Source organism: Osmia lignaria, chromosome 3 (genome assembly GCF_051020975.1).
Source record: "Osmia lignaria lignaria isolate PbOS001 chromosome 3, iyOsmLign1, whole genome shotgun sequence".
Lineage (NCBI taxonomy): Eukaryota > Metazoa > Arthropoda > Insecta > Hymenoptera > Megachilidae > Osmia > Osmia lignaria.
In genome coordinates this window covers 2,546,835-2,618,923 of record NC_135034.1, presented here as the reverse complement: position 1 = coordinate 2,618,923, position 72,089 = coordinate 2,546,835, and positions in this window count along the sequence as shown.

Genomic DNA, 72,089 nt, shown 5'->3' with positions numbered 1-72,089 from the left:
ATAGTACAAATGATATTGTTATTATATGTTCATTGATCTGTGGGAATGAATCAGTATATTACATTATATCTAATGTAGATGTGGTAATAATAATATTGTTATTAAATGTACATTCATCTGTGGGTAGAAATCAGTATATTACATTATATCTTATGTAGGTATCGTAATAATGACATGGGTATTAAATGTAGGTACATTGGTCTGTTGGAATGTATCTGTATATAACATTATACCAAATGTAGATATAGTAATAATGATATTGTTATTAAATGTACATTGATCTGTGGGAAGGAATCAGTATATTACATTATCTCAAATGTTGATATAGTACAAATGATATTGTTATTATATGTACATTGATCTGTGGGATCGAATCAGTATATTACATTATATCTCGTGCAGATATGGTAATAATGACACTGGTACTGAATGTAGGTACATTGATCTGTTGGAATGTATCACTATATGACATTATATCGAGTGTAGATATAGTACCAATGATATTGTTATTAAATGTACATTGATCTGTGGGAAGGAATCAGTATATTACATTATATCTAATGTAGATATGGTAATAATGATATTGTTTTTAGATGTACATTACATATCTAATGTAGGTATAGTATTAATGATATTGTTATTAAATGTACATTGATCTGTGGGAATGAATCTGCATATGACATTATACGTACTGTAGATATAGTAATAATGATATTGTTATTAAATCTGCATTGATCTGTGGGAAGGAATCAGTATATTACATTATATCTAATGTAGATATGGTAATAATGATTTTGTTGTTAAATGTACATTACATATCTAATGCAGACATAGTACTAATATTATTGGTATTAAATGTACATTGATCTGTGGGAATGAATCAGCATATCACATTATATCGAATGTAGATATAGTAATAATGATATTGTTATTATATGTACATTGATCTGTGGGAATGAATCAGTATATTACATTATATCTCATGTAGGTATCCTAATAATGACATTGGTATTAAATGTAGGTACATTGATCTGTGGGAATGAATCAGTATATTACAGTATATCTAATGTAGATATGGTAATAATGATATTGTTATCAAATCTACATTACATATCTAATGTAGGTATAGTACTAATGATATTGTTACTAAATGTACAGTGATCTGTGGGAAGGAATCAGTATACTACATTATATCTAATGTAGATATGGTAATAATGATATTGTTTTTAGATGTACATTACATATCTAATGTAGGTATGGTATTAATGATATTGTTATTAAATGTACATTGATCTGTGGGAATGAATCTGTATATGACATTATATCTACTGTAGATATCGTAATAATGATATTGTTATTAAATGTACATTGATCTGTGGGAAGGAATCAGTATATTACTTTGTATCTAATGTAGATATGGTAATAATGATTTTGTTGTTAAATGTACATTACATATCTAATGTAGATATAGTACTAATGATATTGGTATTAGATGTACATTGATCTGTGTGTAGTAACCAGTAGATTACCTTATATCTAATGTAGGTATGGTAATAATAATATTGTTATTAAATGTACATTCATCTGTTATTAGCATACAGTATATTACATTATATCTCATGTAAGTGTCGTAATAATGACGTGGGTATTAAATGTAGGTACATTGATCTGTTGGAATGTATCTGTATATAACATTACATCTAATGTTGATATAGTACCAATGATATTGTTATTAAATGTACATTGATCTGTGGGAAGGAATCAGTATATTACATTATATCTAATGTAGATATGGTAATAATGATATTGTTTTTAGATGTACATTACATATCTAATGTAGGTATAGTATTAATGATATTGTTATTAAATGTACATTGATCTGTGGGAATGAATCTGCATATGACATTATATGTACTGTAGATATAGTAATAATGATATTGTTATTAAATCTGCATTGATCTGTGGGAAGGAATCAGTATATTACATTATATCTAATGTAGATATGGTAGTAATGATTTTGTTATTAAATGTACATTACATATCTAATGTAGATATAGTACCAAAGATATTGTTATTAAATATACATTGATCTGTGGGAAGGAATCAGTATATTACATTATATCTTATGTAGATATGGTAATAATGATATTGTTATTAAATCTACATTACATATCTAATGTAGGTATAGTACTGATGATATTGTGATTATATGTACATTGATCTGTGGGAATGAATCAGTATATTACATTATATCTAATGTAGATGTGGTAATAATAATATTGTTATTAAATGTACATTCATCTGTGGGTAGGAATCAGTATACTACATTATATCTAATGTAGATATGGTAATAATGATATTGTTTTTAGATGTACATTACATATCTAATGTAGGTATCGTATTAATGATATTGTTATTAAATGTACATTGATCTGTGGGAATGAATCTGTATATGACATTATATCTACTGTAGATATCGTAATAATGATATTGTTATTAAATGTACATTGATCTGTGGGAAGGAATCAGTATATTACTTTGTATCTAATGTAGATATGGTAATAATGATTTTGTTGTTAAATGTACATTACATATCTAATGTAGATATAGTACTAATGATATTGGTATTAGATGTACATTGATCTGTGTGTAGTAACCAGTAGATTACCTTATATCTAATGTAGGTATGGTAATAATAATATTGTTATTAAATGTACATTCATCTGTTATTAGCATACAGTATATTACATTATATCTCATGTAAGTGTCGTAACAATGACGTGGGTATTAAATGTAGGTACATTGATCTGTTGGAATGTATCCGTATATAACATTATATCTAATGTAGATATAGTACTAACGATATTGTTATTATATGTACATTGATCTGTGGGAAGGAATCAGTATATTACATTATATCTAATGTAGATATGGTAATAATAATATTGTTATTAATTGTACATTACATATCTAATGTAGTCATAGCACTAATGATATTGGTATTAAATGTACACTGATCTGTGGGTAGTAAGCAGTATATTATGTTATATCAAATGATGATATGGCAATAATAATATTGTTATTAGTTGTACATTACATATCTAATGTAGAAATAGTACTAATGATATTGGTATTATATGTACTTTGATCTGTGGTAATGAATCAGTATATTACATTATATCTCATGTAGGTATCCTAATAATGACATTGGTATTAAATGTAGGTACATTGATCTGTGGGAATGAATCAGTATATTACATTATATCGAATGTAGATATGGTAATAATGATATTGTTTGTAAATGTACATTACATATCTAATGTGGGTATAGCACTAAGGATATTGTTATTAAATGTACATTGATCTGTGGGAATGAATCTGTATATGACATTATATCTACTGTAGATATAGTAATAATGATATTGTTATTAAGTGTACATTGATCTGTGGGAAGGAATCAGTATATTACATTATATCTTATGTAGATATGGTAATAATGATATTGTTATTAAATCTACATCACATATCTAATGTAGGTATAGTACTGATGAAATTGTGATTAAATGTACATTGATCTGTGGGAATGAATCGGTATATTACATTATATCGAATGTAGATGTAGTACTAATGATATTGTTATTAAATGTACATTGATCTGTGTGTAGTAACCAGTAGATTACCTTATATCTAATGTAGATATGGTAATAATAATATTGTTATTAAATGTACATTCAACTGTTATTAGCATACAGTATATTACATTATATCTGATGTAAGTATCGTAATAATGACGTGGGTATTAAATGTACGTACATTGATCTGTTGGAATGTATCTGTATATAACATTACATCTCATGTTGATATAGTACAAATGATATTGTTATTATATGTTCATTGATCTGTGGGAATGAATCAGTATATTACATTATATCTAATGTAGATGTGGTAATAATAATATTGTTATTAAATGTACATTCATCTGTGGGTAGAAATCAGTATATTACATTATATCTTATGTAGGTATCGTAATAATGACATGGGTATTAAATGTAGGTACATTGGTCTGTTGGAATGTATCTGTATATAACATTATACCAAATGTAGATATAGTAATAATGATATTGTTATTAAATGTACATTGATCTGTGGGAAGGAATCAGTATATTACATTATCTCAAATGTTGATATAGTACAAATGATATTGTTATTATATGTACATTGATCTGTGGGATCGAATCAGTATATTACATTATATCTCGTGCAGATATGGTAATAATGACACTGGTACTGAATGTAGGTACATTGATCTGTTGGAATGTATCACTATATGACATTATATCGAGTGTAGATATAGTACCAATGATATTGTTATTAAATGTACATTGATCTGTGGGAAGGAATCAGTATATTACATTATATCTAATGTAGATATGGTAATAATGATATTGTTTTTAGATGTACATTACATATCTAATGTAGGTATAGTATTAATGATATTGTTATTAAATGTACATTGATCTGTGGGAATGAATCTGCATATGACATTATACGTACTGTAGATATAGTAATAATGATATTGTTATTAAATCTGCATTGATCTGTGGGAAGGAATCAGTATATTACATTATATCTAATGTAGATATGGTAATAATGATTTTGTTGTTAAATGTACATTACATATCTAATGTAGACATAGTACTAATATTATTGGTATTAAATGTACATTGATCTGTGGGAATGAATCAGCATATCACATTATATCGAATGTAGATATAGTAATAATGATATTGTTATTATATGTACATTGATCTGTGGGAATGAATCAGTATATTACATTATATCTCATGTAGGTATCCTAATAATGACATTGGTATTAAATGTAGGTACATTGATCTGTGGGAATGAATCAGTATATTACAGTATATCTAATGTAGATATGGTAATAATGATATTGTTATCAAATCTACATTACATATCTAATGTAGGTATAGTACTAATGATATTGTTACTAAATGTACAGTGATCTGTGGGAAGGAATCAGTATACTACATTATATCTAATGTAGATATGGTAATAATGATATTGTTTTTAGATGTACATTACATATCTAATGTAGGTATGGTATTAATGATATTGTTATTAAATGTACATTGATCTGTGGGAATGAATCTGTATATGACATTATATCTACTGTAGATATCGTAATAATGATATTGTTATTAAATGTACATTGATCTGTGGGAAGGAATCAGTATATTACTTTGTATCTAATGTAGATATGGTAATAATGATTTTGTTGTTAAATGTACATTACATATCTAATGTAGATATAGTACTAATGATATTGGTATTAGATGTACATTGATCTGTGTGTAGTAACCAGTAGATTACCTTATATCTAATGTAGGTATGGTAATAATAATATTGTTATTAAATGTACATTCATCTGTTATTAGCATACAGTATATTACATTATATCTCATGTAAGTGTCGTAATAATGACGTGGGTATTAAATGTAGGTACATTGATCTGTTGGAATGTATCTGTATATAACATTACATCTAATGTTGATATAGTACCAATGATATTGTTATTAAATGTACATTGATCTGTGGGAAGGAATCAGTATATTACATTATATCTAATGTAGATATGGTAATAATGATATTGTTTTTAGATGTACATTACATATCTAATGTAGGTATAGTATTAATGATATTGTTATTAAATGTACATTGATCTGTGGGAATGAATCTGCATATGACATTATATGTACTGTAGATATAGTAATAATGATATTGTTATTAAATCTGCATTGATCTGTGGGAAGGAATCAGTATATTACATTATATCTAATGTAGATTGGGTAATAATGATTTTGTTGTTAAATGTACATTACATATCTAATGTAGACATAGTACTAATATTATTGGTATTAAATGTACATTGATCTGTGGGAATGAATCAGCATATTACATTATATCGAATGTAGATATAGTAATAATGATATTGTTATTATATGTACATTGATCTGTGGAAATGAATCAGTGTATTACATTATATCTAATGTAGATATGGTAATAATAATATTGTTATTAATTGTACATTACATATCTAATGTAGTCATAGCACTAATGATATTGGTATTAAATGTACACTGATCTGTGGGTAGTAAGCAGTATATTATGTTATATCAAATGATGATATGGCAATAATAATATTGTTATTAGTTGTACATTACATATCTAATGTAGAAATAGTACTAATGATATTGGTATTATATGTACTTTGATCTGTGGGAATGAATCAGTATATTACATTATATCTCATGTAGGTATCCTAATAATGACATTGGTATTAAATGTAGGTACATTGATCTGTGGGAATGAATCAGTATATTACAGTATATCTAATGTAGATATGGTAATAATGATATTGTTATCAAATCTACATTACATATCTAATGTAGGTATAGTACTAATGATATTGTTACTAAATGTACAGTGATCTGTGGGAAGGAATCAGTATACTACATTATATCTAATGTAGATATGGTAATAATGATATTGTTTTTAGATGTACATTACATATCTAATGTAGGTATCGTATTAATGATATTGTTATTAAATGTACATTGATCTGTGGGAATGGATCTGTATATGACATTATATCTACTGTAGATATCGTAATAATGATATTGTTATTAAATGTACATTGATCTGTGGGAAGGAATCAGTATATTACTTTGTATCTAATGTAGATATGGTAATAATGATTTTGTTGTTAAATGTACATTACATATCTAATGTAGATATAGTACTAATGATATTGGTATTAGATGTACAGTGATCTGTGTGTAGTAACCAGTAGATTACCTTATATCTAATGTAGGTATGGTAATAATAATATTGTTATTAAATGTACATTCATCTGTTATTAGCATACAGTATATTACATTATATCTCATGTAAGTGTCGTAATAATGACGTGGGTATTAAATGTAGGTACATTGATCTGTTGGAATGTATCTGTATATAACATTACATCTAATGTTGATATAGTACAAATGATATTGTTATTATATGTACATTGATCTGTGGGAATGAATCAGTATATTACATTATATCTAATGTAGATATGGTAATAATAATATTGTTATTAAATGTACATTCATCTGTGGGTAGAAATCAGTATATTACATTATATCTTATGTAGGTATCGTAATAATGACATGGGTATTAAATGTAGGTACATTGGTCTGTTGGAATGTATCTGTATATAACATTATACCAAATGTAGATATAGTAATAATGATATTGTTGTTAAATGTACATTGATCTGTGGGAATGAATCTGCATATGACATTATATCTTATGTAGATATGGTAATAATGATATTGTTATTAAATCTACATTACATATCTAATGTAGGTATAGTACTGATGAAATTGTGATTAAATGTACATTGATCTGTGGGAATGAATCGGTATATTACATTATATCGAATGTAGATTTAGTACTAATGATATTGTTATTAAATGTACATTGATCTGTGTGTAGTAACCAGTAGATTACCTTATATCTAATGTAGATATGGTAATAATAATATTGTTATTTTTTGTACATTGATCTGTGGGATCGAATCAGTATATTACATTATATCTCGTGCAGATATGGTAATAATGACACTGGTACTGAATGTAGGTACATTGATCTGTTGGAATGTATCACTATATGACATTATATCGAGTGTAGATATAGTACCAATGATATTGTTATTAAATGTACATTGATCTGTGGGAAGGAATCAGTATATTACATTATATCTAATGTAGATATGGTAATAATGATATTGTTTTTAGATGTACATTACATATCTAATGTAGGTATAGTATTAATGATATTGTTATTAAATGTACATTGATCTGTGGGAATGAATCTGCATATGACATTATATGTACTGTAGATATAGTAATAATGATATTGTTATTAAATCTGCATTGATCTGTGGGAAGGAATCAGTATATTACATTATATCTAATGTAGATATGGTAATAATGATTTTGTTGTTAAATGTACATTACATATCTAATGTAGACATAGTACTAATATTATTGGTATTAAATGTACATTGATCTGTGGGAATGAATCAGCATATTACATTATATCGAATGTAGATATAGTAATAATGATATTGTTATTATATGTACATTGATCTGTGGAAATGAATCAGTGTATTACATTATATCTAATGTAGATATGGTAATAATAATATTGTTATTAATTGTACATTACATATCTAATGTAGTCATAGCACTAATGATATTGGTATTAAATGTACACTGATCTGTGGGTAGTAAGCAGTATATTATGTTATATCAAATGATGATATGGCAATAATAATATTGTTATTAGTTGTACATTACATATCTAATGTAGAAATAGTACTAATGATATTGGTATTATATGTACTTTGATCTGTGGTAATGAATCAGTATATTACATTATATCTCATGTCGGTATCCTAATAATGACATTTGTATTAAATGTAGGTACATTGATCTGTGGGAATGAATCAGTATATTACAGTATATCTAATGTAGATATGGTAATAATGATATTGTTATCAAATCTACATTACATATCTAATGTAGGTATAGTACTAATGATATTGTTACTAAATGTACAGTGATCTGTGGGAAGGAATCAGTATACTACATTATATCTAATGTAGATATGGTAATAATGATATTGTTTTTAGATGTATATTACATATCTAATGTAGGTATGGTATTAATGATATTGTTATTAAATGTACATTGATCTGTGGGAATGAATCTGTATATGACATTATATCTACTGTAGATATCGTAATAATGATATTGTTATTAAATGTACATTGATCTGTGGGAAGGAATCAGTATATTACTTTGTATCTAATGTAGATATGGTAATAATGATTTTGTTGTTAAATGTACATTACATATCTAATGTAGATATAGTACTAATGATATTGGTATTAGATGTACATTCATCTGTTATTAGCATACAGTATATTACATTATATCTCATGTAAGTATCGTAATAATGACGTGGGTATTAAATGTACGTACATTGATCTGTTGGAATGTATCTGTATATAACATTACATCTCATGTTGATATAGTACAAATGATATTGTTATTATATGTACATTGATCTGTGGGAATGAATCAGTATATTACATTATATCTAATGTAGATGTGGTAATAATAATATTGTTATTAAATGTACATTCATCTGTGGGTAGAAATCAGTATATTACTTTATATCTAATGTAGATATGGTAATAATGATTTTGTTGTTAAATGTACATTACATATCCAATGTAGATATAGTACTAATGATATTGGTATTAAATGTACATTGATCTGTTGGAATGTATCACTATATGACATTATATCGAGTGTAGATATAGTACCAATGATATTGTTATTAAATGTACATTGATCTGTGGGAAGGAATCAGTATATTACATTATATCTAATGTAGATATGGTAATAATGATATTGTTTTTAGATGTACATTACATATCTAATGTAGGTATAGTATTAATGATATTGTTATTAAATGTACATTGATCTGTGGGAATGAATCTGCATATGACATTATATGTACTGTAGATATAGTAATAATGATATTGTTATTAAATCTGCATTGATCTGTGGGAAGGAATCAGTATATTACATTATATCTAATGTAGATATGGTAATAATGATTTTGTTGTTAAATGTACATTACATATCTAATGTAGACATAGTACTAATATTATTGGTATTAAATGTACATTGATCTGTGGGAATGAATCAGCATATTACATTATATCGAATGTAGATATAGTAATAATGATATTGTTATTATATGTACATTGATCTGTGGAAATGAATCAGTGTATTACATTATATCTAATGTAGATATGGTAATAATAATATTGTTATTAATTGTACATTACATATCTAATGTAGTCATAGCACTAATGATATTGGTATTAAATGTACACTGATCTGTGGGTAGTAAGCAGTATATTATGTTATATCAAATGATGATATGGCAATAATAATATTGTTATTAGTTGTACATTACATATCTAATGTAGAAATAGTACTAATGATATTGGTATTATATGTACTTTGATCTGTGGTAATGAATCAGTATATTACATTATATCTCATGTAGGTATCCTAATAATGACATTGGTATTAAATGTAGGTACATTGATCTGTGGGAATGAATCAGTATATTACAGTATATCTAATGTAGATATGGTAATAATGATATTGTTATCAAATCTACATTACATATCTAATGTAGGTATAGTACTAATGATATTGTTACTAAATGTACAGTGATCTGTGGGAAGGAATCAGTATACTACATTATATCTAATGTAGATATGGTAATAATGATATTGTTTTTAGATGTACATTACATATCTAATGTAGGTATGGTATTAATGATATTGTTATTAAATGTACATTGATCTGTGGGAATGAATCTGTATATGACATTATATCTACTGTAGATATCGTAATAATGATATTGTTATTAAATGTACATTGATCTGTGGGAAGGAATCAGTATATTACTTTGTATCTAATGTAGATATGGTAATAATGATTTTGTTGTTAAATGTACATTACATATCTAATGTAGATATAGTACTAATGATATTGGTATTAGATGTACATTGATCTGTGTGTAGTAACCAGTAGATTACCTTATATCTAATGTAGGTATGGTAATAATAATATTGTTATTAAATGTACATTCATCTGTTATTAGCATACAGTATATTACATTATATCTCATGTAAGTGTCGTAATAATGACGTGGGTATTAAATGTAGGTACATTGATCTGTTGGAATGTATCTGTATATAACATTACATCTAATGTTGATATAGTACAAATGATATTGTTATTATATGTACATTGATCTGTGGGAATGAATCAGTATATTACATTATATCTAATGTAGATATGGTAATAATAATATTGTTATTAAATGTACATTCATCTGTGGGTAGAAATCAGTATATTACATTATATCTTATGTAGGTATCGTAATAATGACATGGGTATTAAATGTAGGTACATTGGTCTGTTGGAATGTATCTGTATATAACATTATACCAAATGTAGATATAGTAATAATGATATTGTTGTTAAATGTACATTGATCTGTGGGAATGAATCTGCATATGACATTATATCTTATGTAGATATGGTAATAATGATATTGTTATTAAATCTACATTACATATCTAATGTAGGTATAGTACTGATGAAATTGTGATTAAATGTACATTGATCTGTGGGAATGAATCTGTATATGACATTATATCTACTGTAGATATAGTAATAATGATATTGTTATAAAGTGTACATTGATCTGTGGGAAGGAATCAGTATATTACATTATATCTTATGTAGATATGGTAATAATGATATTGTTATTAAATCTACATTACATATCTAATGTAGGTATAGTACTGATGAAATTGTGATTAAATGTACATTGATCTGTGGGAATGAATCGGTATATTACATTATATCGAATGTAGATGTAGTACTAATGATATTGTTATTAAATGTACATTGATCTGTGTGTAGTAACCAGTAGATTACCTTATATCTAATGTAGATATGGTAATAATAATATTGTTATTATATGTACATTGATCTGTGGGATCGAATCAGTATATTACATTATATCTCGTGCAGATATGGTAATAATGACACTGGTACTGAATGTAGGTACATTGATCTGTTGGAATGTATCACTATATGACATTATATCGAGTGTAGATATAGTACCAATGATATTGTTATTAAATGTACATTGATCTGTGGGAATGAATCTGCATATGACATTATATGTACTGTAGATATAGTAACAATGATATTGTTATTAAATCTGCATTGATCTGTGGGAAGGAATCAGTATATTACATTATATCTAATGTAGATATGGTAATAATGATTTTGTTGTTAAATGTACATTACATATCTAATGTAGACATAGTACTAATATTATTGGTATTAAATGTACATTGATCTGTGGGAATGAATCAGCATATTACATTATATCGAATGTAGATATAGTAATAATGATATTGTTATTATATGTACATTGATCTGTGGAAATGAATCAGTGTATTACATTATATCTAATGTAGATATGGTAATAATAATATTGTTATTAATTGTACATTACATATCTAATGTAGTCATAGCACTAATGATATTGGTATTAAATGTACACTGATCTGTGGGTAGTAAGCAGTATATTATGTTATATCAAATGATGATATGGCAATAATAATATTGTTATTAGTTGTACATTACATATCTAATGTAGAAATAGTACTAATGATATTGGTATTATATGTACTTTGATCTGTGGTAATGAATCAGTATATTACATTATATCTCATGTAGGTATCCTAATAATGACATTGGTATTAAATGTAGGTACATTGATCTGTGGGAATGAATCAGTATATTACATTATATCGAATGTAGATATGGTAATAATGATATTGTTTGTAAATGTACATTACATATCTAATGTGGGTATAGCACTAAGGATATTGTTATTAAATGTACATTGATCTGTGGGAATGAATCTGTATATGACATTATATCTACTGTAGATATAGTAATAATGATATTGTTATTAAGTGTACATTGATCTGTGGGAAGGAATCAGTATATTACATTATATCTTATGTAGATATGGTAATAATGATATTGTTATTAAATCTACATCACATATCTAATGTAGGTATAGTACTGATGAAATTGTGATTAAATGTACATTGATCTGTGGGAATGAATCGGTATATTACATTATATCGAATGTAGATGTAGTACTAATGATATTGTTATTAAATGTACATTGATCTGTGTGTAGTAACCAGTAGATTACCTTATATCTAATGTAGATATGGTAATAATAATATTGTTATTAAATGTACATTCAACTGTTATTAGCATACAGTATATTACATTATATCTGATGTAAGTATCGTAATAATGACGTGGGTATTAAATGTACGTACATTGATCTGTTGGAATGTATCTGTATATAACATTACATCTCATGTTGATATAGTACAAATGATATTGTTATTATATGTTCATTGATCTGTGGGAATGAATCAGTATATTACATTATATCTAATGTAGATGTGGTAATAATAATATTGTTATTAAATGTACATTCATCTGTGGGTAGAAATCAGTATATTACATTATATCTTATGTAGGTATCGTAATAATGACATGGGTATTAAATGTAGGTACATTGGTCTGTTGGAATGTATCTGTATATAACATTATACCAAATGTAGATATAGTAATAATGATATTGTTATTAAATGTACATTGATCTGTGGGAAGGAATCAGTATATTACATTATCTCAAATGTTGATATAGTACAAATGATATTGTTATTATATGTACATTGATCTGTGGGATCGAATCAGTATATTACATTATATCTCGTGCAGATATGGTAATAATGACACTGGTACTGAATGTAGGTACATTGATCTGTTGGAATGTATCACTATATGACATTATATCGAGTGTAGATATAGTACCAATGATATTGTTATTAAATGTACATTGATCTGTGGGAAGGAATCAGTATATTACATTATATCTAATGTAGATATGGTAATAATGATATTGTTTTTAGATGTACATTACATATCTAATGTAGGTATAGTATTAATGATATTGTTATTAAATGTACATTGATCTGTGGGAATGAATCTGCATATGACATTATACGTACTGTAGATATAGTAATAATGATATTGTTATTAAATCTGCATTGATCTGTGGGAAGGAATCAGTATATTACATTATATCTAATGTAGATATGGTAATAATGATTTTGTTGTTAAATGTACATTACATATCTAATGTAGACATAGTACTAATATTATTGGTATTAAATGTACATTGATCTGTGGGAATGAATCAGCATATCACATTATATCGAATGTAGATATAGTAATAATGATATTGTTATTATATGTACATTGATCTGTGGGAATGAATCAGTATATTACATTATATCTCATGTAGGTATCCTAATAATGACATTGGTATTAAATGTAGGTACATTGATCTGTGGGAATGAATCAGTATATTACAGTATATCTAATGTAGATATGGTAATAATGATATTGTTATCAAATCTACATTACATATCTAATGTAGGTATAGTACTAATGATATTGTTACTAAATGTACAGTGATCTGTGGGAAGGAATCAGTATACTACATTATATCTAATGTAGATATGGTAATAATGATATTGTTTTTAGATGTACATTACATATCTAATGTAGGTATGGTATTAATGATATTGTTATTAAATGTACATTGATCTGTGGGAATGAATCTGTATATGACATTATATCTACTGTAGATATCGTAATAATGATATTGTTATTAAATGTACATTGATCTGTGGGAAGGAATCAGTATATTACTTTGTATCTAATGTAGATATGGTAATAATGATTTTGTTGTTAAATGTACATTACATATCTAATGTAGATATAGTACTAATGATATTGGTATTAGATGTACATTGATCTGTGTGTAGTAACCAGTAGATTACCTTATATCTAATGTAGGTATGGTAATAATAATATTGTTATTAAATGTACATTCATCTGTTATTAGCATACAGTATATTACATTATATCTCATGTAAGTGTCGTAATAATGACGTGGGTATTAAATGTAGGTACATTGATCTGTTGGAATGTATCTGTATATAACATTACATCTAATGTTGATATAGTACCAATGATATTGTTATTAAATGTACATTGATCTGTGGGAAGGAATCAGTATATTACATTATATCTAATGTAGATATGGTAATAATGATATTGTTTTTAGATGTACATTACATATCTAATGTAGGTATAGTATTAATGATATTGTTATTAAATGTACATTGATCTGTGGGAATGAATCTGCATATGACATTATATGTACTGTAGATATAGTAATAATGATATTGTTATTAAATCTGCATTGATCTGTGGGAAGGAATCAGTATATTACATTATATCTAATGTAGATATGGTAGTAATGATTTTGTTATTAAATGTACATTACATATCTAATGTAGATATAGTACCAAAGATATTGTTATTAAATATACATTGATCTGTGGGAAGGAATCAGTATATTACATTATATCTTATGTAGATATGGTAATAATGATATTGTTATTAAATCTACATTACATATCTAATGTAGGTATAGTACTGATGATATTGTGATTATATGTACATTGATCTGTGGGAATGAATCAGTATATTACATTATATCTAATGTAGATGTGGTAATAATAATATTGTTATTAAATGTACATTCATCTGTGGGTAGGAATCAGTATACTACATTATATCTAATGTAGATATGGTAATAATGATATTGTTTTTAGATGTACATTACATATCTAATGTAGGTATCGTATTAATGATATTGTTATTAAATGTACATTGATCTGTGGGAATGAATCTGTATATGACATTATATCTACTGTAGATATCGTAATAATGATATTGTTATTAAATGTACATTGATCTGTGGGAAGGAATCAGTATATTACTTTGTATCTAATGTAGATATGGTAATAATGATTTTGTTGTTAAATGTACATTACATATCTAATGTAGATATAGTACTAATGATATTGGTATTAGATGTACATTGATCTGTGTGTAGTAACCAGTAGATTACCTTATATCTAATGTAGGTATGGTAATAATAATATTGTTATTAAATGTACATTCATCTGTTATTAGCATACAGTATATTACATTATATCTCATGTAAGTGTCGTAACAATGACGTGGGTATTAAATGTAGGTACATTGATCTGTTGGAATGTATCCGTATATAACATTATATCTAATGTAGATATAGTACTAACGATATTGTTATTATATGTACATTGATCTGTGGGAAGGAATCAGTATATTACATTATATCTAATGTAGATATGGTAATAATAATATTGTTATTAATTGTACATTACATATCTAATGTAGTCATAGCACTAATGATATTGGTATTAAATGTACACTGATCTGTGGGTAGTAAGCAGTATATTATGTTATATCAAATGATGATATGGCAATAATAATATTGTTATTAGTTGTACATTACATATCTAATGTAGAAATAGTACTAATGATATTGGTATTATATGTACTTTGATCTGTGGTAATGAATCAGTATATTACATTATATCTCATGTAGGTATCCTAATAATGACATTGGTATTAAATGTAGGTACATTGATCTGTGGGAATGAATCAGTATATTACATTATATCGAATGTAGATATGGTAATAATGATATTGTTTGTAAATGTACATTACATATCTAATGTGGGTATAGCACTAAGGATATTGTTATTAAATGTACATTGATCTGTGGGAATGAATCTGTATATGACATTATATCTACTGTAGATATAGTAATAATGATATTGTTATTAAGTGTACATTGATCTGTGGGAAGGAATCAGTATATTACATTATATCTTATGTAGATATGGTAATAATGATATTGTTATTAAATCTACATCACATATCTAATGTAGGTATAGTACTGATGAAATTGTGATTAAATGTACATTGATCTGTGGGAATGAATCGGTATATTACATTATATCGAATGTAGATGTAGTACTAATGATATTGTTATTAAATGTACATTGATCTGTGTGTAGTAACCAGTAGATTACCTTATATCTAATGTAGATATGGTAATAATAATATTGTTATTAAATGTACATTCAACTGTTATTAGCATACAGTATATTACATTATATCTGATGTAAGTATCGTAATAATGACGTGGGTATTAAATGTACGTACATTGATCTGTTGGAATGTATCTGTATATAACATTACATCTCATGTTGATATAGTACAAATGATATTGTTATTATATGTTCATTGATCTGTGGGAATGAATCAGTATATTACATTATATCTAATGTAGATGTGGTAATAATAATATTGTTATTAAATGTACATTCATCTGTGGGTAGAAATCAGTATATTACATTATATCTTATGTAGGTATCGTAATAATGACATGGGTATTAAATGTAGGTACATTGGTCTGTTGGAATGTATCTGTATATAACATTATACCAAATGTAGATATAGTAATAATGATATTGTTATTAAATGTACATTGATCTGTGGGAAGGAATCAGTATATTACATTATCTCAAATGTTGATATAGTACAAATGATATTGTTATTATATGTACATTGATCTGTGGGATCGAATCAGTATATTACATTATATCTCGTGCAGATATGGTAATAATGACACTGGTACTGAATGTAGGTACATTGATCTGTTGGAATGTATCACTATATGACATTATATCGAGTGTAGATATAGTACCAATGATATTGTTATTAAATGTACATTGATCTGTGGGAAGGAATCAGTATATTACATTATATCTAATGTAGATATGGTAATAATGATATTGTTTTTAGATGTACATTACATATCTAATGTAGGTATAGTATTAATGATATTGTTATTAAATGTACATTGATCTGTGGGAATGAATCTGCATATGACATTATACGTACTGTAGATATAGTAATAATGATATTGTTATTAAATCTGCATTGATCTGTGGGAAGGAATCAGTATATTACATTATATCTAATGTAGATATGGTAATAATGATTTTGTTGTTAAATGTACATTACATATCTAATGTAGACATAGTACTAATATTATTGGTATTAAATGTACATTGATCTGTGGGAATGAATCAGCATATCACATTATATCGAATGTAGATATAGTAATAATGATATTGTTATTATATGTACATTGATCTGTGGGAATGAATCAGTATATTACATTATATCTCATGTAGGTATCCTAATAATGACATTGGTATTAAATGTAGGTACATTGATCTGTGGGAATGAATCAGTATATTACAGTATATCTAATGTAGATATGGTAATAATGATATTGTTATCAAATCTACATTACATATCTAATGTAGGTATAGTACTAATGATATTGTTACTAAATGTACAGTGATCTGTGGGAAGGAATCAGTATACTACATTATATCTAATGTAGATATGGTAATAATGATATTGTTTTTAGATGTACATTACATATCTAATGTAGGTATGGTATTAATGATATTGTTATTAAATGTACATTGATCTGTGGGAATGAATCTGTATATGACATTATATCTACTGTAGATATCGTAATAATGATATTGTTATTAAATGTACATTGATCTGTGGGAAGGAATCAGTATATTACTTTGTATCTAATGTAGATATGGTAATAATGATTTTGTTGTTAAATGTACATTACATATCTAATGTAGATATAGTACTAATGATATTGGTATTAGATGTACATTGATCTGTGTGTAGTAACCAGTAGATTACCTTATATCTAATGTAGGTATGGTAATAATAATATTGTTATTAAATGTACATTCATCTGTTATTAGCATACAGTATATTACATTATATCTCATGTAAGTGTCGTAATAATGACGTGGGTATTAAATGTAGGTACATTGATCTGTTGGAATGTATCTGTATATAACATTACATCTAATGTTGATATAGTACCAATGATATTGTTATTAAATGTACATTGATCTGTGGGAAGGAATCAGTATATTACATTATATCTAATGTAGATATGGTAATAATGATATTGTTTTTAGATGTACATTACATATCTAATGTAGGTATAGTATTAATGATATTGTTATTAAATGTACATTGATCTGTGGGAATGAATCTGCATATGACATTATATGTACTGTAGATATAGTAATAATGATATTGTTATTAAATCTGCATTGATCTGTGGGAAGGAATCAGTATATTACATTATATCTAATGTAGATTGGGTAATAATGATTTTGTTGTTAAATGTACATTACATATCTAATGTAGACATAGTACTAATATTATTGGTATTAAATGTACATTGATCTGTGGGAATGAATCAGCATATTACATTATATCGAATGTAGATATAGTAATAATGATATTGTTATTATATGTACATTGATCTGTGGAAATGAATCAGTGTATTACATTATATCTAATGTAGATATGGTAATAATAATATTGTTATTAATTGTACATTACATATCTAATGTAGTCATAGCACTAATGATATTGGTATTAAATGTACACTGATCTGTGGGTAGTAAGCAGTATATTATGTTATATCAAATGATGATATGGCAATAATAATATTGTTATTAGTTGTACATTACATATCTAATGTAGAAATAGTACTAATGATATTGGTATTATATGTACTTTGATCTGTGGGAATGAATCAGTATATTACATTATATCTCATGTAGGTATCCTAATAATGACATTGGTATTAAATGTAGGTACATTGATCTGTGGGAATGAATCAGTATATTACAGTATATCTAATGTAGATATGGTAATAATGATATTGTTATCAAATCTACATTACATATCTAATGTAGGTATAGTACTAATGATATTGTTACTAAATGTACAGTGATCTGTGGGAAGGAATCAGTATACTACATTATATCTAATGTAGATATGGTAATAATGATATTGTTTTTAGATGTACATTACATATCTAATGTAGGTATCGTATTAATGATATTGTTATTAAATGTACATTGATCTGTGGGAATGAATCTGTATATGACATTATATCTACTGTAGATATCGTAATAATGATATTGTTATTAAATGTACATTGATCTGTGGGAAGGAATCAGTATATTACTTTGTATCTAATGTAGATATGGTAATAATGATTTTGTTGTTAAATGTACATTACATATCTAATGTAGATATAGTACTAATGATATTGGTATTAGATGTACATTGATCTGTGTGTAGTAACCAGTAGATTACCTTATATCTAATGTAGGTATGGTAATAATAATATTGTTATTAAATGTACATTCATCTGTTATTAGCATACAGTATATTACATTATATCTCATGTAAGTGTCGTAATAATGACGTGGGTATTAAATGTAGGTACATTGATCTGTTGGAATGTATCTGTATATAACATTACATCTAATGTTGATATAGTACAAATGATATTGTTATTATATGTACATTGATCTGTGGGAATGAATCAGTATATTACATTATATCTAATGTAGATATGGTAATAATAATATTGTTATTAATTGTACATTACATATCTAATGAAGTCATAGCACTAATGATATTGGTATTAAATGTACACTGATCTGTGGGTAGTAAGCAGTATATTATGATATATCAAATGATGATATGGTAATAATGATATTGTTATCAAATCTACATTACATATCTAATGTAGGTATAGTACTAATGATATTGTTACTAAATGTACAGTGATCTGTGGGAAGGAATCAGTATACTACATTATATCTAATGGAGTTATGGTAATAATGATTTTGTTGTTAAATGTACATTACATATCTAATGTAGACATAGTACTAATATTATTGGTATTAAATGTACACTGATCTGTGGGTAGTAATCAGTATATTATGTTATATCAAATGTGGATATGGTAATAATTATATTGTTATTAATTGTACGTTACATATCTAATGTAGATATAGTACTAATGATATTGTTATTAAATGTACATCGATCTGTGGGTAGCAATCAGTATATTACATTACATCTCATGTAGGTATCCTAATAATGACATTGGTATTAAATGTACGTACATGGATCTGTGGGAATGAATCAGTATATTACATTATATCGAATGTAGATATAGTAATAATGATATTGTTATTAAATCTTCATTGATCTGTGGGAAGGAATCTGTATATTACATTATATTTAATGTACATATGGTAATAATGATTTTGTTGTTAAATGTCCATTACATATCTAATGTAGTCATAGCACTAATGATATTGGATTAAATGTACATTGATCTGTTGGAATGTATCTGTATATGACATTATACCTATTGTAGATATAGTAATAATGATATTGTTATTAAATGTACATTGATCTGTGGGAAGGAATCAGTATATTACTTTATATCTAATGTAGATATGGTAATAATGATTTTGTTGTTAAATGTACATTACATATCTAATGTAGATATAGTACTAATGATATTGGTATTAAATGTACATTGATCTGTTGGAATGTATCTGTATATGACGTTATATCTATTGTAGATATAGTAATAATGATATTGTTATTAAATGTACATTGATCTGTGGGAATGAATCAATATATTACACTATATCGAATGTTGATATAGTACCAATGATATTCTTATTAAATGTACATTGATCTGTGGGAAGGAATCAGTATATTACATTATATCTAATGTAGATATGGTAATAATGATATTGTTATTAAATGAACATTACATATCTAATGTAGATATAGTACTAATGATAATGTTATTAAATGTACATTGATCTGTGAGAATGAATCTGTATATGACATTATATATACTGTAGATATAGTAATAATGATACTGTTATTACATCTACGTTGATCTGTGGGAAGGAATCAGTATATTACATTATATCTAATGTAGATATGGTAATAATGATTTTGTTGTTAAATGTACATTACATATCTAATGTAGACATAGTACTAATATTATTGGTATTAAATGTACACTGATCTGTGGGTAGTAATCAGTATATTATGTTATATCAAATGTGGATATGGTAATAATAATATTGTTATTAATTGTACGTCACATATCTAATGTAGATATAGTACTAATGATATTGTTATTAAATGTACATCGATCTGTGGGTAGCAATCAGTATATTACATTATATCTCATGTAGGTATCCTAATAATGACATTGGTATTAAATGTAGGTACATTGATCTGTGGGAATGAATCAGTATATTACATTATATCTCGTGCAGATATGGTAATAATGACACTGGTACTGAATGTAGGTACATTGATCTGTTGGAATGTATCACTATATGACATTATATCGAGTGTAGATATAGTACCAATGATATTGTTATTAAATGTACATTGATCTGTGGGAAGGAATCAGTATATTACATTATATCTAATGTAGATATGGTAATAATGATATTGTTTTTAGATGTACATTACATATCTAATGTAGGTATAGTATTAATGATATTGTTATTAAATGTACATTGATCTGTGGGAATGAATCTGCATATGACATTATATGTACTGTAGATATAGTAATAATGATATTGTTATTAAATCTGCATTGATCTGTGGGAAGGAATCAGTATATTACATTATATCTAATGTAGATATGGTAATAATGATTTTGTTGTTAAATGTACATTACATATCTAATGTAGACATAGTACTAATATTATTGGTATTAAATGTACATTGATCTGTGGGAATGAATCAGCATATTACATTATATCGAATGTAGATATAGTAATAATGATATTGTTATTATATGTACATTGATCTGTGGAAATGAATCAGTGTATTACATTATATCTAATGTAGATATGGTAATAATAATATTGTTATTAATTGTACATTACATATCTAATGTAGTCATAGCACTAATGATATTGGTATTAAATGTACACTGATCTGTGGGTAGTAAGCAGTATATTATGTTATATCAAATGATGATATGGCAATAATAATATTGTTATTTGTTGTACATTACATATCTAATGTAGAAATAGTACTAATGATATTGGTATTATATGTACTTTGATCTGTGGTAATGAATCAGTATATTACATTATATCTCATGTAGGTATCCTAATAATGACATTGGTATTAAATGTAGGTACATTGATCTGTGGGAATGAATCAGTATATTACAGTATATCTAATGTAGATATGGTAATAATGATATTGTTATCAAATCTACATTACATATCTAATGTAGGTATAGTACTAATGATATTGTTACTAAATGTACAGTGATCTGTGGGAAGGAATCAGTATACTACATTATATCTAATGTAGATATGGTAATAATGATATTGTTTTTAGATGTACATTACATATCTAATGTAGGTATGGTATTAATGATATTGTTATTAAATGTACATTGATCTGTGGGAATGAATCTGTATATGACATTATATCTACTGTAGATATCGTAATAATGATATTGTTATTAAATGTACATTGATCTGTGGGAAGGAATCAGTATATTACTTTGTATCTAATGTAGATATGGTAATAATGATTTTGTTGTTAAATGTACATTACATATCTAATGTAGATATAGTACTAATGATATTGGTATTAGATGTACATTGATCTGTGTGTAGTAACCAGTAGATTACCTTATATCTAATGTAGGTATGGTAATAATAATATTGTTATTAAATGTACATTCATCTGTTATTAGCATACAGTATATTACATTATATCTCATGTAAGTGTCGTAATAATGACGTGGGTATTAAATGTAGGTACATTGATCTGTTGGAATGTATCTGTATATAACATTACATCTAATGTTGATATAGTACCAATGATATTGTTATTAAATGTACATTGATCTGTGGGAAGGAATCAGTATATTACATTATATCTAATGTAGATATGGTAATAATGATATTGTTTTTAGATGTACATTACATATCTAATGTAGGTATAGTATTAATGATATTGTTATTAAATGTACATTGATCTGTGGGAATGAATCTGCATATGACATTATATGTACTGTAGATATAGTAATAATGATATTGTTATTAAATCTGCATTGATCTGTGGGAAGGAATCAGTATATTACATTATATCTAATGTAGATATGGTAGTAATGATTTTGTTATTAAATGTACATTACATATCTAATGTAGATATAGTACCAAAGATATTGTTATTAAATATACATTGATCTGTGGGAAGGAATCAGTATATTACATTATATCTTATGTAGATATGGTAATAATGATATTGTTATTAAATCTACATTACATATCTAATGTAGGTATAGTACTGATGATATTGTGATTATATGTACATTGATCTGTGGGAATGAATCAGTATATTACATTATATCTAATGTAGATGTGGTAATGATAATATTGTTATTAAATGTACATTCATCTGTGGGTAGGAATCAGTATACTACATTATATCTAATGTAGATATGGTAATAATGATATTGTTTTTAGATGTACATTACATATCTAATGTAGGTATCGTATTAATGATATTGTTATTAAATGTACATTGATCTGTGGGAATGAATCTGTATATGACATTATATCTACTGTAGATATCGTAATAATGATATTGTTATTAAATGTACATTGATCTGTGGGAAGGAATCAGTATATTACTTTGTATCTAATGTAGATATGGTAATAATGATTTTGTTGTTAAATGTACATTACATATCTAATGTAGATATAGTACTAATGATATTGGTATTAGATGTACATTGATCTGTGTGTAGTAACCAGTAGATTACCTTATATCTAATGTAGGTATGGTAATAATAATATTGTTATTAAATGTACATTCATCTGTTATTAGCATACAGTATATTACATTATATCTCATGTAAGTGTCGTAACAATGACGTGGGTATTAAATGTAGGTACATTGATCTGTTGGAATGTATCTGTATATAACATTACATCTAATGTTGATATAGTACAAATGATATTGTTATTATATGTACATTGATCTGTGGGAATGAATCAGTATATTACATTATATCTAATGTAGATATGGTAATAATAATATTGTTATTAATTGTACATTACATATCTAATGTAGTCATAGCACTAATGATATTGGTATTAAATGTACACTGATCTGTGGGTAGTAAGCAGTATATTATGTTATATCAAATGATGATATGGTAATAATGATATTGTTATCAAATCTACATTACATATCTAATGCAGGTATAGTACTAATGATATTGTTACTAAATGTACAGTGATCTGTGGGAAGGTATCAGTATACTACATTATATCTAATGTAGTTATGGTAATAATGATTTTGTTGTTAAATGTACATTACATATCTAATGTAGACATAGTACTAATATTATTGGTATTAAATGTACACTGATCTGTGGGTAGTAATCAGTATATTATGTTATATCAAATGTGGATATGGTAATAATTATATTGTTATTAATTGTACGTTACATATCTAATGTAGATATAGTACTAATGATATTGTTATTAAATGTACATCGATCTGTGGGTAGCAATCAGTATATTACATTACATCTCATGTAGGTATCCTAATAATGACATTGGTATTAAATGTAGGTACATTGATCTGTGGGAATGAATCAGTATATTACATTATATCGAATGTAGATATAGTAATAATGATATTGTTATTAAATCTTCATTGATCTGTGGGAAGGAATCTGTATATTACATTATATTTAATGTACATATGGTAATAATGATTTTGTTGTTAAATGTCCATTACATATCTAATGTAGTCATAGCACTAATGATATTGGTATTAAATGTACATTGATCTGTTGGAATGTATCTGTATATGACATTATATCTATTGTAGATATAGTAATAATGATATTGTTATTAAATGTACATTGATCTGTGGGAAGGAATCAGTATATTACTTTATATCTAATGTAGATATGGTAATAATGATTTTGTTGTTAAATGTACATTACATATCTAATGTAGATATAGTACTAATGATATTGGTATTAAATGTACATTGATCTGTTGGAATGTATCTGTATATGACGTTATATCTATTGTAGATATAGTAATAATGATATTGTTATTAAATGTACATTGATCTGTGGGAATGAATCAATATATTACACTATATCGAATGTTGATATAGTACCAATGATATTCTTATTAAATGTACATTGATCTGTGGGAAGGAATCAGTATATTACATTATATCTAATGTAGATATGGTAATAATGATATTGTTATTAAATCTACATTACATATCTAATGTAGGTATAGTACTGATGAAATTGTGATTCAATGTACATTGATCTGTGGGAATGAATCGGTATATTACATTATATCGAATGTAGATGTAGTACTAATGATATTGTTATTAAATGTACATTGATCTGTGTGTAGTAACCAGTAGATTACCTTATATCTAATGTAGATATGGTAATAATAATATTGTTATTATATGTACATTGATCTGTGGGATCGAATCAGTATATTACATTATATCTCGTGCAGATATGGTAATAATGACACTGGTACTGAATGTAGGTACATTGATCTGTTGGAATGTATCACTATATGACATTATATCGAGTGTAGATATAGTACCAATGATATTGTTATTAAATCTACATTGATCTGTGGGAAGGAATCAGTATATTACATTATATCTAATGTAGATATGGTAATAATGATATTGTTTTTAGATGTACATTACATATCTAATGTAGGTATAGTATTAATGATATTGTTATTAAATGTACATTGATCTGTGGGAATGAATCTGCATATGACATTATATGTACTGTAGATATAGTAATAATGATATTGTTATTAAATCTGCATTGATCTGTGGGAAGGAATCAGTATATTACATTATATCTAATGTATATATGGTAATAATGATTTTGTTGTTAAATGTACATTACATATCTAATGTAGACATAGTACTAATATTATTGGTATTAAATGTACATTGATCTGTGGGAATCAATCAGCATATTACATTATATCGAATGTAGATATAGTAATAATGATATTGTTATTATATGTACATTGATCTGTGGAAATGAATCAGTGTATTACATTATATCTAATGTAGATATGGTAATAATAATATTGTTATTAATTGTACATTACATATCTAATGTAGTCATAGCACTAATGATATTGGTATTAAATGTACACTGATCTGTGGGTAGTAAGCAGTATATTATGTTATATCAAATGATGATATGGCAATAATAATATTGTTATTAGTTGTACATTACATATCTAATGTAGAAATAGTTCTAATGATATTGGTATTATATGTACTTTAATCTGTGGTAATGAATCAGTATATTACATTATATCTCATGTAGGTATCCTAATAATGACATTGGTATTAAATGTAGGTACATTGATCTGTGGGAATGAATCAGTATATTACAGTATATCTAATGTAGATATGGTAATAATGATATTGTTATCAAATCTACATTACATATCTAATGTAGGTATAGTACTAATGATATTGTTACTAAATGTACAGTGATCTGTGGGAAGGAATCAGTATACTACATTATATCTAATGTAGATATGGTAATAATGATATTGTTTTTAGATGTACATTACATATCTAATGTAGGTATGGTATTAATGATATTGTTATTAAATGTACATTGATCTGTGGGAATGAATCTGTATATGACATTATATCTACTGTAGATATCGTAATAATGATATTGTTATTAAATGTACATTGATCTGTGGGAAGGAATCAGTATATTACTTTGTATCTAATGTAGATATGGTAATAATGATTTTGTTGTTAAATGTACATTACATATCTAATGTAGATATAGTACTAATGATATTGGTATTAGATGTACATTCATCTGTTATTAGCATACAGTATATTACATTATATCTCATGTAAGTATCGTAATAATGACGTGGGTATTAAATGTACGTACATTGATCTGTTGGAATGTATCTGTATATAACATTACATCTCATGTTGATATAGTACAAATGATATTGTTATTATATGTACATTGATCTGTGGGAATGAATCAGTATATTACATTATATCGAATGTAGATATAGTAATAATAATATTGTTATTAAATCTTCATTGATCTGTGGGAAGGAATCTGTATATTACATTATATTTAATGTACATATGGTAATAATGATTTTGTTGTTAAATGTCCATTACATATCTAATGTAGTCATAGCACTAATGATATTGGTATCAAATGTACATTGATCTGTTGGAATGTATCTGTATATGACATTATATCTATTGTAGATATAGTAATAATGATATTGTTATTAAATGTACATTGATCTGTGGGAAGGAATCAGTATATTACTTTATATCTAATGTAGATATGGTAATAATGATATTGTTGTTAAATGTACATTACATATCTAATGTAGATATAGTACTAATGATATTGGTATTAAATGTACATTGATCTGTTGGAATGTATCTGTATATGACGTTATATCTATTGTAGATATAGTAATAATGATATTGTTATTAAATGTACATTGATCTGTGGGAATGAATCAATATATTACACTATATCGAATGTTGATATAGTACCAATGATATTCTTATTAAATGTACATTGATCTGTGGGAAGGAATCAGTATATTACATTATATCTAATGTAGATATGGTAATAATGATATTGTTATTAAATGAACATTACATATCTAATGTAGATATAGTACTAATGATAATGTTATTAAATGTACATTGATGTGTGAGAATGAATCTGTATATGACATTATATATACTGTAGATATAGTAATAATGATATTGTTATTACATCTACGTTGATCTGTGGGAAGGAATCAGTATATTACATTATATCTAATGTAGATATGGTAATAACGATTTTGTTGTTAAATGTACATTACATATCTAATGTAGACATAGTACTAATATTATTGGTATTAAATGTACATTGATCTGTGGGAATGAATCAGCATATTACATTATATCGAATGTAGATATAATAATAATGATATTGTTATTATATGTACATTGATCTGTGGAAATGAATCAGTGTATTACATTATATCTAATGTAGATATGGTAATAATAATATTGTTATTAATTGTACATTACATATCTAATGTAGTCATAGCACTAATGATATTGGTATTAAATGTACACTGATCTGTGGGTAGTAAGCAGTATATTATGTTATATCAAATGATGATATGGCAATAATAATATTGTTATTAGTTGTACATTACATATCTAATGTAGAAATAGTACTAATGATATTGGTATTATATGTACTTTGATCTGTGGGAATGAATCTGTATATGACATTATATCTACTGTAGATATAGTAATAATGATATTGTTATTAAGTGTACATTGATCTGTGGGAAGGAATGAGTATATTACATTATATCTTATGTAGATATGGTAATAATGATATTGTTATTAAATCTACATTACATATCTAATGTAGGTATAGTACTGATGAAATTGTGATTAAATGTACATTGATCTGTGGGAATGAATCGGTATATTACATTATATCGAATGTAGATGTAGTACTAATGATATTGTTATTAAATGTACATTGATCTGTGTGTAGTAACCAGTAGATTACCTTATATCTAATGTAGATAGGGTAATAATAATATTGTTATTAAATGTACATTCATCTGTTATTAGCATTCAGTATATTACATTATATCTGATGTAAGTATCGTAATAATGACGTGGGTATTAAATGTACGTACATTGATCTGTTGGAATGTATCTGTATATAACATTACATCTCATGTTGATATAGTACAAATGATATTGTTATTATATGTTCATTGATCTGTGGGAATGAATCAGTATATTACATTATATCTAATGTAGATGTGGTAATAATAATATTGTTATTAAATGTACATTCATCTGTGGGTAGAAATCAGTATATTACATTATATCTTATGTAGGTATCGTAATAATGACATGGGTATTAAATGTAGGTACATTGGTCTGTTGGAATGTATCTGTATATAACATTATACCAAATGTAGATATAGTAATAATGATATTGTTGTTAAATGTACATTGATCTGTGGGAATGAATCTGCATATGACATTATATGTACTGTAGATATAGTAATAATGATATTGTTATTAAATCTGCATTGATCTGTGGGAAGGAATCAGTATATTACATTATATCTAATGTAGATATGGTAGTAATGATTTTGTTGTTAAATGTACATTACATATCTAATGTAGACATAGTACTAATATTATTGGTATTAAATGTACACTGATCTGTGGGTAGTAATCAGTATATTATGGTATATCAAATGTGGATATGGTAATAATAATATTGTTATTAATTGTACATGACATATCTAATGTAGAAGTAGTACTAATGATATTGGTATTATATGTACATTGATCTGTGGGAATGAATCAGTATATTACATTATATCGAATGTAGATATAGTAATAATGATATTGTTATTAAATGTACATTGATCTGTGGGAAGGAATCAGTATATTACATTATATCTAATGTAGATATGGTAATAATGATTTTGGTGTTAAATGTACATTACATATCTAATGTAGATATAGTACCAAAGATATTGTTATTAAATGAACATTGATCTGTGGGAAGGAATCAGTATATTACATTATATCTTATGTAGATATGGTAATAATGATATTGTTATTAAATCTACATTACATATCTATTGTAGGTATAGTACTGATGATATTGTGATTAAATGTACATTGATCTGTGGGAATGAATCGGTATATTACATTATATCGAATGTGGATGTAGTACTAATGATATTGTTATTAAATGTACATTGATCTGTGTGTAGTAACCCGTAGATTACCTTATATCTAATGTAGATATGGTAATAATAATATTGTTATTAAATGTACATTCATCTGTTATTAGCATACAGTATATTACATTATATCTCATGTAAGTATCGTAATAATGACGTGGGTATTAAATGTAGGTACAATGATCTGTTGGAATGTATCTGTATATAACATTACATCTAATGTTGATGTAGTACAAATGATATTGTTATTATATGTACATTGATCTGTGGGAGTAAATCAGTATATTACATTATATCTAATGTAGATATGGTAATAATAATATTGTTATTAAATGTACATTGATCTGTGGGATCGAATCAGTATATTACATTATATCTCGTGCAGATATGGTAATAATGACACTGGTACTGAATGTAGGTACATTGATCTGTTGGAATGTATCACTATATGACATTATATCGAGTGTAGATATAGTACCAATGATATTGTTATTAAATGTACATTGATCTGTGGGAAGGAATCAGTATATTACATTATATCGAATGTAGATATAGTAATAATGATATTGTTATTAAATGTACATTGATCTGTGGGAAGGAATCAGTATATTACATTATATCTAATGTAGATATGGTAATAATGATTTTGGTGTTAAATGTACATTACATATCTAATGTAGATATAGTACCAAAGATATTGTTATTAAATGTACATTGATCTGTGGGAAGGAATCAGTATATTACATTATATCTTATGTAGATATGGTAATAATGATATTGTTATTAAATCTACATTACATATCTATTGTAGGTATAGTACTGATGATATTGTGATTAAATGTACATTGATCTGTGGGAATGAATCGGTATATTACATTATATCGAATGTGGATGTAGTACTAATGATATTGTTATTAAATGTACATTGATCTGTGTGTAGTAACCCGTAGATTACATTATATCTAATGTAGATATGGTAATAATAATATTGTTATTAAATGTACATTCATCTGTTATTAGCATACAGTATATTACATTATATCTCATGTAAGTATCGTAATAATGACGTGGGTATTAAATGTAGGTACATTGATCTGTTGGAATGTATCTGTATATATCATTACATCTAATGTTGATATAGTACAAATGATATTGTTATTATATGTACATTGATCTGTGGGAATGAATCAGTATATTACATTATATCTAATGTAGATGTGGTAATAATAATATTGTTATTAAATGTACATTCATCTGTGGGTAGAAATCAGTATATTACTTTATATCTAATGTAGATATGGTAATAATGATTTTGTTGTTAAATGTACATTACATATCTAATGTAGATATAGTACTAATGATATTGGTATTAAATGTACATTGATCTGTTGGAATGTATCTGTATATGACATTATATATACTGTAGATATAGTAATAACGATATTGTTATTAAATCTACATTGATCTGTGGGAAGGAATCAGTATATTGCATTATATCTAATGTAGTTATGGTAATAATGATTTTGTTGTTAAATGTACATTACATATCTAATGTAGACATAGTACTAATATTATTGGTATTAAATGTACACTGATCTGTGGGTAGTAATCAGTATATTATGTTATATCAAATGTGGATATGGTAATAATAATATTGTTATTAATTGTACGTCACATATCTAATGTAGATATAGTACTAATGATATTGTTATTAAATGTACATCGATCTGTGGGTAGCAATCAGTATATTACATTATATCTCATGTAGGTATCCTAATAATGACATTGGTATTAAATGTAGGTACATTGATATGTGGGAATGAATCAGTATATTACATTATATCGAATGTAGATATGGTAATAATGATATTGTTTGTAAATGTACATTACATATCTAATGTAGAAATAGTACTAATGATATTGGTATTATATGTACTTTGATCTGTGGGAATGAATCAGTATATTACATTATATCTCATGTAGGTATCCTAATAATGACATTGGTATTAAATGTAGGTACATTGATCTGTGGGAATGAATCAGTATATTACAGTATATCTAATGTAGATATGGTAATAATGATATTGTTATCAAATCTACATTACATATCTAATGTAGGTATAGTACTAATGATATTGTTACTAAATGTACAGTGATCTGTGGGAAGGAATCAGTATACTACATTATATCTAATGTAGATATGGTAATAATGATATTGTTTTTAGATGTACATTACATATCTAATGTAGGTATCGCATTAATGATATTGTTATTAAATGTACCTTGATCTGTGGGAATGAATCTGTATATGACATTATATCTACTGTAGATATCGTAATAATGATATTGTTATTAAATGTACATTGATCTGTGGGAAGGTATCAGTATATTACTTTGTATCTAATGTAGATATGGTAATAATGATTTTGTTGTTAAATGTACATTACATATCTAATGTAGATATAGTACTAATGATATTGGTATTAGATGTACATTGATCTGTGTGTAGTAACCAGTAGATTACCTTATATCTAATGTAGGTATGGTAATAATAATATTGTTATTAAATGTACATTCATCTGTTATTAGCATACAGTATATTACATTATATCTGATGTAAGTATCGTAATAATGACGTGGGTATTAAATGTACGTACATTGATCTGTTGGAATGTATCTGTATATAACATTACATCTCATGTTGATATAGTACAAATGATATTGTTATTATATGTTCATTGATCTGTGGGAATGAATCAGTATATTACATTATATCTAATGTAGATGTGGTAATAATAATATTGTTATTAAATGTACATTCATCTGTGGGTAGAAATCAGTATATTACATTATATCTTATGTAGGTATCGTAATAATGACATGGGTATTAAATGTAGGTACATTGGTCTGTTGGAATGTATCTGTATATAACATTATACCAAATGTAGATATAGTAATAATGATATTGTTATTAAATGTACATTGATCTGTGGGAAGGAATCAGTATATTACATTATATCTAATGTAGATATGGTAATAATGATTTTGTTGTTAAATGTACATTACATATCTAATGTAGACATAGTACTAATATTATTGGTATTAAATGTACATTGATCTGTGGGAATGAATCAGCATATTACATTATATCGAATGTAGATATAGTAATAATGATATTGTTATTATATGTACATTGATCTGTGGAAATGAATCAGTGTATTACATTATATCTAATGTAGATATGGTAATAATAATATTGTTATTAATTGTACATTACATATCTAATGTAGTCATACCACTAATGATATTGGTATTAAATGTACACTGATCTGTGGGTAGTAAGCAGTATATTATGTTATATCAAATGATGATATGGCAATAATAATATTGTTATTAGTTGTACATTACATATCTAATGTAGAAATAGTACTAATGATATTGGTATTATATGTACTTTGATCTGTGGGAATGAATCAGTATATTACATTATATCTCATGTAGGTATCCTAATAATGACATTGGTATTAAATGTAGGTACATTGATCTGTGGGAATGAATCAGTATATTACAGTATATCTAATGTAGATATGGTAATAATGATATTGTTATCAAATCTACATTACATATCTAATGTAGGTATAGTACTAATGATATTGTTACTAAATGTACAGTGATCTGTGGGAAGGAATCAGTATACTACATTATATCTAATGTAGATATGGTAATAATGATATTGTTTTTAGATGTACATTACATATCTAATGTAGGTATCGTATTAATGATATTGTTATTAAATGTACATTGATCTGTGGGAATGAATCTGTATATGACATTATATCTACTGTAGATATCGTAATAATGATATTGTTATTAAATGTACATTGATCTGTGGGAAGGAATCAGTATATTACTTTGTATCTAATGTAGATATGGTAATAATGATTTTGTTGTTAAATGTACATTACATATCTAATGTAGATATAGTACTAATGATATTGGTATTAGATGTACATTGATCTGTGTGTAGTAACCAGTAGATTACCTTATATCTAATGTAGGTATGGTAATAATAATATTGTTATTAAATGTACATTCATCTGTTATTAGCATACAGTATATTACATTATATCTCATGTAAGTGTCGTAATAATGACGTGGGTATTAAATGTAGGTACATTGATCTGTTGGAATGTATCTGTATATAACATTACATCTAATGTTGATATAGTACAAATGATATTGTTATTATATGTACATTGATCTGTGGGAATGAATCAGTATATTACATTATATCTAATGTAGATATGGTAATAATAATATTGTTATTAATTGTACATTACATATCTAATGTAGTCATAGCACTAATGATATTGGTATTAAATGTACACTGATCTGTGGGTAGTAAGCAGTATATTATGTTATATCAAATGATGATATGGTAATAATGATATTGTTATCAAATCTACATTACATATCTAATGTAGGTATAGTACTAATGATATTGTTACTAAATGTACAGTGATCTGTGGGAAGGAATCAGTATACTACATTATATCTAATGTAGTTATGGTAATAATGATTTTGTTGTTAAATGTACATTACATATCTAATGTAGACATAGTACTAATATTATTGGTATTAAATGTGCACTGATCTGTGGGTAGTAATCAGTATATTATGTTATATCAAATGTGGATATGGTAATAATTATATTGTTATTAATTGTACGTTACATATCTAATGTAGATATAGTACTAATGATATTGTTATTAAATGTACATCGATCTGTGGGTAGCAATCAGTATATTACATTACATCTCATGTAGGTATCCTAATAATGACATTGGTATTAAATGTAGGTACATTGATCTGTGGGAATGAATCAGTATATTACATTATATCGAATGTAGATATAGTAATAATGATATTGTTATTAAATCTTCATTGATCTGTGGGAAGGAATCTGTATATTACATTATATTTAATGTACATATGGTAATAATGATTTTGTTGTTAAATGTCCATTACATATCTAATGTAGTCATAGCACTAATGATATTGGTATTAAATGTACATTGATCTGTTGGAATGTATCTGTATATGACATTATATCTATTGTAGATATAGTAATAATGATATTGTTATTAAATGTACATTGATCTGTGGGAAGGAATCAGTATATTACTTTATATCTAATGTAGATATGGTAATAATGATTTTGTTGTTAAATGTACATTACCTATCTAATGTAGATATAGTACTAATGATATTGGTATTAAATGTACATTGATCTATTGGAATGTATCTGTATATGACGTTATATCTATTGTAGATATAGTAATAATGATATTGTTATTAAATGTACATTGATCTGTGGGAATGAATCAATATATTACACTATATCGAATGTTGATATAGTACCAATGATATTCTTATTAAATGTACATTGATCTGTGGGAAGGAATCAGTATATTACATTATATCTAATGTAGATATGGTAATAATGATATTGTTATTAAATGAACATTACATATCTAATGTAGATATAGTACTAATGATAATGTTATTAAATGTACATTGATCTGTGAGAATGAATCTGTATATGACATTATATATACTGTAGATATAGTAATAATGATATTGTTATTACATCTACGTTGATCTGTGGGAAGGAATCAGTATATTACATTATATCTAATGTAGATATGGTAATAATGATTTTGTTGTTAAATGTACATTACATATCTAATGTAGACATAGTACTAATATTATTGGTATTAAATGTACACTGATCTGTGGGTAGTAATCAGTATATTATGTTATATCAAATGTGGATATGGTAATAATAATATTGTTATTAATTGTACGTCACATATCTAATGTAGATATAGTACTAATGATATTGTTATTAAATGTACATCGATCTGTGGGTAGCAATCAGTATATTACATTATATCTCATGTAGGTATCCTAATAATGACATTGGTATTAAATGTAAGTACATTGATCTGTGGGAATGAATCAGTATATTACAGTATATCTAATGTAGATATGGTAATAACGATTTTGTTGTTAAATGTACATTACATATCTAATGTAGACATAGTACTAATATTATTGGTATTAAATGTACATTGATCTGTGGGAATGAATCAGCATATTACATTATATCGAATGTAGATACAATAATAATGATATTGTTATTATATGTACATTGATCTGTGGAAATGAATCAGTGTATTACATTATATCTAATGTAGATATGGTAATAATAATATTGTTATTAATTGTACATTATATATCTAATGTAGTCATAGCACTAATGATATTGGTATTAAATGTACACTGATCTGTGGGTAGTAAGCAGTATATTATGTTATATCAAATGATGATATGGCAATAATAATATTGTTATTAGTTGTACATTACATATCTAATGTAGAAATAGTACTAATGATATTGGTATTATATGTACTTTGATCTGTGGGAATGAATCTGTATATGACATTATATCTACTGTAGATATAGTAATAATGATATTGTTATTAAGTGTACATTGATCTGTGGGAAGGAATGAGTATATTACATTATATCTTATGTAGATATGGTAATAATGATATTGTTATTAAATCTACATTACATATCTAATGTAGGTATAGTACTGATGAAATTGTGATTAAATGTACATTGATCTGTGGGAATGAATCGGTATATTACATTATATCGAATGTAGATGTAGTACTAATGATATTGTTATTAAATGTACATTGATCTGTGTGTAGTAACCAGTAGATTACCTTATATCTAATGTAGATAGGGTAATAATAATATTGTTATTAAATGTACATTCATCTGTTATTAGCATTCAGTATATTACATTATATCTGATGTAAGTATCGTAATAATGACGTGGGTATTAAATGTACGTACATTGATCTGTTGGAATGTATCTGTATATAACATTACATCTCATGTTGATATAGTACAAATGATATTGTTATTATATGTTCATTGATCTGTGGGAATGAATCAGTATATTACATTATATCTAATGTAGATGTGGTAATAATAATATTGTTATTAAATGTACATTCATCTGTGGGTAGAAATCAGTATATTACATTATATCTTATGTAGGTATCGTAATAATGACATGGGTATTAAATGTAGGTACATTGGTCTGTTGGAATGTATCTGTATATAACATTATACCAAATGTAGATATAGTAATAATGATATTGTTGTTAAATGTACATTGATCTGTGGGAATGAATCTGCATATGACATTATATGTACTGTAGATATAGTAATAATGATATTGTTATTAAATCTGCATTGATCTGTGGGAAGGAATCAGTATATTACATTATATCTAATGTAGATATGGTAGTAATGATTTTGTTGTTAAATGTACATTACATATCTAATGTAGACATAGTACTAATATTATTGGTATTAAATGTACACTGATCTGTGGGTAGTAATCAGTATATTATGGTATATCAAATGTGGATATGGTAATAATAATATTGTTATTAATTGTACATGACATATCTAATGTAGAAGTAGTACTAATGATATTGGTATTATATGTACATTGATCTGTGGGAATGAATCAGTATATTACATTATATCGAATGTAGATATAGTAATAATGATATTGTTATTAAATGTACATTGATCTGTGGGAAGGAATCAGTATATTACATTATATCTAATGTAGATATGGTAATAATGATTTTGGTGTTAAATGTACATTACATATCTAATGTAGATATAGTACCAAAGATATTGTTATTAAATGAACATTGATCTGTGGGAAGGAATCAGTATATTACATTATATCTTATGTAGATATGGTAATAATGATATTGTTATTAAATCTACATTACATATCTATTGTAGGTATAGTACTGATGATATTGTGATTAAATGTACATTGATCTGTGGGAATGAATCGGTATATTACATTATATCGAATGTGGATGTAGTACTAATGATATTGTTATTAAATGTACATTGATCTGTGTGTAGTAACCCGTAGATTACCTTATATCTAATGTAGATATGGTAATAATAATATTGTTATTAAATGTACATTCATCTGTTATTAGCATACAGTATATTGCATTATATCTCATGTAAGTATCGTAATAATGACGTGGGTATTAAATGTAGGTACATTGATCTGTTGGAATGTATCTGTATATATCATTACATCTAATGTTGATATAGTACAAATGATATTGTTATTATATGTACATTGATCTGTGGGAATGAATCAGTATATTACATTATATCTAATGTAGATGTGGTAATAATAATATTGTTATTAAATGTACATTCATCTGTGGGTAGAAATCAGTATATTACTTTATATCTAATGTAGATATGGTAATAATGATTTTGTTGTTAAATGTACATTACATATCTAATGTAGATATAGTACTAATGATATTGGTATTAAATGTACATTGATCTGTTGGAATGTATCTGTATATGACATTATATATACTGTAGATATAGTAATAACGATATTGTTATTAAATCTACATTGATCTGTGGGAAGGAATCAGTATATTGCATTATATCTAATGTAGTTATGGTAATAATGATTTTGTTGTTAAATGTACATTACATATCTAATGTAGACATAGTACTAATATTATTGGTATTAAATGTACACTGATCTGTGGGTAGTAATCAGTATATTATGTTATATCAAATGTGGATATGGTAATAATAATATTGTTATTAATTGTACGTCACATATCTAATGTAGATATAGTACTAATGATATTGTTATTAAATGTACATCGATCTGTGGGTAGCAATCAGTATATTACATTATATCTCATGTAGGTATCCTAATAATGACATTGGTATTAAATGTAGGTACATTGATATGTGGGAATGAATCAGTATATTACATTATATCGAATGTAGATATGGTAATAATGATATTGTTTGTAAATGTACATTACATATCTAATGTAGAAATAGTACTAATGATATTGGTATTATATGTACTTTGATCTGTGGGAATGAATCAGTATATTACATTATATCTCATGTAGGTATCCTAATAATGACATTGGTATTAAATGTAGGTACATTGATCTGTGGGAATGAATCAGTATATTACAGTATATCTAATGTAGATATGGTAATAATGATATTGTTATCAAATCTACATTACATATCTAATGTAGGTATAGTACTAATGATATTGTTACTAAATGTACAGTGATCTGTGGGAAGGAATCAGTATACTACATTATATCTAATGTAGATATGGTAATAATGATATTGTTTTTAGATGTACATTACATATCTAATGTAGGTATCGCATTAATGATATTGTTATTAAATGTACCTTGATCTGTGGGAATGAATCTGTATATGACATTATATCTACTGTAGATATCGTAATAATGATATTGTTATTAAATGTACATTGATCTGTGGGAAGGTATCAGTATATTACTTTGTATCTAATGTAGATATGGTAATAATGATTTTGTTGTTAAATGTACATTACATATCTTATGTAGATATAGTACTAATGATATTGGTATTAGATGTACATTGATCTGTGTGTAGTAACCAGTAGATTACCTTATATCTAATGTAGGTATGGTAATAATAATATTGTTATTAAATGTACATTCATCTGTTATTAGCATACAGTATATTACATTATATCTGATGTAAGTATCGTAATAATGACGTGGGTATTAAATGTACGTACATTGATCTGTTGGAATGTATCTGTATATAACATTACATCTCATGTTGATATAGTACAAATGATATTGTTATTATATGTTCATTGATCTGTGGGAATGAATCAGTATATTACATTATATCTAATGTAGATGTGGTAATAATAATATTGTTATTAAATGTACATTCATCTGTGGGTAGAAATCAGTATATTACATTATATCTTATGTAGGTATCGTAATAATGACATGGGTATTAAATGTAGGTACATTGGTCTGTTGGAATGTATCTGTATATAACATTATACCAAATGTAGATATAGTAATAATGATATTGTTATTAAATGTACATTGATCTGTGGGAAGGAATCAGTATATTACATTATATCTAATGTAGATATGGTAATAATGATTTTGTTGTTAAATGTACATTACATATCTAATGTAGACATAGTACTAATATTATTGGTATTAAATGTACATTGATCTGTGGGAATGAATCAGCATATTACATTATATCGAATGTAGATATAGTAATAATGATATTGTTATTATATGTACATTGATCTGTGGAAATGAATCAGTGTATTACATTATATCTAATGTAGATATGGTAATAATAATATTGTTATTAATTGTACATTACATATCTAATGTAGTCATGCCACTAATGATATTGGTATTAAATGTACACTGATCTGTGGGTAGTAAGCAGTATATTATGTTATATCAAATGATGATATGGCAATAATAATATTCTTATTAGTTGTACATTACATATCTAATGTAGAAATAGTACTAATGATATTGGTATTATATGTACTTTGATCTGTGGGAATGAATCAGTATATTACATTATATCTCATGTAGGTATCCTAATAATGACATTGGTATTAAATGTAGGTACATTGATCTGTGGGAATGAATCAGTATATTACAGTATATCTAATGTAGATATGGTAATAATGATATTGTTATCAAATCTACATTACATATCTAATGTAGGTATAGTACTAATGATATTGTTACTAAATGTACAGTGATCTGTGGGAAGGAATCAGTATACTACATTATATCTAATGTAGATATGGTAATAATGATATTGTTTTTAGATGTACATTACATATCTAATGTAGGTATCGTATTAATGATATTGTTATTAAATGTACATTGATCTGTGGGAATGAATCTGTATATGACATTATATCTACTGTAGATATCGTAATAATGATATTGTTATTAAATGTACATTGATCTGTGGGAAGGAATCAGTATATTACTTTGTATCTAATGTAGATATGGTAATAATGATTTTGTTGTTAAATGTACATTACATATCTAATGTAGATATAGTACTAATGATATTGGTATTAGATGTACATTCATCTGTTATTAGCATACAGTATATTACATTATATCTCATGTAAGTATCGTAATAATGACGTGGGTATTAAATGTACGTACATTGATCTGTTGGAATGTATCTGTATATAACATTACATCTCATGTTGATATAGTACAAATGATATTGTTATTATATGTACATTGATCTGTGGGAATGAATCAGTATATTACATTATATCTAATGTAGATGTGGTAATAATAATATTGTTATTAAATGTACATTCATCTGTGGGTAGAAATCAGTATATTACATTATATCTAATGTAGATATGGTAATAATGATTTTGTTGTTAAATGTACATTACATATCCAATGTAGATATAGTACTAATGATATTGGTATTAAATGTACATTGATCTGTTGGAATGTATCACTATATGACATTATATCGAGTGTAGATATAGTACCAATGATATTGTTATTAAATGTACATTGATCTGTGGGAAGGAATCAGTATATTACATTATATCTAATGTAGATATGGTAATAATGATATTGTTTTTAGATGTACATTACATATCTAATGTAGGTATAGTATTAATGATATTGTTATTAAATGTACATTGATCTGTGAGAAAGAATCTGCATATGACATTATATGTACTCTAGATATAGTAATAATGATATTGTTATTAAATCTGCATTGATCTGTGGGAAGGAATCAGTATATTACATTATATCTAATGTATATATGGTAATAATGATTTTGTTGTTAAATGTACATTACATATCTAATGTAGACATAGTACTAATATTATTGGTATTAAATGTACATTGATCTGTGGGAATGAATCAGCATATTACATTATATCGAATGTAGATATAGTAATAATGATATTGTTATTATATGTACATTGATCTGTGGAAATGAATCAGTGTATTACATTATATCTAATGTAGATATGGTAATAATAATATTGTTATTAATTGTACATTACATATCTAATGTAGTCATAGCACTAATGATATTGGTATTAAATGTACACTGATCTGTGGGTAGTAAGCAGTATATTATGTTATATCAAATGATGATATGGCAATAATAATATTGTTATTAGTTGTACATTACATATCTAATGTAGAAATAGTACTAATGATATTGGTATTATATGAACTTTGATCTGTGGGAATGAATCAGTATATTACATTATATCTCATGTAGGTATCCTAATAATGACATTGGTATTAAATGTAGGTACATTGATCTGTGGAAATGAACCAGTATATTACAGTATATCTAATGTGGATATGGTAATAATGATATTGTTATCAAATCTACATTACATATCTAATGTAGGTATAGTACTAATGATATTGTTACTAAATGTACAGTGATCTGTGGGAAGGAATCAGTATACTACATTATATCTAATGTAGATATGGTAATAATGATATTGTTTTTAGATGTACATTACATATCTAATGTAGGTATGGTATTAATGATATTGTTATTAAATGTACATTGATCTGTGGGAATGAATCTGTATATGACATTATATCTACTGTAGATATCGTAATAATGATATTGTTATTAAATGTACATTGATCTGTGGGAAGGAATCAGTATATTACTTTGTATCTAATGTAGATATGGTAATAATGATTTTGTTGTTAAATGTACATTACATATCTAATGTAGATATAGTACTAATGATATTGGTATTAGATGTACATTGATCTGTGTGTAGTAACCAGTAGATTACCTTATATCTAATGTAGGTATGGTAATAATAATATTGTTATTAAATGTACATTCATCTGTTATTAGCATACAGTATATTACATTATATCTCATGTAAGTGTCGTAATAATGACGTGGGTATTAAATGTAGGTACATTGATCTGTTGGAATGTATCTGTATATAACATTACATCTAATGTTGATATAGTACCAATGATATTGTTATTAAATGTACATTGATCTGTGGGAAGGAATCAGTATATTACATTATATCTAATGTAGATATGGTAATAATGATATTGTTTTTAGATGTACATTACATATCTAATGTAGGTATAGTATTAATGATATTGTTATTAAATGTACATTGATCTGTGGGAATGAATCTGCATATGACATTATATGTACTGTAGATATAGTAATAATGATATTGTTATTAAATCTGCATTGATCTGTGGGAAGGAATCAGTATATTACATTATATCTAATGTAGATATGGTAGTAATGATTTTGTTATTAAATGTACATTACATATCTAATGTAGATATAGTACCAAAGATATTGTTATTAAATATACATTGATCTGTGGGAAGGAATCAGTATATTACATTATATCTTATGTAGATATGGTAATAATGATATTGTTATTAAATCTACATTACATATCTAATGTAGGTATAGTACTGATGATATTGTGATTATATGTACATTGATCTGTGGGAATGAATCAGTATATTACATTATATCTAATGTAGATGTGGTAATAATAATATTGTTATTAAATGTACATTCATCTGTGGGTAGGAATCAGTATACTACATTATATCTAATGTAGATATGGTAATAATGATATTGTTTTTAGATGTACATTACATATCTAATGTAGGTATCGTATTAATGATATTGTTATTAAATGTACATTGATCTGTGGGAATGAATCTGTATATGACATTATATCTACTGTAGATATCGTAATAATGATATTGTTATTAAATGTACATTGATCTGTGGGAAGGAATCAGTATATTACTTTGTATCTAATGTAGATATGGTAATAATGATTTTGTTGTTAAATGTACATTACATATCTAATGTAGATATAGTACTAATGATATTGGTATTAGATGTACATTGATCTGTGTGTAGTAACCAGTAGATTACCTTATATCTAATGTAGGTATGGTAATAATAATATTGTTATTAAATGTACATTCATCTGTTATTAGCATACAGTATATTACATTATATCTCATGTAAGTGTCGTAACAATGACGTGGGTATTAAATGTAGGTACATTGATCTGTTGGAATGTATCTGTATATAACATTACATCTAATGTTGATATAGTACAAATGATATTGTTATTATATGTACATTGATCTGTGGGAATGAATCAGTATATTACATTATATCTAATGTAGATATGGTAATAATAATATTGTTATTAATTGTACATTACATATCTAATGTAGTCATAGCACTAATGATATTGGTATTAAATGTACACTGATCTGTGGGTAGTAAGCAGTATATTATGTTATATCAAATGATGATATGGTAATAATGATATTGTTATCAAATCTACATTACATATCTAATGTAGGTATAGTACTAATGATATTGTTACTAAATGTACAGTGATCTGTGGGAAGGAATCAGTATACTACATTATATCTAATGTAGTTATGGTAATAATGATTTTGTTGTTAAATGTACATTACATATCTAATGTAGACATAGTACTAATATTATTGGTATTAAATGTACACTGATCTGTGGGTAGTAATCAGTATATTATGTTATATCAAATGTGGATATGGTAATAATTATATTGTTATTAATTGTACGTTACATATCTAATGTAGATATAGTACTAATGATATTGTTATTAAATGTACATCGATCTGTGGGTAGCAATCAGTATATTACATTACATCTCATGTAGGTATCCTAATAATGACATTGGTATTAAATGTAGGTACATTGATCTGTGGGAATGAATCAGTATATTACATTATATCGAATGTAGATATAGTAATAATGATATTGTTATTAAATCTTCATTGATCTGTGGGAAGGAATCTGTATATTACATTATATTTAATGTACATATGGTAATAATGATTTTGTTGTTAAATGTCCATTACCTATCTAATGTAGTCATAGCACTAATGATATTGGTATTAAATGTACATTGATCTGTTGGAATGTATCTGTATATGACATTATATCTATTGTAGATATAGTAATAATGATATTGTTATTAAATGTACATTGATCTGTGGGAAGGAATCAGTATATTACTTTATATCTAATGTAGATATGGTAATAATGATTTTGTTGTTAAATGTACATTACATATCTAATGTAGATATAGTACTAATGATATTGGTATTAAATGTACATTGATCTGTTGGAATGTATCTGTATATGACGTTATATCTATTGTAGATATAGTAATAATGATATTGTTATTAAATGTACATTGATCTGTGGGAATGAATCAATATATTACACTATATCGAATGTTGATATAGTACCAATGATATTCTTATTAAATGTACATTGATCTGTGGGAAGGAATCAGTATATTACATTATATCTAATGTAGATATGGTAATAATGATATTGTTATTAAATGAACATTACATATCTAATGTAGATATAGTACTAATGATAATGTTATTAAATGTACATTGATCTGTGAGAATGAATCTGTATATGACATTATATATACTGTAGATATAGTAATAATGATATTGTTATTACATCTACGTTGATCTGTGGGAAGGAATCAGTATATTACATTATATCTAATGTAGATATGGTAATAATGATTTTGTTGTTAAATGTACATTACATATCTAATGTAGACATAGTACTAATATTATTGGTATTAAATGTACACTGATCTGTGGGTAGTAATCAGTATATTATGTTATATCAAATGTGGATATGGTAATAATAATATTGTTATTAATTGTACGTCACATATCTAATGTAGATATAGTACTAATGATATTGTTATTAAATGTACATCGATCTGTGGGTAGCAATCAGTATATTACATTATATCTCATGTAGGTATCCTAATAATGACATTGGTATTAAATGTAGGTACATTGATCTGTGGGAATGAATCAGTATATTACATTATATCGAATGTAGATATGGTAATAATGATATTGTTTGTAAATGTACATTACATATCTAATGTGGGTATAGTACTAAGGATATTGTTATTAAATGTACATTGATCTGTGGGAATGAATCTGTATATGACATTATATCTACTGTAGATATAGTAATAATGATATTGTTATTAAGTGTACATTGATCTGTGAGAAGGAATCAGTATATTACATTATATCTTATGTAGATATGGTAATAATGATATTGTTATTAAATCTACATTACATATCTAATGTAGGTATAGTACTGATGAAATTGTGATTCAATGTACATTGATCTGTGGGAATGAATCGGTATATTACATTATATCGAATGTAGATGTAGTACTAATGATATTGTTATTAAATGTACATTGATCTGTGTGTAGTAACCAGTAGATTACCTTATATCTAATGTAGATATGGTAATAATAATATTGTTATTATATGTACATTGATCTGTGGGATCGAATCAGTATATTACATTATATCTCGTGCAGATATGGTAATAATGACACTGGTACTGAATGTAGGTACATTGATCTGTTGGAATGTATCACTATATGACATTATATCGAGTGTAGATATAGTACCAATGATATTGTTATTAAATCTACATTGATCTGTGGGAAGGAATCAGTGTATTACATTATATCTAATGTAGATATGGTAATAATAATATTGTTATTAATTGTACATTACATATCTAATGTAGTCATAGCACTAATGATATTGGTATTAAATGTACACTGATCTGTGGGTAGTAAGCAGTATATTATGTTATATCAAATGATGATATGGCAATAATAATATTGTTATTAGTTGTACATTACATATCTAATGTAGAAATAGTACTAATGATATTGGTATTATATGAACTTTGATCTGTGGGAATGAATCAGTATATTACATTATATCTCATGTAGGTATCCTAATAATGACATTGGTATTAAATGTAGGTACATTGATCTGTGGAAATGAATCAGTATATTACAGTATATCTAATGTAGATATGGTAATAATGATATTGTTATCAAATCTACATTACATATCTAATGTAGGTATAGTACTAATGATATTGTTACTAAATGTACAGTGATCTGTGGGAAGGAATCAGTATACTACATTATATCTAATGTAGATATGGTAATAATGATATTGTTTTTAGATGTACATTACATATCTAATGTAGGTATGGTATTAATGATATTGTTATTAAATGTACATTGATCTGTGGGAATGAATCTGTATATGACATTATATCTACTGTAGATATCGTAATAATGATATTGTTATTAAATGTACATTGATCTGTGGGAAGGAATCAGTATATTACTTTGTATCTAATGTAGATATGGTAATAATGATTTTGTTGTTAAATGTACATTACATATCTAATGTAGATATAGTACTAATGATATTGGTATTAGATGTACATTGATCTGTGTGTAGTAACCAGTAGATTACCTTATATCTAATGTAGGTATGGTAATAATAATATTGTTATTAAATGTACATTCATCTGTTATTAGCATACAGTATATTACATTATATCTCATGTAAGTGTCGTAATAATGACGTGGGTATTAAATGTAGGTACATTGATCTGTTGGAATGTATCTGTATATAACATTACATCTAATGTTGATATAGTACAAATGATATTGTTATTATATGTACATTGATCTGTGGGAATGAATCAGTATATTACATTATATCTAATGTAGATATGGTAATAATAATATTGTTATTAAATGTACATTCATCTGTGGGTAGAAATCAGTATATTACATTATATCTTATGTAGGTATCGTAATAATGACATGGGTATTAAATGTAGGTACATTGGTCTGTTGGAATGTATCTGTATATAACATTATACCAAATGTAGATATAGTAATAATGATATTGTTGTTAAATGTACATTGATCTGTGGGAATGAATCTGCATATGACATTATATCTTATGTAGATATGGTAATAATGATATTGTTATTAAATCTACATTACATATCTAATGTAGGTATAGTACTGATGAAATTGTGATTAAATGTACATTGATCTGTGGGAATGAATCGGTATATTACATTATATCGAATGTAGATGTAGTACTAATGATATTGTTATTAAATGTACATTGATCTGTGTGTAGTAACCAGTAGATTACCTTATATCTAATGTAGATATGGTAATAATAATATTGTTATTTTTTGTACATTGATCTGTGGGATCGAATCAGTATATTACATTATATCTCGTGCAGATATGGTAATAATGACACTGGTACTGAATGTAGGTACATTGATCTGTTGGAATGTATCACTATATGACATTATATCGAGTGTAGATATAGTACCAATGATATTGTTATTAAATGTACATTGATCTGTGGGAAGGAATCAGTATATTACATTATATCTAATGTAGATATGGTAATAATGGTATTGTTTTTAGATGTACATTACATATCTAATGTAGGTATAGTATTAATGATATTGTTATTAAATGTATATTGATCTGTGGGAATGAATCTGCATATGACATTATATGTACTGTAGATATAGTAATAATGATATTGTTATTAAATCTGCATTGATCTGTGGGAAGGAATCAGTATATTACATTATATCTAATGTAGATATGGTAATAATGATTTTGTTGTTAAATGTACATTACATATCTAATGTAGACATAGTACTAATATTATTGGTATTAAATGTACATTGATCTGTGGGAATGAATCAGCATATTACATTATATCGAATGTAGATATAGTAATAATGATATTGTTATTATATGTACATTGATCTGTGGAAATGAATCAGTGTAATACATTATATCTAATGTAGATATGGTAATAATAATATTGTTATTAATTGTACATTACATATCTAATGTAGTCATAGCACTAATGATATTGGTATTAAATGTACACTGATCTGTGGGTAGTAAGCAGTATATTATGTTATATCAAATGATGATATGGCAATAATAATATTGTTATTAGTTGTACATTACATATCTAATGTAGAAATAGTACTAATGATATTGGTATTATATGTACTTTGATCTGTGGGAATGAATCAGTATATTACATTATATCTCATGTAGGTATCCTAATAATGACATTGGTATTAAATGTAGGTACATTGATCTGTGGGAATGAATCAGTATATTACAGTATATCTAATGTAGATATGGTAATAATGATATTGTTATCAAATCTACATTACATATCTAATGTAGGTATAGTACTAATGATATTGTTACTAAATGTACAGTGATCTGTGGGAAGGAATCAGTATACTACATTATATCTAATGTAGATATGGTAATAATGATATTGTTTTTAGATGTACATTACATATCTAATGTAGGTATCGTATTAATGATATTGTTATTAAATGTACATTGATCTGTGGGAATGAATCTGTATATGACATTATATCTACTGTAGATATCGTAATAATGATATTGTTATTAAATGTACATTGATCTGTGGGAAGGAATCAGTATATTACTTTGTATCTAATGTAGATATGGTAATAATGATTTTGTTGTTAAATGTACATTACATATCTAATGTAGATATAGTACTAATGATATTGGTATTAGATGTACATTCATCTGTTATTAGCATACAGTATATTACATTATATCTCATGTAAGTATCGTAATAATGACGTGGGTATTAAATGTACGTACATTGATCTGTTGGAATGTATCTGTATATAACATTACATCTCATGTTGATATAGTACAAATGATATTGTTATTATATGTACATTGATCTGTGGGAATGAATCAGTATATTACATTATATCTAATGTAGATGTGGTAATAATAATATTGTTATTAAATGTACATTCATCTGTGGGTAGAAATCAGTATATTACATTATATCTAATGTAGATATGGTAATAATGATTTTGTTGTTAAATGTACATTACATATCCAATGTAGATATAGTACTAATGATATTGGTATTAAATGTACATTGATCTGTTGGAATGTATCACTATATGACATTATATCGAGTGTAGATATAGTACCAATGATATTGTTATTAAATGTACATTGATCTGTGGGAAGGAATCAGTATATTACATTATATCTAATGTAGATATGGTAATAATGATATTGTTTTTAGATGTACATTACATATCTAATGTAGGTATAGTATTAATGATATTGTTATTAAATGTACATTGATCTGTGAGAAAGAATCTGCATATGACATTATATGTACTCTAGATATAGTAATAATGATATTGTTATTAAATCTGCATTGATCTGTGGGAAGGAATCAGTATATTACATTATATCTAATGTATATATGGTAATAATGATTTTGTTGTTAAATGTACATTACATATCTAATGTAGACATAGTACTAATATTATTGGTATTAAATGTACATTGATCTGTGGGAATGAATCAGCATATTACATTATATCGAATGTAGATATAGTAATAATGATATTGTTATTATATGTACATTGATCTGTGGAAATGAATCAGTGTATTACATTATATCTAATGTAGATATGGTAATAATAATATTGTTATTAATTGTACATTACATATCTAATGTAGTCATAGCACTAATGATATTGGTATTAAATGTACATTGATCTGTGGGAAGAAATCAGTATATTACTTTATATCTCATGTAGGTATCCTAATAATGACATTGGTATTAAATGTAGGTACATTGATCTGTGGAAATGAACCAGTATATTACAGTATATCTAATGTGGATATGGTAATAATGATATTGTTATCAAATCTACATTACATATCTAATGTAGGTATAGTACTAATGATATTGTTACTAAATGTACAGTGATCTGTGGGAAGGAATCAGTATACTACATTATATCTAATGTAGATATGGTAATAATGATATTGTTTTTAGATGTACATTACATATCTAATGTAGGTATCGTATTAATGATATTGTTATTAAATGTACATTGATCTGTGGGAATGAATCTGTATATGACATTATATCTACTGTAGATATCGTAATAATGATATTGTTATTAAATGTACATTGATCTGTGGGAAGGAATCAGTATATTACTTTGTATCTAATGTAGATATGGTAATAATGATTTTGTTGTTAAATGTACATTACATATCTAATGTAGATATAGTACTAATGATATTGGTATTAGATGTACATTCATCTGTTATTAGCATACAGTATATTACATTATATCTCATGTAAGTATCGTAATAATGACGTGGGTATTAAATGTACGTACATTGATCTGTTGGAATGTATCTGTATATAACATTACATCTCATGTTGATATAGTACAAATGATATTGTTATTATATGTACATTGATCTGTGGGAATGAATCAGTATATTACATTATATCTAATGTAGATGTGGTAATAATAATATTGTTATTAAATGTACATTCATCTGTGGGTAGAAATCAGTATATTACATTATATCTAATGTAGATATGGTAATAATGATTTTGTTGTTAAATGTACATTACATATCCAATGTAGATATAGTACTAATGATATTGGTATTAAATGTACATTGATCTGTTGGAATGTATCACTATATGACATTATATCGAGTGTAGATATAGTACCAATGATATTGTTATTAAATGTACATTGATCTGTGGGAAGGAATCAGTATATTACATTATATCTAATGTAGATATGGTAATAATGATATTGTTTTTAGATGTACATTACATATCTAATGTAGGTATAGTATTAATGATATTGTTATTAAATGTACATTGATCTGTGAGAAAGAATCTGCATATGACATTATATGTACTCTAGATATAGTAATAATGATATTGTTATTAAATCTGCATTGATCTGTGGGAAGGAATCAGTATATTACATTATATCTAATGTATATATGGTAATAATGATTTTGTTGTTAAATGTACATTACATATCTAATGTAGACATAGTACTAATATTATTGGTATTAAATGTACATTGATCTGTGGGAATGAATCAGCATATTACATTATATCGAATGTAGATATAGTAATAATGATATTGTTATTATATGTACATTGATCTGTGGAAATGAATCAGTGTATTACATTATATCTAATGTAGATATGGTAATAATAATATTGTTATTAATTGTACATTACATATCTAATGTAGTCATAGCACTAATGATATTGGTATTAAATGTACATTGATCTGTGGGAAGAAATCAGTATATTACTTTATATCTCATGTAGGTATCCTAATAATGACATTGGTATTAAATGTAGGTACATTGATCTGTGGAAATGAACCAGTATATTACAGTATATCTAATGTGGATATGGTAATAATGATATTGTTATCAAATCTACATTACATATCTAATGTAGGTATAGTACTAATGATATTGTTACTAAATGTACAGTGATCTGTGGGAAGGAATCAGTATACTACATTATATCTAATGTAGATATGGTAATAATGATATTGTTTTTAGATGTACATTACATATCTAATGTAGGTATGGTATTAATGATATTGTTATTAAATGTACATTGATCTGTGGGAATGAATCTGTATATGACATTATATCTACTGTAGATATCGTAATAATGATATTGTTATTAAATGTACATTGATCTGTGGGAAGGAATCAGTATATTACTTTGTATCTAATGTAGATATGGTAATAATGATTTTGTTGTTAAATGTACATTACATATCTAATGTAGATATAGTACTAATGATATTGGTATTAGATGTACATTGATCTGTGTGTAGTAACCAGTAGATTACCTTATATCTAATGTAGGTATGGTAATAATAATATTGTTATTAAATGTACATTCATCTGTTATTAGCATACAGTATATTACATTATATCTCATGTAAGTGTCGTAATAATGACGTGGGTATTAAATGTAGGTACATTGATCTGTTGGAATGTATCTGTATATAACATTACATCTAATGTTGATATAGTACCAATGATATTGTTATTAAATGTACATTGATCTGTGGGAAGGAATCAGTATATTACATTATATCTAATGTAGATATGGTAATAATGATATTGTTTTTAGATGTACATTACATATCTAATGTAGGTATAGTATTAATGATATTGTTATTAAATGTACATTGATCTGTGGGAATGAATCTGCATATGACATTATATGTACTGTAGATATAGTAATAATGATATTGTTATTAAATCTGCATTGATCTGTGGGAAGGAATCAGTATATTACATTATATCTAATGTAGATATGGTAGTAATGATTTTGTTATTAAATGTACATTACATATCTAATGTAGATATAGTACCAAAGATATTGTTATTAAATATACATTGATCTGTGGGAAGGAATCAGTATATTACATTATATCTTATGTAGATATGGTAATAATGATATTGTTATTAAATCTACATTACATATCTAATGTAGGTATAGTACTGATGATATTGTGATTATATGTACATTGATCTGTGGGAATGAATCAGTATATTACATTATATCTAATGTAGATGTGGTAATAATAATATTGTTATTAAATGTACATTCATCTGTGGGTAGGAATCAGTATACTACATTATATCTAATGTAGATATGGTAATAATGATATTGTTTTTAGATGTACATTACATATCTAATGTAGGTATCGTATTAATGATATTGTTATTAAATGTACATTGATCTGTGGGAATGAATCTGTATATGACATTATATCTACTGTAGATATCGTAATAATGATATTGTTATTAAATGTACATTGATCTGTGGGAAGGAATCAGTATATTACTTTGTATCTAATGTAGATATGGTAATAATGATTTTGTTGTTAAATGTACATTACATATCTAATGTAGATATAGTACTAATGATATTGGTATTAGATGTACATTGATCTGTGTGTAGTAACCAGTAGATTACCTTATATCTAATGTAGGTATGGTAATAATAATATTGTTATTAAATGTACATTCATCTGTTATTAGCATACAGTATATTACATTATATCTCATGTAAGTGTCGTAACAATGACGTGGGTATTAAATGTAGGTACATTGATCTGTTGGAATGTATCTGTATATAACATTACATCTAATGTTGATATAGTACAAATGATATTGTTATTATATGTACATTGATCTGTGGGAATGAATCAGTATATTACATTATATCTAATGTAGATATGGTAATAATAATATTGTTATTAATTGTACATTACATATCTAATGTAGTCATAGCACTAATGATATTGGTATTAAATGTACACTGATCTGTGGGTAGTAAGCAGTATATTATGTTATATCAAATGATGATATGGTAATAATGATATTGTTATCAAATCTACATTACATATCTAATGTAGGTATAGTACTAATGATATTGTTACTAAATGTACAGTGATCTGTGGGAAGGAATCAGTATACTACATTATATCTAATGTAGTTATGGTAATAATGATTTTGTTGTTAAATGTACATTACATATCTAATGTAGACATAGTACTAATATTATTGGTATTAAATGTACACTGATCTGTGGGTAGTAATCAGTATATTATGTTATATCAAATGTGGATATGGTAATAATTATATTGTTATTAATTGTACGTTACATATCTAATGTAGATATAGTACTAATGATATTGTTATTAAATGTACATCGATCTGTGGGTAGCAATCAGTATATTACATTACATCTCATGTAGGTATCCTAATAATGACATTGGTATTAAATGTAGGTACATTGATCTGTGGGAATGAATCAGTATATTACATTATATCGAATGTAGATATAGTAATAATGATATTGTTATTAAATCTTCATTGATCTGTGGGAAGGAATCTGTATATTACATTATATTTAATGTACATATGGTAATAATGATTTTGTTGTTAAATGTCCATTACCTATCTAATGTAGTCATAGCACTAATGATATTGGTATTAAATGTACATTGATCTGTTGGAATGTATCTGTATATGACATTATATCTATTGTAGATATAGTAATAATGATATTGTTATTAAATGTACATTGATCTGTGGGAAGAAATCAGTATATTACTTTATATCTAATGTAGATATGGTAATAATGATTTTGTTGTTAAATGTACATTACATATCTAATGTAGATATAGTACTAATGATATTGGTATTAAATGTACATTGATCTGTTGGAATGTATCTGTATATGACGTTATATCTATTGTAGATATAGTAATAATGATATTGTTATTAAATGTACATTGATCTGTGGGAATGAATCAATATATTACACTATATCGAATGTTGATATAGTACCAATGATATTCTTATTAAATGTACATTGATCTGTGGGAAGGAATCAGTATATTACATTATATCTAATGTAGATATGGTAATAATGATATTGTTATTAAATGAACATTACATATCTAATGTAGATATAGTACTAATGATAATGTTATTAAATGTACATTGATCTGTGAGAATGAATCTGTATATGACATTATATATACTGTAGATATAGTAATAATGATATTGTTATTACATCTACGTTGATCTGTGGGAAGGAATCAGTATATTACATTATATCTAATGTAGATATGGTAATAATGATTTTGTTGTTAAATGTACATTACATATCTAATGTAGACATAGTACTAATATTATTGGTATTAAATGTACACTGATCTGTGGGTAGTAATCAGTATATTATGTTATATCAAATGTGGATATGGTAATAATAATATTGTTATTAATTGTACGTCACATATCTAATGTAGATATAGTACTAATGATATTGTTATTAAATGTACATCGATCTGTGGGTAGCAATCAGTATATTACATTATATCTCATGTAGGTATCCTAATAATGACATTGGTATTAAATGTAGGTACATTGATCTGTGGGAATGAATCAGTATATTACATTATATCGAATGTAGATATGGTAATAATGATATTGTTTGTAAATGTACATTACATATCTAATGTGGGTATAGTACTAAGGATATTGTTATTAAATGTACATTGATCTGTGGGAATGAATCTGTATATGACATTATATCTACTGTAGATATAGTAATAATGATATTGTTATTAAGTGTACATTGATCTGTGAGAAGGAATCAGTATATTACATTATATCTTATGTAGATATGGTAATAATGATATTGTTATTAAATCTACATTACATATCTAATGTAGGTATAGTACTGATGAAATTGTGATTCAATGTACATTGATCTGTGGGAATGAATCGGTATATTACATTATATCGAATGTAGATGTAGTACTAATGATATTGTTATTAAATGTACATTGATCTGTGTGTAGTAACCAGTAGATTACCTTATATCTAATGTAGATATGGTAATAATAATATTGTTATTATATGTACATTGATCTGTGGGATCGAATCAGTATATTACATTATATCTCGTGCAGATATGGTAATAATGACACTGGTACTGAATGTAGGTACATTGATCTGTTGGAATGTATCACTATATGACATTATATCGAGTGTAGATATAGTACCAATGATATTGTTATTAAATCTACATTGATCTGTGGGAAGGAATCAGTATATTACATTATATCTAATGTAGATATGGTAATAATGATATTGTTTTTAGATGTACATTACATATCTAATGTAGGTATAGTATTAATGATATTGTTATTAAATGTACATTGATCTGTGGGAATGAATCTGCATATGACATTATATGTACTGTAGATATAGTAATAATGATATTGTTATTAAATCTGCATTGATCTGTGGGAAGGAATCAGTATATTACATTATATCTAATGTATATATGGTAATAATGATTTTGTTGTTAAATGTACATTACATATCTAATGTAGACATAGTACTAATATTATTGGTATTAAATGTACATTGATCTGTGGGAATGAATCAGCATATTACATTATATCGAATGTAGATATAGTAATAATGATATTGTTATTATATGTACATTGATCTGTGGAAATGAATCAGTGTATTACATTATATCTAATGTAGATATGGTAATAATAATATTGTTATTAATTGTACATTACATATCTAATGTAGTCATAGCACTAATGATATTGGTATTAAATGTACACTGATCTGTGGGTAGTAAGCAGTATATTATGTTATATCAAATGATGATATGGCAATAATAATATTGTTATTAGTTGTACATTACATATCTAATGTAGAAATAGTACTAATGATATTGGTATTATATGAACTTTGATCTGTGGGAATGAATCAGTATATTACATTATATCTCATGTAGGTATCCTAATAATGACATTGGTATTAAATGTAGGTACATTGATCTGTGGAAATGAATCAGTATATTACAGTATATCTAATGTAGATATGGTAATAATGATATTGTTATCAAATCTACATTACATATCTAATGTAGGTATAGTACTAATGATATTGTTACTAAATGTACAGTGATCTGTGGGAAGGAATCAGTATACTACATTATATCTAATGTAGATATGGTAATAATGATATTGTTTTTAGATGTACATTACATATCTAATGTAGGTATGGTATTAATGATATTGTTATTAAATGTACATTGATCTGTGGGAATGAATCTGTATATGACATTATATCTACTGTAGATATCGTAATAATGATATTGTTATTAAATGTACATTGATCTGTGGGAAGGAATCAGTATATTACTTTGTATCTAATGTAGATATGGTAATAATGATTTTGTTGTTAAATGTACATTACATATCTAATGTAGATATAGTACTAATGATATTGGTATTAGATGTACATTGATCTGTGTGTAGTAACCAGTAGATTACCTTATATCTAATGTAGGTATGGTAATAATAATATTGTTATTAAATGTACATTCATCTGTTATTAGCATACAGTATATTACATTATATCTCATGTAAGTGTCGTAATAATGACGTGGGTATTAAATGTAGGTACATTGATCTGTTGGAATGTATCTGTATATAACATTACATCTAATGTTGATATAGTACAAATGATATTGTTATTATATGTACATTGATCTGTGGGAATGAATCAGTATATTACATTATATCTAATGTAGATATGGTAATAATAATATTGTTATTAAATGTACATTCATCTGTGGGTAGAAATCAGTATATTACATTATATCTTATGTAGGTATCGTAATAATGACATGGGTATTAAATGTAGGTACATTGGTCTGTTGGAATGTATCTGTATATAACATTATACCAAATGTAGATATAGTAATAATGATATTGTTGTTAAATGTACATTGATCTGTGGGAATGAATCTGCGTATGACATTATATCTTATGTAGATATGGTAATAATGATATTGTTATTAAATCTACATTACATATCTAATGTAGGTATAGTACTGATGAAATTGTGATTAAATGTACATTGATCTGTGGGAATGAATCGGTATATTACATTATATCGAATGTAGATGTAGTACTAATGATATTGTTATTAAATGTACATTGATCTGTGTGTAGTAACCAGTAGATTACCTTATATCTAATGTAGATATGGTAATAATAATATTGTTATTTTTTGTACATTGATCTGTGGGATCGAATCAGTATATTACATTATATCTCGTGCAGATATGGTAATAATGACACTGGTACTGAATGTAGGTACATTGATCTGTTGGAATGTATCACTATATGACATTATATCGAGTGTAGATATAGTACCAATGATATTGTTATTAAATGTACATTGATCTGTGGGAAGGAATCAGTATATTACATTATATCTAATGTAGATATGGTAATAATGGTATTGTTTTTAGATGTACATTACATATCTAATGTAGGTATAGTATTAATGATATTGTTATTAAATGTATATTGATCTGTGGGAATGAATCTGCATATGACATTATATGTACTGTAGATATAGTAATAATGATATTGTTATTAAATCTGCATTGATCTGTGGGAAGGAATCAGTATATTACATTATATCTAATGTAGATATGGTAATAATGATTTTGTTGTTAAATGTACATTACATATCTAATGTAGACATAGTACTAATATTATTGGTATTAAATGTACATTGATCTGTGGGAATGAATCAGCATATTACATTATATCGAATGTAGATATAGTAATAATGATATTGTTATTATATGTACATTGATCTGTGGAAATGAATCAGTGTAATACATTATATCTAATGTAGATATGGTAATAATAATATTGTTATTAATTGTACATTACATATCTAATGTAGTCATAGCACTAATGATATTGGTATTAAATGTACACTGATCTGTGGGTAGTAAGCAGTATATTATGTTATATCAAATGATGATATGGCAATAATAATATTGTTATTAGTTGTACATTACATATCTAATGTAGAAATAGTCCTAATGATATTGGTATTATATGTACTTTGATCTGTGGTAATGAATCAGTATATTACATTATATCTCATGTAGGTATCCTAATAATGACATTGGTATTAAATGTAGGTACATTGATCTGTGGGAATGAATCAGTATATTACAGTATATCTAATGTAGATATGGTAATAATGATATTGTTATCAAATCTACATTACATATCTAATGTAGGTATAGTACTAATGATATTGTTACTAAATGTACAGTGATCTGTGGGAAGGAATCAGTATACTACATTATATCTAATGTAGATATGGTAATAATGATATTGTTTTTAGATGTACATTACATATCTAATGTAGGTATGGTATTAATGATATTGTTATTAAATGTACATTGATCTGTGGGAATGAATCTGTATATGACATTATATCTACTGTAGATATCGTAATAATGATATTGTTATTAAATGTACATTGATCTGTGGGAAGGAATCAGTATATTACTTGTATCTAATGTAGATATGGTAATAATGATTTTGTTGTTAAATGTACATTACATATCTAATGTAGATATAGTACTAATGATATTGGTATTAGATGTACATTGATCTGTGTGTAGTAACCAGTAGATTACCTTATATCTAATGTAGGTATGGTAATAATAATATTGTTATTAAATGTACATTCATCTGTTATTAGCATACAGTATATTACATTATATCTCATGTAAGTGTCGTAATAATGACGTGGGTATTAAATGTAGGTACATTGATCTGTTGGAATGTATCTGTATATAACATTACATCTAATGTTGATATAGTACAAATGATATTGTTATTATATGTACATTGATCTGTGGGAATGAATCAGTATATTACATTATATCTAATGTAGATATGGTAATAATAATATTGTTATTAATTGTACATTACATATCTAATGTAGTCATAGCACTAATGATATTGGTATTAAATGTACACTGATCTGTGGGTAGTAAGCAGTATATTATGTTATATCAAATGATGATATGGTAATAATGATATTGTTATCAAATCTACATTACATATCTAATGTAGGTATAGTACTAATGATATTGTTACTAAATGTACAGTGATCTGTGGGAAGGAATCAGTATACTACATTATATCTAATGTAGTTATGGTAATAATGATTTTGTTGTTAAATGTACATTACATATCTAATGTAGACATAGTACTAATATTATTGGTATTAAATGTGCACTGATCTGTGGGTAGTAATCAGTATATTATGTTATATCAAATGTGGATATGGTAATAATTATATTGTTATTAATTGTACGTTACATATCTAATGTAGATATAGTACTAATGATATTGTTATTAAATGTACATCGATCTGTGGGTAGCAATCAGTATATTACATTACATCTCATGTAGGTATCCTAATAATGACATTGGTATTAAATGTAGGTACATTGATCTGTGGGAATGAATCAGTATATTACATTATATCGAATGTAGATATAGTAATAATGATATTGTTATTAAATCTTCATTGATCTGTGGGAAGGAATCTGTATATTACATTATATTTAATGTAGATATGGTAATAATGATTTTGTTGTTAAATGTACATTACATATCTAATGTAGATATAGTACTAATGATATTGGTATTAAATGTACATTGATCTATTGGAATGTATCTGTATATGACGTTATATCTATTGTAGATATAGTAATAATGATATTGTTATTAAATGTACATTGATCTGTGGGAATGAATCAATATATTACACTATATCGAATGTTGATATAGTACCAATGATATTCTTATTAAATGTACATTGATCTGTGGGAAGGAATCAGTATATTACATTATATCTAATGTAGATATGGTAATAATGATATTGTTATTAAATGAACATTACATATCTAATGTAGATATAGTACTAATGATAATGTTATTAAATGTACATTGATCTGTGAGAATGAATCTGTATATGACATTATATATACTGTAGATATAGTAATAATGATATTGTTACTACATCTACGTTGATCTGTGGGAAGGAATCAGTATATTACATTATATCTAATGTAGATATGGTAATAATGATTTTGTTGTTAAATGTACATTACATATCTAATGTAGACATAGTACTAATATTATTGGTATTAAATGTACACTGATCTGTGGGTAGTAATCAGTATATTATGTTATATCAAATGCGGATATGGTAATAATAATATTGTTATTAATTGTACGTCACATATCTAATGTAGATATAGTACTAATGATATTGTTATTAAATGTACATCGATCTGTGGGTAGCAATCAGTATATTACATTATATCTCATGTAGGTATCCTAATAATGACATTGGTATTAAATGTAGGTACATTGATCTGTGGGAATGAATCAGTATATTACATTATATCGAATGTAGATATGGTAATAATGATATTGTTTGTAAATGTACATTACATATCTAATGTGGGTATAGTACTAAGGATATTGTTATTAAATGTACATTGATCTGTGGGAATGAATCTGTATATGACATTATATCTACTGTAGATATAGTAATAATGATATTGTTATTAAGTGTACATTGATCTGTGAGAAGGAATCAGTATATTACATTATATCTTATGTAGATATGGTAATAATGATATTGTTATTAAATCTACATTACATATCTAATGTAGGTATAGTACTGATGAAATTGTGATTAAATGTACATTGATCTGTGGGAATGAATCGGTATATTACATTATATCGAATCTAGATGTAGTACTAATGATATTGTTATTAAATGTACATTGATCTGTGTGTAGTAACCAGTAGATTACCTTATATCTAATGTAGATATGGTAATAATAATATTGTTGTTATATGTACATTGATCTGTGGGATCGAATCAGTATATTACATTATATCTCGTGCAGATATGGTAATAATGACACTGGTACTGAATGTAGGTACATTGATCTGTTGGAATGTATCACTATATGACATTATATCGAGTGTAGATATAGTACCAATGATATTGTTATTAAATGTACATTGATCTGTGGGAAGGAATCAGTATATTACATTATATCTAATGTAGATATGGTAATAATGATATTGTTTTTAGATGTACATTACATATCTAATGTAGGTATAGTATTAATGATATTGTTATTAAATGTACATTGATCTGTGGGAATGAATCTGCATATGACATTATATGTACTGTAGATATAGTAATAATGATATTGTTATTAAATCTGCATTGATCTGTGGGAAGGAATCAGTATATTACATTATATCTAATGTAGATATGGTAATAATGATTTTGTTGTTAAATGTACATTACATATCTAATGTAGACATAGTACTAATATTATTGGTATTAAATGTACATTGATCTGTGGGAATGAATCAGCATATTACATTATATCGAATGTAGATATAGTAATAATGATATTGTTATTATATGTACATTGATCTGTGGAAATGAATCAGTGTATTACATTATATCTAATGTAGATATGGTAATAATAATATTGTTATTAATTGTACATTACATATCTAATGTAGTCATAGCACTAATGATATTGGTATTAAATGTACACTGGTCTGTGGGTAGTAAGCAGTATATTATGTTATATCAAATGATGATATGGCAATAATAATATTGTTATTAGTTGTACATTACATATCTAATGTAGAAATAGTACTAATGATATTGGTATTATATGTACTTTGATCTGTGGTAATGAATCAGTATATTACATTATATCTCATGTAGGTATCCTAATAATGACATTGGTATTAAATGTAGGTACATTGATCTGTGGGAATGAATCAGTATATTACAGTATATCTAATGTAGATATGGTAATAATGATATTGTTATCAAATCTACATTACATATCTAATGTAGGTATAGTACTAATGATATTGTTACTAAATGTACAGTGATCTGTGGGAAGGAATCAGTATACTACATTATATCTAATGTAGATATGGTAATAATGATATTGTTTTTAGATGTACATTACATATCTAATGTAGGTATGGTATTAATGATATTGTTATTAAATGTACATTGATCTGTGGGAATGAATCTGTATATGACATTATATCTACTGTAGATATCGTAATAATGATATTGTTATTAAATGTACATTGATCTGTGGGAAGGAATCAGTATATTACTTTGTATCTAATGTAGATATGGTAATAATGATTTTGTTGTTAAATGTACATTACATATCTAATGTAGATATAGTACTAATGATATTGGTATTAGATGTACATTCATCTGTTATTAGCATACAGTATATTACATTATATCTCATGTAAGTATCGTAATAATGACGTGGGTATTAAATGTACGTACATTGATCTGTTGGAATGTATCTGTATATAACATTACATCTCATGTTGATATAGTACAAATGATATTGTTATTATATGTACATTGATCTGTGGGAATGAATCAGTATATTACATTATATCTAATGTAGATGTGGTAATAATAATATTGTTATTAAATGTACATTCATCTGTGGGTAGAAATCAGTATATTACATTATATCTAATGTAGATATGGTAATAATGATTTTGTTGTTAAATGTACATTACATATCCAATGTAGATATAGTACTAATGATATTGGTATTAAATGTACATTGATCTGTTGGAATGTATCACTATATGACATTATATCGAGTGTAGATATAGTACCAATGATATTGTTATTAAATGTACATTGATCTGTGGGAAGGAATCAGTATATTACATTATATCTAATGTAGATATGGTAATAATGATATTGTTTTTAGATGTACATTACATATCTAATGTAGGTATAGTATTAATGATATTGTTATTAAATGTACATTGATCTGTGAGAAAGAATCTGCATATGACATTATATGTACTCTAGATATAGTAATAATGATATTGTTATTAAATCTGCATTGATCTGTGGGAAGGAATCAGTATATTACATTATATCTAATGTATATATGGTAATAATGATTTTGTTGTTAAATGTACATTACATATCTAATGTAGACATAGTACTAATATTATTGGTATTAAATGTACATTGATCTGTGGGAATGAATCAGCATATTACATTATATCGAATGTAGATATAGTAATAATGATATTGTTATTATATGTACATTGATCTGTGGAAATGAATCAGTGTATTACATTATATCTAATGTAGATATGGTAATAATAATATTGTTATTAATTGTACATTACATATCTAATGTAGTCATAGCACTAATGATATTGGTATTAAATGTACACTGATCTGTGGGTAGTAAGCAGTATATTATGTTATATCAAATGATGATATGGCAATAATAATATTGTTATTAGTTGTACATTACATATCTAATGTAGAAATAGTCCTAATGATATTGGTATTATATGTACTTTGATCTGTGGTAATGAATCAGTATATTACATTATATCTCATGTAGGTATCCTAATAATGACATTGGTATTAAATGTAGGTACATTGATCTGTGGGAATGAATCAGTATATTACAGTATATCTAATGTAGATATGGTAATAATGATATTGTTATCAAATCTACATTACATATCTAATGTAGGTATAGTACTAATGATATTGTTACTAAATGTACAGTGATCTGTGGGAAGGAATCAGTATACTACATTATATCTAATGTAGATATGGTAATAATGATATTGTTTTTAGATGTACATTACATATCTAATGTAGGTATGGTATTAATGATATTGTTATTAAATGTACATTGATCTGTGGGAATGAATCTGTATATGACATTATATCTACTGTAGATATCGTAATAATGATATTGTTATTAAATGTACATTGATCTGTGGGAAGGAATCAGTATATTACTTGTATCTAATGTAGATATGGTAATAATGATTTTGTTGTTAAATGTACATTACATATCTAATGTAGATATAGTACTAATGATATTGGTATTAGATGTACATTGATCTGTGTGTAGTAACCAGTAGATTACCTTATATCTAATGTAGGTATGGTAATAATAATATTGTTATTAAATGTACATTCATCTGTTATTAGCATACAGTATATTACATTATATCTCATGTAAGTGTCGTAACAATGACGTGGGTATTAAATGTAGGTACATTGATCTGTTGGAATGTATCTGTATATAACATTACATCTAATGTTGATATAGTACAAATGATATTGTTATTATATGTACATTGATCTGTGGGAATGAATCAGTATATTACATTATATCTAATGTAGATATGGTAATAATAATATTGTTATTAATTGTACATTACATATCTAATGTAGTCATAGCACTAATGATATTGGTATTAAATGTACACTGATCTGTGGGTAGTAAGCAGTATATTATGTTATATCAAATGATGATATGGTAATAATGATATTGTTATCAAATCTACATTACATATCTAATGTAGGTATAGTACTAATGATATTGTTACTAAATGTACAGTGATCTGTGGGAAGGAATCAGTATACTACATTATATCTAATGTAGTTATGGTAATAATGATTTTGTTGTTAAATGTACATTACATATCTAATGTAGACATAGTACTAATATTATTGGTATTAAATGTACACTGATCTGTGGGTAGTAATCAGTATATTATGTTATATCAAATGTGGATATGGTAATAATTATATTGTTATTAATTGTACGTTACATATCTAATGTAGATATAGTACTAATGATATTGTTATTAAATGTACATCGATCTGTGGGTAGCAATCAGTATATTACATTACATCTCATGTAGGTATCCTAATAATGACATTGGTATTAAATGTAGGTACATTGATCTGTGGGAATGAATCAGTATATTACATTATATCGAATGTAGATATAGTAATAATGATATTGTTATTAAATCTTCATTGATCTGTGGGAAGGAATCTGTATATTACATTATATTTAATGTACATATGGTAATAATGATTTTGTTGTTAAATGTCCATTACCTATCTAATGTAGTCATAGCACTAATGATATTGGTATTAAATGTACATTGATCTGTTGGAATGTATCTGTATATGACATTATATCTATTGTAGATATAGTAATAATGATATTGTTATTAAATGTACATTGATCTGTGGGAAGGAATCAGTATATTACTTTATATCTAATGTAGATATGGTAATAATGATTTTGTTGTTAAATGTACATTACATATCTAATGTAGATATAGTACTAATGATATTGGTATTAAATGTACATTGATCTGTTGGAATGTATCTGTATATGACGTTATATCTATTGTAGATATAGTAATAATGATATTGTTATTAAATGTACATTGATCTGTGGGAATGAATCAATATATTACACTATATCGAATGTTGATATAGTACCAATGATATTCTTATTAAATGTACATTGATCTGTGGGAAGGAATCAGTATATTACATTATATCTAATGTAGATATGGTAATAATGATATTGTTATTAAATGAACATTACATATCTAATGTAGATATAGTACTAATGATAATGTTATTAAATGTACATTGATCTGTGAGAATGAATCTGTATATGACATTATATATACTGTAGATATAGTAATAATGATATTGTTATTACATCTACGTTGATCTGTGGGAAGGAATCAGTATATTACATTATATCTAATGTAGATATGGTAATAATGATTTTGTTGTTAAATGTACATTACATATCTAATGTAGACATAGTACTAATATTATTGGTATTAAATGTACACTGATCTGTGGGTAGTAATCAGTATATTATGTTATATCAAATGTGGATATGGTAATAATAATATTGTTATTAATTGTACGTCACATATCTAATGTAGATATAGTACTAATGATATTGTTATTAAATGTACATCGATCTGTGGGTAGCAATCAGTATATTACATTATATCTCATGTAGGTATCCTAATAATGACATTGGTATTAAATGTAGGTACATTGATCTGTGGGAATGAATCAGTATATTACATTATATCGAATGTAGATATGGTAATAATGATATTGTTTGTAAATGTACATTACATATCTAATGTGGGTATAGTACTAAGGATATTGTTATTAAATGTACATTGATCTGTGGGAATGAATCTGTATATGACATTATATCTACTGTAGATATAGTAATAATGATATTGTTATTAAGTGTACATTGATCTGTGAGAAGGAATCAGTATATTACATTATATCTTATGTAGATATGGTAATAATGATATTGTTATTAAATCTACATTACATATCTAATGTAGGTATAGTACTGATGAAATTGTGATTCAATGTACATTGATCTGTGGGAATGAATCGGTATATTACATTATATCGAATGTAGATGTAGTACTAATGATATTGTTATTAAATGTACATTGATCTGTGTGTAGTAACCAGTAGATTACCTTATATCTAATGTAGATATGGTAATAATAATATTGTTATTATATGTACATTGATCTGTGGGATCGAATCAGTATATTACATTATATCTCGTGCAGATATGGTAATAATGACACTGGTACTGAATGTAGGTACATTGATCTGTTGGAATGTATCACTATATGACATTATATCGAGTGTAGATATAGTACCAATGATATTGTTATTAAATCTACATTGATCTGTGGGAAGGAATCAGTATATTACATTATATCTAATGTAGATATGGTAATAATGATATTGTTTTTAGATGTACATTACATATCTAATGTAGGTATAGTATTAATGATATTGTTATTAAATGTACATTGATCTGTGGGAATGAATCTGCATATGACATTATATGTACTGTAGATATAGTAATAATGATATTGTTATTAAATCTGCATTGATCTGTGGGAAGGAATCAGTATATTACATTATATCTAATGTATATATGGTAATAATGATTTTGTTGTTAAATGTACATTACATATCTAATGTAGACATAGTACTAATATTATTGGTATTAAATGTACATTGATCTGTGGGAATGAATCAGCATATTACATTATATCGAATGTAGATATAGTAATAATGATATTGTTATTATATGTACATTGATCTGTGGAAATGAATCAGTGTATTACATTATATCTAATGTAGATATGGTAATAATAATATTGTTATTAATTGTACATTACATATCTAATGTAGTCATAGCACTAATGATATTGGTATTAAATGTACACTGATCTGTGGGTAGTAAGCAGTATATTATGTTATATCAAATGATGATATGGCAATAATAATATTGTTATTAGTTGTACATTACATATCTAATGTAGAAATAGTACTAATGATATTGGTATTATATGAACTTTGATCTGTGGGAATGAATCAGTATATTACATTATATCTCATGTAGGTATCCTAATAATGACATTGGTATTAAATGTAGGTACATTGATCTGTGGAAATGAATCAGTATATTACAGTATATCTAATGTAGATATGGTAATAATGATATTGTTATCAAATCTACATTACATATCTAATGTAGGTATAGTACTAATGATATTGTTACTAAATGTACAGTGATCTGTGGGAAGGAATCAGTATACTACATTATATCTAATGTAGATATGGTAATAATGATATTGTTTTTAGATGTACATTACATATCTAATGTAGGTATGGTATTAATGATATTGTTATTAAATGTACATTGATCTGTGGGAATGAATCTGTATATGACATTATATCTACTGTAGATATCGTAATAATGATATTGTTATTAAATGTACATTGATCTGTGGGAAGGAATCAGTATATTACTTTGTATCTAATGTAGATATGGTAATAATGATTTTGTTGTTAAATGTACATTACATATCTAATGTAGATATAGTACTAATGATATTGGTATTAGATGTACATTGATCTGTGTGTAGTAACCAGTAGATTACCTTATATCTAATGTAGGTATGGTAATAATAATATTGTTATTAAATGTACATTCATCTGTTATTAGCATAAAGTATATTACATTATATCTCATGTAAGTGTCGTAATAATGACGTGGGTATTAAATGTAGGTACATTGATCTGTTGGAATGTATCTGTATATAACATTACATCTAATGTTGATATAGTACAAATGATATTGTTATTATATGTACATTGATCTGTGGGAATGAATCAGTATATTACATTATATCTAATGTAGATATGGTAATAATAATATTGTTATTAAATGTACATTCATCTGTGGGTAGAAATCAGTATATTACATTATATCTTATGTAGGTATCGTAATAATGACATGGGTATTAAATGTAGGTACATTGGTCTGTTGGAATGTATCTGTATATAACATTATACCAAATGTAGATATAGTAATAATGATATTGTTGTTAAATGTACATTGATCTGTGGGAATGAATCTGCATATGACATTATATCTTATGTAGATATGGTAATAATGATATTGTTATTAAATCTACATTACATATCTAATGTAGGTATAGTACTGATGAAATTGTGATTAAATGTACATTGATCTGTGGGAATGAATCGGTATATTACATTATATCGAATGTAGATGTAGTACTAATGATATTGTTATTAAATGTACATTGATCTGTGTGTAGTAACCAGTAGATTACCTTATATCTAATGTAGATATGGTAATAATAATATTGTTATTTTTTGTACATTGATCTGTGGGATCGAATCAGTATATTACATTATATCTCGTGCAGATATGGTAATAATGACACTGGTACTGAATGTAGGTACATTGATCTGTTGGAATGTATCACTATATGACATTATATCGAGTGTAGATATAGTACCAATGATATTGTTATTAAATGTACATTGATCTGTGGGAAGGAATCAGTATATTACATTATATCTAATGTAGATATGGTAATAATGGTATTGTTTTTAGATGTACATTACATATCTAATGTAGGTATAGTATTAATGATATTGTTATTAAATGTATATTGATCTGTGGGAATGAATCTGCATATGACATTATATGTACTGTAGATATAGTAATAATGATATTGTTATTAAATCTGCATTGATCTGTGGGAAGGAATCAGTATATTACATTATATCTAATGTAGATATGGTAATAATGATTTTGTTGTTAAATGTACATTACATATCTAATGTAGACATAGTACTAATATTATTGGTATTAAATGTACATTGATCTGTGGGAATGAATCAGCATATTACATTATATCGAATGTAGATATAGTAATAATGATATTGTTATTATATGTACATTGATCTGTGGAAATGAATCAGTGTAATACATTATATCTAATGTAGATATGGTAATAATAATATTGTTATTAATTGTACATTACATATCTAATGTAGTCATAGCACTAATGATATTGGTATTAAATGTACACTGATCTGTGGGTAGTAAGCAGTATATTATGTTATATCAAATGATGATATGGCAATAATAATATTGTTATTAGTTGTACATTACATATCTAATGTAGAAATAGTACTAATGATATTGGTATTATATGTACTTTGATCTGTGGTAATGAATCAGTATATTACATTATATCTCATGTAGGTATCCTAATAATGACATTGGTATTAAATGTAGGTACATTGATCTGTGGGAATGAATCAGTATATTACAGTATATCTAATGTAGATATGGTAATAATGATATTGTTATCAAATCTACATTACATATCTAATGTAGGTATAGTACTAATGATATTGTTACTAAATGTACAGTGATCTGTGGGAAGGAATCAGTATACTACATTATATCTAATGTAGATATGGTAATAATGATATTGTTTTTAGATGTACATTACATATCTAATGTAGGTATGGTATTAATGATATTGTTATTAAATGTACATTGATCTGTGGGAATGAATCTGTATATGACATTATATCTACTGTAGATATCGTAATAATGATATTGTTATTAAATGTACATTGATCTGTGGGAAGGAATCAGTATATTACTTTGTATCTAATGTAGATATGGTAATAATGATTTTGTTGTTAAATGTACATTACATATCTAATGTAGATATAGTACTAATGATATTGGTATTAGATGTACATTGATCTGTGTGTAGTAACCAGTAGATTACCTTATATCTAATGTAGGTATGGTAA